The sequence below is a fragment of the Perognathus longimembris genome, chromosome 1, assembly GCF_023159225.1.
Source record: "Perognathus longimembris pacificus isolate PPM17 chromosome 1, ASM2315922v1, whole genome shotgun sequence".
Lineage (NCBI taxonomy): Eukaryota > Metazoa > Chordata > Mammalia > Rodentia > Heteromyidae > Perognathus > Perognathus longimembris.
The window spans coordinates 114,262,207-114,334,295 of record NC_063161.1 but is presented as its reverse complement, the minus strand read 5'-3'; the positions used below and the strand labels follow the sequence as shown (position 1 = coordinate 114,334,295).

At 37.6% G+C, this 72,089-nt stretch overlaps 1 protein-coding gene across 1 annotated transcript; it reads right to left on the bottom strand.

Annotated features, from left to right (window-relative positions):
* Window positions 1-23,975: 23,975 nt before the first annotated feature.
* Lurap1l (leucine rich adaptor protein 1 like) lies at window positions 23,976-66,128 on the bottom strand. Its single transcript, XM_048349542.1, has 2 exons — window positions 64,919-66,128; window positions 23,976-24,730 (listed from the first exon to the last, which is right to left on the bottom strand). Exons 1-2 carry the CDS (start codon window positions 65,216-65,218, stop codon window positions 24,356-24,358), a joined length of 675 nt encoding a protein of 224 aa, XP_048205499.1. The 5' UTR covers window positions 65,219-66,128; the 3' UTR covers window positions 23,976-24,355.
* Window positions 66,129-72,089: the final 5,961 nt, after the last annotated feature.

Genomic DNA, 72,089 nt, shown 5'->3' with positions numbered 1-72,089 from the left:
ATATTTGATAGTTGCAGTATATTCATTCAATTTCTCCATCATTTTCAGGAGTAATGATGTTAATATTCTTTTTTTAATATAGTTATTCTCTTTGAATAGTTGTACAAAGGAGTTTACATTCAACAGAGCAGTTTATGAACATTATGCATGTTGATCAATTTCACCTCTTTCAAAATTCTCACCAACCTTCCCCTTCCCACACTTTTCTTAATTTTGTAGGATATACATTGCATACTCTCTTTTTCTTCTGCTTATTTTTCTCCCCTTGACTAGACTCTATCCCTTTCAAGTATCCATTTCCTGGTGTTTATTTGGGTGAACTTTGATTTGGCTATTCTAAGGACTTATATTAATTGAGTTCTCTCCTGAATCTACTGTGTTTCAGTCAATGCAATTGTGTACCACCCAATTGTATGCCACCCAAAATATTTATTTATATACTTATATACATAAAATAGCAAAGTGACATAAAATGTCAAATTTCTTATAGAAGTAGAAGTTGATTTTCATCTTTATTGTTATTTGTTGAGCAAATATTTCTATTCTAAAAGTTGGATATGGAGTTTCAGAAAAGTCAAGGAACTTGTTCACATTCCAGCCAAAATTTTGGAGGAGGCAAAAGCGCCAGTCTGGACTTAAATGGAAAGCAGGCCTACATAAAGTGGCTCCTGAAAGGTAATCAAATGGACTATGATAGAAAATGCTATTTGTATCCAAATTTCAGCTGTGGTAATAAGCTCCTTATAAGGTAGATGGAACACAGAGGCAGAGAATCTGAATTAGTGGTTGAAACCTGAAAGGCTCTACTACGTATGAACTTTATCTGAAACAGGAACTAACAAAAATATTGCAGTAAAGGGAAATTAAAGTAGTATTTCAGTTCCAGAGACCAGGACAAATAAGAGAAGGCAGACTGAAAATTCATGAAACAGGAGAATGGACAGCTTTTCATTCTTTTTCCCCCTCTATTGTCAAAGTGAAGTACAGCGGGGTTACAGTTTCATATATAAGGGAGTGAGTTCATTTTTTGTTCAACTTGTTACCTCCTCCCTCATTTTCCCCTGCTTCTCCCCTCCCCCTCCCCCCCCCGGAGTTGTACAGTTGGTTTACACCAAATGGCTTTGTAAGTATTGCTTTGGAATGGTTTGCCTTTTTATTCTTTGTCTCTCGCTTTTGGTATTCCCTTCCCTTTCCCTAGTTCTAATACATGTATATACAGTATCCAGGGTACTAAGATGAGATACAATGATAGTGGGGGCGGGGGATGTCAGTAAAATCACAGGAAGGATATATGGGAGGAGAGATGGGGAAACACGCCCTGACCAGGCGAGCCAAGAAAAGGAAAGAGTAGATGGACTACCTGCACCCAGCCCTCCCTTACTGAAGGACAAACAGACGCGTCCAGGAGCTTAAGTCAGTGCAAAAGTCTTGTTTATTGAGGTAGATCCTTCTATTAAATAAGGCACAGGAGCCAATCAGGTCAAAGATCGTCAGGAAGGGGAGGGGTGTATGTGCACCTATTTAGGGACTGTGAGGGGCGGCCTGAACTGTCCGTCAAGGATGGAGGGCAGAGGGACCAATCCTAAGAGGCGGCCTTATTTTACATCACAACTCACAGGACAACCTCTGGGTTCACCATCAGGCACCATCTTGGCCACACGTGGTCCCAAGGCTGGGAGGCGGTGCCAGCTAGAACCGACTTTCCGGCATAATAGTCACGTGGCCCCAGGGCTGGGAAACAGGCGGGGCCAGCTAATTGCCTCTTTCTGATGTAACATGCCCTGGCATGTCCCACATGGTTTCACATGGCATGTTGAAAATAATTACAACAATGATATAACTCTTGTTTCTGTAATGTGGGGTTCATTTCACTTAGCATCATCTTATGTGTTCATAAGGGCATAGCTATTGGGCACTTGTGACCTTCTGCTATGTCTAGCCTAAACATGTACTAATTATTCCCTGTGAGGGAAACCTAGAGTCTATGTTTCTTTGGGTCTGTCTCACTTCACTTAGTATAATTTTTTCCAAGTCCTTCAATTTCCTTACAAATGGGGCAATGTCATTCTTTCTGGTAGAGGCATAGAATTCCATTGAAGGGGAGTTCACTGAGACTCTTTCAACCCTTTTTATTCTATGTCCTGGTGGATGAAAATCAGAATGATTTTCTGGGACATAAAGGAAAAATGCAAGGAAAGGAATAAGACACATTATTGAGTCAGTTATCTACCATTATTAGATGCCTACTGTTGTAACTAATTTGCTTAGTGTTCAAGAGCTCCTTGTGGCTGTAGTTCCTGCTTAAATTCCCTTTATTCTACCCAGTACATTTCATGAACCCAGCTAGATCTGTCTATTTTCCCCCCTATCTTTTTTGTTGGTTACATTTTATACTTATGGAAATTCTCTTTATCCTGATTTTATTTGTGCTTATTCTATGTATTCTTTAAGTCTGAGTGCAAGATGCAATTCCCTGGTATCTCTGTAACTGATTTTTAGTACCCTGGATATTGTATATTGGAAGTACCAAAATGGAGAGACAAAGAATAAAAAGACAAACCAATGCAACAGCAATACTTACAAAACTATATGGTGTAAACAAACTGTACAACTCATGGTGGGGAGGGAAATGGGGACGGGGGAGGCAGGGGAAAATGAGGAAGGATGTAACAAGTTGGATAAGAAATGTATTCACTCCCTTACATATGAAACTGTAACCCCTCTGTACTTCATTTTGACAATAAAAAAAAAAAGATGCAATTCATCTAGGTTGCTTTCACCAAGGTCAAAAAGTAAGACATTGTGTCAGAATTTTAGAAGACTGATCTGTGATGCATCCCCTCATCTTATCACACATACACTTTCTCAGATGTAATCACTGTCCTGACCTGAATTCATTTGTTTGGACTTTCACTGATGATGCCTATCTTTGTATCTATCAATATTTGTTCATTAAATTTACATCCTTGAATTCCATTATATGTATTTTCTGATTTCTTTTGCTCAGTGTAATATTATGTTTCATCTTTTTTGTCACTATGATTCATTTACATTTCATACAGAACATTTTTATTTATTTATTGTTTTTTGAGTTGTGAAACTTTATTAGAAGATCATATAGCTAGTTCATGGATAGCACAGAACTTTTGTGTCTACATATTCCACCATTTATTTACTGTACTATTCATGGACAATTATGTATTTCTTCCAGTCTGTCCCTAAATTGAACATTCTTATTTTGATATCCTGGCAAACATATAGGTTAGTTTCTAACCACTTAAATTGAACTTCTTATCAAACTATAAGAGTTAATATCTGTTGCACTTTAAAAGACCATCATAAAATAAATTTGATGGTAGTTTTTCACTCTAGATATTAAAAATATTTAAATCTGCAATATTAAAATATTTAAATGTTTGTGTATTAAAATTTTCTTTCCACTACGAATAACATTCTAATAAATACATTCAGGGAGGTATTTTCCTTACATTATGTTATTTCTACAGGAATTCACTTATTGAAATTCCCTGATCAAATATAACTATTGAAAGGTTCTTGATTTAAAAGGCAAATAACTGCTAAAGTGTTGTACGCTTTTGTAGTGATCATTGTAAATTCAAACATTTGAAACATGTTCAAATGCTTTTTTTTTTTTTGGCCAGTCCTGGGCCTTGGACTCAGGGCCTGAGCACTGTCCCTGGCTTCTTTTTGCTCAAGGCTAGCACTCTGCCACTTGAACCACAGCGCCACTTCTGGCCATTTTCTGTATATGTGGTGCTGGGGAATCGAACCCAGGGCCTTATGTATATGAGGCAGGCACTCTTGCCACTAGGCCATATCCCCAGCCCCTCAAATGCTTTTGAAAGTATGACTCAACATATTGATTGACATTAAGATTTAGTGGTTTTGCTATTGTAGTCACTTAACCATCTCAAACATATTTGTTTCAGTAATAACTTTTTTTTTTTTTTTTTTTTGGTCAGTCCTGGGCCTTGGGCTCAGGGCCTGAGCACTGTCCCTGGTTTCTGTTTGATCAAGGCTAGCACTCTATCACTAGAGCCACAGCACCGCTTCTGGCCATTTTCTATATATGTGGTGCTGGGGAATCGAATCCAGGGCTTTGTGTATACGAGGCAAGCACTCTTGCCACTAGGCCAAATCCCCAGCCCCAGTAATAACTTCTAAGAAGAGTTATTCTTATGTTCCATACATATACCTTACATGTATGTGTAAGTACACAACATGCACATACACATACATACACACCTCATGCAAACATAATGTATAAGTAAACAAATGGAAAAGAAAAAATGCTTATAAATTAGCATTAAGATGGAATCAGTCTTTTTTTGTCCTTTTTAGTAACTGATGGCCCTCTGCCCAAATCCATTTGTCACAGCATCATGCACAAGGCTTGAGTTGAGCATGATTCGTTTTTGTGCCACCCTTAGTGATTGGAAATAAACCCTGGAAAAATGTGAAAAGAGAAGATGATAAATGGCACTGCTTGTTCCTCAAAATTAAACAATTGCTAACACCACAAGCCTGTACAGTAGTGATATTTATGGAAAGAAGGAAGGAGGTAGTGATTATAAAATAAGATGCCGAGACTGTTCCTAATAAGGAAAAGTGAGTGAGTTCAGCTGTACCAATGCTAGGTGTTCTGTGCAATTCACACAGGAGTCTGTTTTTTCATGGTTGTGCTGTCCTGCTAAAACCTGTCCTACTTTCTGCATTGGTATCTTGCTGGTTATAGCAAACATACAAAAATGCATTGTGTGTGTATATATATCAACATTTTATAATGACTAGAGTTTTATTTTATTAAAAAAATGGAAGTGTGATTTTTTTTTTGTCCATGTATGTTTTCTTTTACCATAAAATCATGGATCAGACCCTCTTAGACTTCGAGGTTAATGCTAACACATGTTTTATATGTTTGTGTTTTACCCTTTTAGAAAGAGATCTTTTTAGTGGGCAACACATCCAATTTTACTTCAAGAGATCTTTCCTTTTACAATTATCTGGTACCATTTCTTTACTGTAGAGTGAGGCTTTCACTTCAACAGAGGCTTTTGGAGTTGCTGGCAGGCAGGATTCAAAGGCTGCAGGAATGGCATCTAGCTTGGTATAAAAATGGAGTTATTACCCTGATACAAATGATAGCCTAGTAGACTTTGAATTTATTTTTAATTTTTTAATTTATTATTATTATTATTATTATTATTATTTTATTTATTTATTTTTTTTTGGCCAGTCCTGGACCTTGGACTCAGTGCCTGAGCACTGTCCCTGGCTTCTTTTTGCTCAAGGCTAGCACTCTGCCACCTGAGCCACAGCGCCCCTTCTGGCCATTTTCCATATATGTGGTGCTGGGGAATCGAACCAAGAGCTTCATGTGTAGGAGGCAAGCACTCTTGCCACTAGGCCATATTCCCAGCCCTTGAATTTTTTTTAATCATCATTTCTTTTCAGGCAACATCTGTCATTAAAAAGAGCTCAGTTTCTTGAAGTAAAGGTCACATATAGACTAGGATTATGCATAGGATGATGGAAGTAAAGTTTATATATGAAAACATCATGGTGAATGTGAGAACCTACGCAAGAATCAAATATGAATTAACTGATTGCTAATATGATCTCCTTACTACTGTCCATAAATTTGCTAACAGTGGGATTTTTGGCTGTAGATCACACAAGTTGCTTCTCTTCCATATATGTCAGTCTTTCAGTTGTACTGATGATTGAGCTTTAATTTCCTTTACTATTTATTATTTACATATCAAAAATTCTTAGTATCAGCTCCCAGTGGTCTGAAGGTTCCACAGTATCTTTTCCTATCTAATTTTGTTGACTTTGCTTCTAAACATTGTATTGTAAGTCTTAACCACGTCTGATATCTTATCTTATTCAAATTCATTCTGACAAGCATTGTCACTTATTCCTAGTGATCCAGGAATAAATGCCATCCATCATCCATATCTAATCAAATAGGGGTTCTCTCACAAGTGTCTCCACTGGTTGATGACCCTAATATTTTAACTATGTCTTCACTTTGGTCACACAGGTCCCTGTGGTGACCATTAATACAGCAGGTATGTTGTAAATTTCACATTATAGTTGGTTGTCTGTCCTTGTCTCCTATTTCTCAAATAGGATCCTAGCTTGAAGAATGTCTGGTGTTGAAGAGGAGATGCTCAAAACCATGTATGAAATACTGAACAAAAGTCACCATGCATGATCTATTTCAAAATGTGCTTCTGACCTCACATCTTACTAGATGTGCCCAGATAGTTTAAAATTGAGAAACTAATGAACTAATGCATTTTTTACTGTTTAACCAGAGCTGCTTCTATCAATGCAAGAAAATAGTTTTCTACAGAAGATGAAAATGAATTTTTATGAATGACCTTTGAGTGAAAACAATCCTGTCCCTTCCACTATGGTGAATAAAATTAAGCATGATGTATTCACTCAGTCTGGGAAGTCAGCTGGAACAGTACTGATTGTTATACCATTAAACGATGTCATGATGTAAATACAAAGGGCTCACATAATTTTCTTTGCGGGGCCCTGTCCCTTTCCTGGAACACCAGAGGAAAGTGGAATGCAGAACCACACTTGCATGGTGCTATTCCACGCCATTTTTGAAACACATATTCTGGCTTAGATCCCCAGGAAAAAAGAAAAGAAAAGAAAAGGAAAACAAAACAAAACAAAACCAGAGATAGCTATGTTGGCAGAAACTTGCATTCAAATGTATAGTAAAATTATACAGTTAAAGTAGTTTTAAATCAATTTAAAGCATCTATGAAAAGAAACAACTAAAATGAAAGTTACTTTAGTAATAAAATTTAAAGCTATAGTGAGGGATATAGGTCCCTCTGAGGTAGTGGTTCTTAATCTTTCTTGTGTGTCATAGACTTATGAAAATCTAAGGAAAGCAACAATCTCTCTCCGTACAATAATGCAACCAAGCATACCCTTATGCAGTTTTCTATCCACTAAAAAGTAGGGTCAGACATGGTGGTTCATGTTACTCAGAAGACAAAGGTAGGAGGATTTTCTTTTTTTAAAAAAAATTTTTATTGTCAAACTGATGTACAGAGAGGTTATAGTTTCATACGTTAGGCACTGGATACATTTCTTGTACTGTTTGTTACCTCCTCCCTCATTCCCCCCACTCTCCTCCTCCTTTCCCTTTCCCCCCATGAAGTGTTCAGTTAATTTACACCTAACAGTTTTTCAAGTATTGCTTTTGTAGTCGTTTGTCTTTTTACCCTGTCTCTCTTGATTTTGGTATTCCCTTTCAGTTTCCTAGTTCTAATACCAGTATATACAGTTTCCAATGTACTCAGATAAGATACAGAGCTAGTGCAGGTACAACCACAGAAAGGGGATACAAGAGGATCATCAACAATAGAAGCTACGGTTTCACCTTGCATGTTGAAAGTAATTACAACAGTGATATAACAGACGTTTCCATAACATGGACTTGGAAAAAGTTTTACTAAGTGAAGTCAGGCAGACCCAAAGAAACATTGACTTTATGGTCTCCCTCATAGGGAATAATTAGCACAGGTTTAGGCTAATCACAGCAGAGGATCACAAGAGCCCAATAGCTATGCCCTTATGAACACATAAGATGATGTTACAACATAGAAATAACAGTCGTTTCCATAACATGGAGTTCATTTCACTTATGTTGTAATTACTTTCAACATGCCATGTGAAACCGTAGTTTCTATTGGTTAGGAGGATTAAGGCTAAGTGAGTGCCTTAAATGTTAGAACTCTTGTCTAAGCAAGCACATGGCTCCTGGTTCACACTTTTTATGATGGACACACACGTAAGCACACAGCACACAGGTATGTGTCCACAGTCAAAACCAACATATAAACCTTCTTAGTATCTTACATTAAGAGTCTCTGGCTTAAACAAATTCTACTAATGATGATGGAGATTTGGCTGAGCAATCCCTCTCATAGTGAACAGTTATAAAAACATGAACAAAACATTTAAAGAAACTCAAGGAATTAGTTGTAGGCAGTTGAGGAGTAAAAATTTTGCGAGTGGCATTTTTTCTTTTTGGTCCAATGGAACTTTTCTAACCCCTGGGTTTTTAAATTTTGTTTTGTTTTTAGTTCTGTTCAGGCTGCTATAACAAACTGACATAGGCTAGTTGTATTATGAACAATAGATTTTGTTTCTCATAGTTCTGGAGGCTTGGAAGTTCATGATGAGTATGTCCACAGATTAGATGTCCGGTGAGTGAACCACTGACTCTTGGTTCATAGAAGGCTGTTTCCCCCTACCACCACCACCACCAATCTTACCATACAATAAGGAGCAAAGTAGTTATAATCCATTGACCTAATCTCCCCATAGGCTCTGAGCATATGAACATAGGGAAAATCCAAACATAAAGTCTGTACCCCGTATTGGAAGGATAATTCAGCCTTCCTCTCTTGCCAGAACAGTAGGAGGAAAAGAGTTCAATACTGAAAACTCATCAAAGAAATTAAAAGGGAATCCACAGACAAAGGAATCTAGAGTGATCATCTAAGCTAGTGTATACTTTCTATATAAAATGGTTAGCTGAATGATCCCTTATAAGGTGTAGAATACAAAAAGAAAATAAGCAAGTGTACCCAGAAAAAATATGAGTGACCAGTGAAAAACGTAACATTCAAAGATCTTGCCGCACCGAACAAACTCTTCTTTTTTCCTCCTAATTTCATTTTCATTTCTCAGAGCACTTGCAGGTCAAGTGGCAGAGAGTCGAAGCCATACTAATTTGAGATGTCATAGCACAAAGGATAAGGCTGGTTGAAAGCTAAAAATAGAGATTTTTCCAGAAAGATCCACAGGGAAGGTGAATCCTGCGTAGCATAAAATTTGGCCAACTCCTTGATTGCATACTAAACAACTCAGGACAGAACAAGGAATTAAGTTAAAAAGCAAATTGAAATTGAAGCAGACAGGTCAGCTACTGTGTAGCTACATATGGCTTCAGTGACAGGGCAGTAGGAAGTAAATCATGTATCATTTTAGTTTCCCACACAGTCACATGCCAGCTAAGCGCCAGGACCCTTGACTAAAGCTATTGTATTCATTCAATGTCCAGATAAACACACTCTGTGGATTTATAAACCTAACCTCAAGGAGTTGTTATTTCCTTTAAGATACAAACCACTCATGTACAGTGTTTACTTTTAACATGTTAAACCTTATCCTAAGGAAATCCTAATAAGGGTAATTTTAGTCTGCCTTTCTTTTTCCCAACTATTTGTGTAATGTTTATTTGTGCTTTTTTAAGGAAAGCTTGCTGCTCACTGTTGCCATGACAAATCCAAAACTATCTTAAGAAACTCATACTTGCAATATCACAATGACATTTAGTTTTATTTTTAAAATGGGAAAATCTTTCTAAAACGTGGCCATTTCCTTTCATGCTAACTATTGATAGTTCCTATGTTCATTTTTCTTCTTTGCTTGCTGAAAAACGAGCATGTGTCATATAACAATACTCTTAAGTGGTCTACAAAATGTACTAATTGACATTTGGACATAAAATTTAGTCTCTGTTTCTCTTCAAGGCAAAATATATTGCATAACTGCTTTTGGCATCTACAGATCCTTTCCCAATGAACTCTGTTGTATAAGTAGCTTTTCTTATTGTCTGTTGGGCAACTTTTCCTTTTTCTCTGAAGGAAAGAGTTATATATCAATATACTTCATGCAAATCATCAAACAGCTCCTATCAAACTTATCTGCAACTATGCTATAGCATTTGATCCCCCCAATCCTTGTATTTATTAGTAAACCTAATATATCAGCATATTATTATTATTTTAATGCTAATATCAGTAAAGAGAACCTGAGAATATTTTCAGTTGTTCTCAGCTAGTCTCCAAGATAGTGTGTTTTTAAAAATTTATTTTCATTTCTTGATTCTCCAGTATTTACTTTGATATCTTTCAATGTTCTATGTCTTTGTTTTTTATAATCTTAAATATTTATGTGTGTTTAGAGTATGCAAAGTAAAGTTCACCTGTACCCAAATTTCCTGTGGATAATTGGATTTTAGATTAAAGTATATAAAATGATGTGGAACATTATAGATTTAATAATAGAAGCAGGCACATTTTAGAGGTAAGTTATTTAGAAGAAAATGGCATATATGGCAATTCAGCTTCTTTGTGACATTCATTTGAAAGCACTCTAAAACATAGTGTTTATTTGGTGATTAAAATTCTAGTAGGAAAATTTCAGATTTTCAGGACTCAAAGCAATCATAGTCACAATATTTGTGTGGAATCCTGGGATGGTGAGTAGTAGAGAGGAGAGCTAAGTGTTGTGCCATCCTTTGACAGCTGTTTTCCTGAAGCAGGCACAGGAGACAAAATCAGCTGAGGAAAAAACACCATTACAATTATTCCTGGTTGGCTCAAAGGAAAAAGGTTATCTTTTGAGTACAGCCTTGTTAATCGCTTGCTAAAACTAGCATTCTGCAGAAGAGTATAGCATAACCTAGAATCACTACAGCATCCAAAACAATGGCAAAGCTCCACACATGAAATCCCAAATGATTTCACATACACACACACAAAACTAGAAAATATGAATCAAATTCAAAAGTAAATGCAAAATAAGAAAATCAATGTTGCTATAACACTGAAATCACAAGACAAGGATTTTAGTATGACATCTATCTGGTGTTCAAGAACACAAAGGATGGGTTGTGGCATGACTTCCTCTTGAATGCCATTGAAATGTCTGATTTACTCCCTTCCCACCAAATATCTGGTATCTTTAAGCTGAAAGCTTCTTAGCCTGACTTTATATATCTTCTTCTCTTTTTCTGACATCTTTAAATATATATGTATACATATATATATGAAGTTTTTGCCATACTCGACTCACCAATGTACAGAATAAGCAATTCTTTATACTCATTTCCCATAACACATCAAACAACCACCAACCAAATATTGTGAATAATCATGAATACTCAGATAAACTTATGTACAATATCACACGTAGATGAATCTGGGAAGATACATAAATATACCTAAAAGATAACTGAAAGGCAACCATCATTACTGAGGGAATTATGATAATTAAAAAAGCCCTCATACCACGTATAACCTAACCATACTGCCTAATCTGACTTAGATTTCCTCTTTCTTTACTGAGTAATATCTTCCCTTTATAAAAAACATCATTATTTCTCCATCTCTTTCCAGATTACTACATTGCAATATAATTCAGTTATTCTTTTCTATGCCTTCCCTTTGGTCTACACTCTAACTCTATAATTTTTCTCACTAGTTTATAAATATTGTCCACAGGCACTTGTATCTTATTCTCAGAACTAGTCAAGATCTCTGTGGGCTTACTGATTCTGAGAGTGTGACCATGACTTTTCCTAGAAAAAAAGTAACCAGATAATCAAGCTTTGTTTACAAGTGATACTCTGAAAAGGTAAACTTAGAAATGTTTTAATTATTAGAATTTATTTTAGTACTTATCATTTGTTGTCTCTGTGCTTGCTTTGTAAGACAATGTACTATTGTACATTTTTTTCTTTTTAACTTTAAACCTTCTCCTTGTAACTCCAATAAAGCAAACAGCTCAGGAGAACACATCATATATCTGTTTGTAGAATGAATGACCACTTGAAAGATGAGATTTGTCTCCATAGAACTGTTTGCTTATTTCCATATTGCTTCATTGTTCTCGCCACATATCTACATTCTGTAGCTCCAGAATGTATTAATTGTGAATGCAATGTGTTTTGGAACCCTGAATATAGGGGAAAAATTAATTAATCACTTATATTAGCTTTCAACAGCCTGTTATTTCTCTACATAATTTTTTCTTTTTTCTCTCCACAAATTCAAATGATTCTACTGGACTCTTGGCACTAAAATAAAGTTTTCTTTCCTTTCATGAACATTTGATTCAGATCAAACCCAAGCCTAAATCTACGGAACAGATGATAACTTAATTGGTTTAAGAGAAGAAAGTATCCATGAACATTTGGATGTGGACACCCTCCAATAAGTATATTTTATTCAAGAGTTTAATTATGAAATACAACAGAGCCACGTATAAAGAATATTCAAATCACAAAGTAACTGTGCAAGCATGAAAAATACAAACGCTTGTTTCAAAATCAGTTTACACAAAATCAAATGATAAATATAATCAAAGACAAAGCAAACAAACAACCTTGAAAGTCTTTCTAGAAAATAACTACTTAGTATGATATTTCCTACTATTAGTCATATAGCAGAAAGTCATGTATTTATCTACCATGTTTTGGGAAGAAGGTTAAACAAACACAAACATTCTCAGTCTTGTAATCATTTTTAACACTCCCCCTCCATAGGTAGAATCAGAATTTCTTCAGTAAAAAGCTAAGAGACTAAATGGAAATGTATCACCTTAGTTTTACTAACACCTAAGCAATTTTTCTAGCTTTCCTGGAATCATTTTTTAGAGTAGTATTGCTTTATGGAATGTTTCATAGGAAAGCCATCAAGTGAATCATGAATAAACATCAGTCACCAAACAATAATAAATAATTAATAGGCACTGCCAGTAGAGCTACCTTCTGTGAAGAGTGACAGAACCAAGTTACAAGCACAGCAGGAGAAAGCTAGCATTTGTGTAGGGTACCACAGTTTCATGATGCTGACTAAATGACTCTTCCCACAGCCTTGGAATAGGTTTTCAGGTTTATCCATGAACAAAAAGCAAGTTTGCCCATGATGATATAGCTCCTAAAAAGAACCATTAGATTTAAGCCTTGTGCAGTTGACTATGAGTCTTGTGCCGTTGACTATGAGCTTTGTGCAGTTGGCATTCAGTCTAAAGAACTGCTCATTACAAAAGTAATAATTTTAATTTTAAAAATCTCCCCACACTTAAAATAAGATAAACTAGATGTAGTAAACAATTTAAAATTTAATCTACCAGATCCAGTGTCAAAAAGAAAAATTAGACAACATATGTTGGCATGACTATTGAAAATATATACATTCATGTATCTCATGACATAAATGATCCAGATGTCAACAGAGAGTAAGAGATGTCAAGTGTGATTTTTAAAGACCTTATACTTTAAATAACTTAACCTTTTAATGTATTGTATATGAGTACTTCTATATCTATAAGAAAATTATCAATAAAAATCATAGGAAATTAGCCAGACACTAGTGGTTTATGCCTGTAATCCTAGCTAGTAAGGAAGCTGAGATCTCATAATTGTGTCAAAGCCATTCTAAGCAGAAAAGTCTATGATACTCTTATCTCCAATTAACAAAAAAAGTCAGAAGTAGAGCTATGGTTCAAGTGGTAGATGGCTAGTCTTAAGGGAAAAGAAAAAAAATCTCAGGGACAGTACATAAAATAAAAAAAGGAAGAAAGAAATTAAACCTATTCACAGAAGAAAAGTCAAGGGTAAATTAAGATGAATGAATGTTCAATCTTTGTAATAGGAAAGAAAGAGAGAGGGAGGGTAGGAGAGAGAGAGAAAGAAAGACAAAAGAAAAATAGTAAAAGAGAAATATAACAGTAGAGATTAATTTTCAATTATATTAGTAAGTTTTAAAATTAATGTTTCCTTATCTATTGAATATGACCTTAAATACTTTGTATCATTGACTTTACTATAAATTCTCATTGTAAGATTGTTCCTTAAATATTTTATAGTCATTATAATGATTTTATTAAACATTATTATTATTATTATTAAACATATCTGGTCCATCTTTTAGGTCTTTATGATGGTGTGATTTTTTTTTCCCTTTTCTGGAGAATGAAGAATGTCTGTACAGTATACAATTAGTTGTGGCTAGCTAAAGTTGTAAACTTGAATGAGAGATCATTCTGCTGCAGAAAGTTCTCAACAAGAGTGTGTTAGAAGACAGGTACAGAATAACTAGGAGGCTTTTAAAACGAATGTGGCTACTACTGGGGTTTGACCTCTGAATCTTATACTTGCTTGGCTTCTTTGCTTATAGTTGATTCTCTACTACTTGGTTCACACTTCCAATCTGACTGCCTTTGCTGGTTATTTTGAAGGTGGACTCTTGTAGATTTTTCTCACTAGTCTGGCTTCAAACTTCAGCCATCTGGGTGTCCTGAATAACTAAGTATATAGGAATGAATCACTGGTATCCAGTTCAAGGGGAAATATCACATTAAAATATCTTTTACTTTAGGGCTGGGGATATAGCCTAGTGGCAAGAGTGCCTGCCTCGGATACACAAGGCCCTAGGTTCGATTCCCCAGCACCACATATACAGAAAATGGCCAGAAGCGGTGCTGTGGCTCAAATGGCAGAGTGCTAGCCTTGATTGGGAAGAAGCCAGGGGCAGTGCTCAGGCCCTGAGTCCAAGGCCCAGGACTGGCCAAAAAGAAAAAATTAAAAAAAAAATCTTTTACTTTAGGTTTGCTCTGTTTGATCAGGCCTTCCTGTGTCGCTGAGATTAGCCAAGAACTTGTGATATAGCCTACATTGGGTTAGAACTCAAAGTCCTCCTGCCTCTGTCTCCTAAACACTGGGGTTATAGGAGTGCTCTAAATCAGCTGACAAGAAAGTCCATAAAGGTGTGTGCTTATGCAAAATTACCTCTGACCAAAGGAAAGTTTTATATAAATATATATTTTACATTGTTAATTCAAAATGAATCTATATGAAATATGAGTTTGTGTGAATTTTCATACAAAGAATGTGAAGTATTTGCTCCACTTAAAGAAAGTGTACATCATAATATTTATTTAAAAGAGAAATGTTTAACTTAGAACAAATCCAAGTCATTCCCAGTTACCAAATCACAGGGACTTAATTAGTAATTCAGATTCCTTATAGCACTCTTAAGATACAATCTTGTGGCAAAAAGATGTCATTTGCTTTTCTGTTCTCAATTTCATAGCAAAACCTCAAGTTGAATTCTTAAGGTCTTCAAGACCTCCAAGTTCATACATGTTCCTCATTAAAATAGCAACCTCAAATAGAAGCAGAATGACGTTTTAAATGTGGTATTTTCATTCTTTCAAAATAGTATGCAGTAGACTGAACTGGTTGAACTTTGCAAATTCTCTGAGAGATTTTTACCATTTCCTAGCTAGCCAGCCATCTTGGATTGTATCTCATGGAGTTCCTGCCATTTTTAAAGCCATTCTGGTGTTTAAAAATTTGGAGGCATTCACATTGCATCTTTCATGAACCCACATGGGAATTGTTGAGAATTGTTTATGTAAAGAGGACAAAGTCAGCAAAAGGTTTGCCTTTCCTTAAGAATTCTGCTTAGAGTTTCTTTCTTTCTTTCTTTTTTTTTTTGGTAACACATTTTTCCACATTAAGTTTTATTTGTTTTGTTTTTCTTTTCCCATTTGGAAGAGTGATCAGGACAAAATAATACAATGGAACACATAAACCATAATTTAGTTAGTAAGACTTAATTGTGATTTTTCTTTATACCATTTAAGAAAATCCCAACCCCAAATAAGAGCAATAAAATAAGGCAGGTGTGCTTCAACTTGAGCTATATAGTGAATTGTCTCTATTTTCTCTTTGTCCTCCCTACACCATCCACGCAGTTCCTAATGCTTGACAATTTCTTCTTTTTTTCCAAATTTTTATTATCAAACTGATGTACAGAGAGGTTACAGTTTTATACGTTAGGCATTGGATACATTTCTTGTACTGTTTGTTACCTCGTCCCTCATTCCCCCCTCACTCCTCCCCCTTTCCCTTCCCCCCCATGAGGTGTTCAGTTCATTTACCCCAAACAGTTTTGCAAGTATTGCTTTTGTAGTTGTTTGTCTTTTTTTACCCTGTGTCTCTCGATTTGGGTATTCCCTTTCAATTTCCTAGTTCTAATACCAGTATAGATGGTTTCCAATATATTCACATAAGATAACAGAGATAGTGTAGATACAACCACAGGAAGGTGATACAAGAACATCATCAATAGTAGAAGCTACAGATACACATGGGATGCTGAAAGTAGTTACAACTGTGATATAACAATCCTTTCCATAAAATGGAGTTCATTTCACTTAGCATCATCTTATGTGTTCATAAGGGTATAGCTACTGGGCTCTTGCGATCCTCTGCTATTACTTGCCTAAACCTGTGCTAATTATTCCCAATAAGGGAGACCATAGAGTCCATGTTTCTTTGGGTCTGGCTCACTTCACTTAGTATAATTTTTTCCAAGTCCTTCCATTTCCTTACAAATGGGACAATGTCATTCTTTCTGATAGAGGCATAAAATTCCATTGTGTATATGTACCACATTTTCCTGATCCATTCGTCTACGGAGGGGCATCTGGGTTGGTTCCAGATTCTAGCTATGACAAATTGTGCTGCGATGAACATTGTTGTGCTGGTGGCTTTACTGTGATTTTGTTTGTGGTTTTTTGGATAGATACCCAAAAATGGGGTTGCTGGGTCATAGGGGAGTTCTATATTTAGCCTCCTGAGGAATCTCCATACTGCTTGCCAGAGTAGCTGAACCAGTTTACATTCCCACCAAAATGAAGTAGGGTTCCCTTTTGGTCACATCCCCTCCAACAATTGTTATTGTTAGTTTTCTTGATATATGACATTCTTACTGGGGTGAGATGGAATCTCAATGTTGTTTTGATTTGCATTTCTTTTATGGCCAGTGATGTAGAGCACTTTTTCATATGTCTCTTGGCCATTCTCATTTCCTCATCAGAGAAGTCTCTTTGTAAGTCTTTAGCCTACTTGATGAGGGGGGCTACTGGTTCTTTGCGGTTTTGTTTTGGAGGAAGGTAATTTTTTTAGTTCTGCATATATTTTAGATATGAGGCCTTTGTCCGTTGAAAGGCCGGTAAAGATCATCTCCCAGTCTGTGGGCTTTCTGTTTATCTTGCGAGCTATGTCTTTTGCCCTGTAGAAGCTCTGCAGTTTGATGCAGTCCCATTTGTCCAACCTTTCTTTGATTTGTAGCCTTTCTGGGTCTTTGTTAAGGAAGTTCCGTCCTGCGCCAAGGAGCCCAAGTGTTTCTCCTACTCCTTCCTTTAGTGTTTTCAGGGTGTCTGTTTTGATTTCGAGGTCTTTAATCCATTTGGAATTGATTTTGATGCACGGTGCTATATAAGGATCTAGTTTTAGTTTGTTGCATGTGTTGAACCAGTTTTGCCAGCACCATTTGTTAAAGAGGATATCTTTCTTCCAAACTATTGTTTTAGCTCCTTTATCAAAGATTAAGTAGGTGTGGTTCTGTGGGTTTATTTCTGGGTCTTCAATTCTGTTCTACTGGTCTTCAGGCCTGTTCCGGTGCCAATACCAAGCTGTTTTTATTACCACAGCTTTATAATACAGCTTGAAGTTGGGTATTGTAATTCCTGCTTAGAGTTTCTTAATCAAAACTTTTCTACTTTCTCATCTAGCTACAGAGGCAACTGCAAAAGGAACTTACGTTGTGTAGTTTACAGAGAGAATGCTATTAAGAGGAGAGTTGGTTGGAAGTAATCCTTGGAGTGATCGCAGCACAGTATACATACTTAAGTTGTGTTAATTCCTCCTTTCTTTGATATGAAACAGAATCCTCCACGTCATTATTTAGTATAATGATAGTAACATCATTTATTAAGCATTTATGTGTGCTAGCAGATATTCTAAGCATCTTCTGAATATTTAATTGTCTAATAGTTCTATGAAGCATATTTCAGTATCCCTATTTTATAAAAACAAACAAAACTGAGATGCAAAGAAAGGAATAGAGTTTCTTTTTCATAATCTAGTAATGGGTAGAACCCAGACTCTTAAGTACTTTTTATACTCCTCAATTATAAATTAATAATTGTGTGATTTTTAACTCCTTTGATGTCTCTCATTTTTGCTTTTTATATGATTTTTATTTTGCCAGTCCTGGGGCGTGAACTCAGAGCCTGGGTGCTCTCTCTGAACCTCTTTGTGATGAAGACTAGAACACTACTACTTGAGCCACAGCACCACTTTCAGCATTTTTAGAACAGTTTATTGGAGTTTAGAGTCTCACAGACTTTCCTGCCCAGGCTGGCTTTGAACTGCAATCCTCAGATATCAGTCTTCTTAGTAGTTAAGATTACAGGCATGAGCCAATGGCATCTAGATTTCTCTGATATTTAAAATTTTAATAAAATTAATTTATTTTGTTTATTGATTCTCTTTATATACTTTGTGCTACTAGGATCACACTACACATGTGGGTTACACAATTTTCTAAAATGTAATACAGAAAGACAGTTTTGATTATGGACCATCATTTACCTAGCTTGTAAAGAGAGATATTATTTCACACGTCCTCTGTCAGCCTCTCCAGACCTAATATCACATAATTTCAATATTTTAAGCAAGTTATGAGTTTTCATATCTAGTAGAATATATAATCATCATAGTACATCTTTTTATCATGGAAAAAATATTTCAGGGCTTATTTTAAGGAGTCACTGTTATCATTTTACACATTTTTCAATAGAAAAGCCAAAGAAAGTGCTTTTAAGGAAAGGCCCATTGACAAGCACCTGGACTGTCTCAAAGATAAAGATGAGTCATACAACTTTTCATACACAATCCTTTGCAGGAGAGAAAAAAAAGACAGCATTGATAGCTAGAACTACATTGGTTTATAAGTAGATTTGAATGGTAGAAAATAATTGTAGTAGATTACTCTGAAAATAATGTAAAAACATCAAAATGCCTATATTTCCCTACCAGAACTCAGTGCCTCATTTAGTAAGGAACGAAATATCACAGCTTCTGACATTTCTTCCTCCCACTTTGGATAAACAGAGCCTACACCTGGTGGTAAAAGCTTGATGGAATGCCAACTTTGGGCAATGTTCGGGTTTTAACTAGCACCCAAATACACATAGATGTGATTCCACTACCTGCTCTGGTTTGGCTCAAGCAGGCCTTGAGTTAAACATGCTGCACAAAATAATGCACAATGACAGGTGAGAATATTCAAATGTTCTTCTGTGTTTAATGGAAATGCTCTGCACAATATTTAAACAGTGATAACTGTGAACACATAGAAATAGTAAAAGATTAATGAGTTAGTCAATAAAATCTATGCTGAGCCATAGAAACTACCTTGCTGCACATTCCTCCATAGTTCATGGCCTCTTCTGCTTCCCAGTCAGCAATATACTTTTACAACTTCCTTCCTTCCTTCCTTCCTTCCTTCCTTCCTTCCTTCCTTCCTTCCTTCCTTCCTTCCTTCCTTCCTTCCTTCCTTCCTTCCTTCCTTCTTTCCTAACTTCCTCCCCCCTCTTTCTTTTCTCTTTCTTTCTTTCTTTCTTTCTTTCTTTTTCTTTCTTTTTCTTTCATTCTTTCATTCTTTCTTTCTTCCCTTCCCTTTCCTCCTTCCCTTCCTTCTTCCTTTTCTTCATTTCCTCTCTTTATCCATGCTAAGTCACATTCAGATGATCCAATAACATCTTCACATCTGAATTACCTTAATCAGATCTTTGAAGTCCCTTATTCTGTGCAACTCTGCAGACATGGGAGATTCTAATGCTTATATCTCAGACATCTTCAGGGGTAGGAGTAGTATTGCTCTTCCTACCAAAGAATCATACTAGACATGTGACCTTCTTGAGGAGAGGACCTCATATCCTTCTCATATTTACATCACCAGAACACAAAGGCATTACCTGTCACTTGGAGGGAATTCAACAAATACTTAATAATTGCTTCTGTCAAAAACATTTGTTTGGTATCTACCATAAAACAAGAGACATTTCTAGCTGATGGGATATGGCAATGAATGAAGCAAAGTTCTTGTTCTCATAGACCTTACTGTAGTATTTGGAAACACAGAATACACACAGAAATATGGATCAGATATAAATAAGAGAGTATGTAAATATGTAAATAAAAGAAATTAGATGTGCATAGCTTCAGCAGTTTAACATGCTGCTTGGATTTTAAGAATATTAAGGCATAATAGAGCTACAAAATGAAGCTTCACAATGATAGATGGGGAAACAGTACAAGGTGAAGTGAGGTGGGCAGAGGATGACAGATAGCATAGGATTTTTCAGCCCATGGTAAAGATCTGCTTTAGACTCTGAAATGGGCATCCATCACAGAATTGGAGCAGGTGCTGGAAAAAATTGACTTGTTTCTTGCCAAATTACTCTGCTATATTGGGCACTAACTGTAAGGAAGTAATGAAGGGAGCAAGGAAAAGGCAACTGTCTCAGGAAGAAGTGTGGGGGACTTAGAGTGTCTGCTGAGGTGATGGTGAGAATGTTAGCATTCTGGGTCTTTAAAAAAATTATTTGGAGTTTACATCATTTGGATGCTGGGTGAGTGAAATAGAGTAACTAAGAATAACTTTAAGGATTTGGGCTGTGAATTTGATGAGTTGAAGGAAACACCATTTACTAAGCTGATGAGGATGGTAACATATTCAGAACAAGGTGTTTATGCAATATCAAATGCAAATGATATAGTGGTAGGTGGGCATGGGATACTGGAGTTTAGGAGAGAGACTGGGGAACAAAATTTATGATTGAAAGTCTCATAAATCTTTTAGGCCTTCTGAAACTGGATGAATTTCAAGGGATAATCTGTTTTAGAAAGCAATGGAGTCAAAGAGCACTCTTGCATTGTGGAGGTAAGGAAAATGAAGGGAAGCGAGCAGTGGAGGCTATGAACAAGCAGGCTATGGAGAATAAATGGATTCAAGAGAAAGAGTATCTTAGAAGCCAGCTGGTGACACTCTTTCAAAAATGTTGCTGTTGAATGCCAGGGAGATAAGCATCTTGAAATGACCATTTCTGTCATCATGGATGAGATTGTATTTTGATGGAGCTGGGGAAGTTTATCAACATTATCTGTGGTTTTCTAAGTGCCTCTATAATGTGCCCAGTAGAATCTTCATTGCATTTCTAAGCATTGACAAACAATTAAAACTATGCTATTTAGGTCAAATAAATATTAGGATTCCCTTGCAGTCGAGACCAGATTGGTTTGTCATCTAGAGCTCTTTCATTTGTGAAATTTCCAAAAACATAATAGTTTTTAGATTGTCTATATTCCTTATATTGCGATTATTTCCCTTCCACTTGAAGACTAACAAGTCCATAAAATAGATTAATGCAACCCTGGCACATTCCATTTTCTCTGGAAAAACAAAACTCAGTTCAGGGAGAATATTTGGAAAAATACTTCAACTTTTTACCCCATTTCCTCATGGTGGTAATAGAGATTGAATATCAAATGCTTCAGGCCAGAGATTAGTTATGGGGATTCTTCCACTGAAAATAAACGGATTTATTCTCTTGCGACCTATAATATGTTAATGATTACTCTTATTTAACTGTACTTCCCTACCTCTTAGTAAAATCAACCTTAAAATATTGCTTGTGCATATGTGATTTCCTGTGTATGTATCATACAATCTATATTGCACACAATTGTATTTTTGCCAAATATTATTGGGAGACATGTAAAGCATATAAAATATTGAAGCTTATTAAAGGAGTAAAAGCTTCTCAACTATTCTGCCAGTGTTTATTACAGATTCCTTGAAGTGTCTTGTAGAAATGAAAGCTACTGCATGTATTTCTCCCACATTATACTTGCATGATTTTTTTCTACAGACAGAGAATTTATAGTGGATCTAGATTTTAAAATAAACAAGAGGAAACTGGTGCAAAAAAAAAGTTGCCAGATTGAGTTCATAATCTGAAGCTATGATCCAAGAACAGAGATGTTCCTGTGAGTAACTCGTTCTGGGTAAAGGATGGGTTTTGAAGGTGTTGGAATTTGCTCGTTTCTTCAGTTGCTATCTGTCATTTTCCTCTTGCTAAGGGCGTTCTCTTTACAATGCTGTAGACATATGGTTACATATTTCTGTTTGATATGCATCTGTCTTAGTTCTCAGAGGTTTTCTCTGTTGAGTCAAAATGTGTGTCCTTGAATTTTAATCTCATAAACAATCTGTGCTAAAAATTGCCTGGTTTGGTTCCAGACTAAAACAAAACAATAACTGACCAAACCGCCTTTGCTAGGTTAAAAATAAAAGTATGCAGAAAGAAAGGAACCAGTGGTGTATGGCCAACTTCCTGAATTACCACTCAATATAAACCTAATTCAGGATTGTGAATTCAAATAAAGGCCAGGCAGGTTCAGTATTGGGAAACATAAAGACACAGATCAGCGGGACAACAGTTGGTTGCATTTTTTTAAAAAAAACTTTATTGGAGCTAAATTTGCTTTTTTATCTGTATTTTATCCTTTAATGTCAATAAGTAGAAAAGAGGTTACTAAATGTCACTGATAGGGATCAGATAGAGCAAAGTTCAAATTCTAGATTGACAGTTACTGGGAGATTTAACCTACTTATCAGCCTTCTACATCTCTCAGCTTCTTTAAACATGGACTGGTGGTTTGGCATTGTAGTTCAGTGGTAGAACATTACCTAGCATGCTCAAGGCCCTGGGCTAGATACTCAACACTGGAAAAAGCAATTTTAAAAGGGAGGAAGGAAAGAAGGAAGGGAGGAAGGATGGAAGAGTGAGAGGGAGGAAAGAAGGGAGGAAGGAAAGAAGGGCAGACAGAATGGTGATGATTCAAAGATGAGATTTATGATTGATATGATAAGAATTACATCAAGAAACTCCCTTGACTAAATCAGGCCATCCCCACTTTAGGGGCTATTCTTATGACCAAGTTACCTGTCCCTCCAACCTTCTGTAAGAGGTGTTTTCTGAATAAATGGTGCTGATGTGTTCACAGGGGTGGGGGGGGGGGGGGGGAGAGAAACTCATGGGAAAAGAACTCCCGTAAATTATAGACTTATACCTTGTACAGTTTCAATATATTTCTTGAGTATGGATGTTTCTCAGTTACAAATGAGACTTTTTGATTCATTTTTTTTGTGAAGTATTTAGTGAAAAAAGTATACTATAAAGGATAGTTTTGAAATTTTAAATACCTCACTGGGAATCAGCAAGGTAAGTAAAATGGAGAGTATTGATATGTGATATTATCAAATATCACATCAGAACTAAATGTTTTCACTCACTACATGGGTTATATTTCCAGGTGCCACTTCCAAAAATTCAGAGATTACACCCCCAGGATTAAAAAACTACTATGTGTGGTAGAGTGCTAGCCTTGAGCAAAAAGAAGCCAGGGACATTGCTCAGGCCTTGAGTTCAAGGCTCGGGACTGAACAAAAACAAAACAAAACAACAACAAAAAACCTACTATGTGGGGCTTCATAAGTAAATAATTGCCTTGCTTCAAGGATATCTATGATCTACATATCTACCTATTCATCTGTAGTTATGCATCCATGAGCTTATACAATATATCAGAATATCAAAATGTATAAAAGAAAATGTCAATGAATATTAAAATACATCTAATGCAGGATACCTTCACTTCTAGTCACTTTCATATCTAGTCTCAATTGTTCATTGCAATGATCAGTGCAATAGATCTGTGATTTGAGTTAAAGTTATTGATGACAAAATGATAATATATAGTGTCAAGGGTAAGTAGAACACATTGCATAGAGCTAGGAGCTTCCATAGGGACTCATAGACATGTATGAATAAGGGCTGGGAATGTGGCTTCACGGTAGAGTGTTTGCCTAGCATGTATAAAGCCCTGGGCTTGTTTCCTCAGCACCAGATATACAGAAAGAAACAGAATTGGAGCTGTGACTCAAGTAGTACAGTGCTAGCCTCAAGCAAAAAGAAGCCAGGGACAGTGCTTGGGCCTTGAGTTCAAGCCCAGGACTGGTTAAAAAAAAGAAGAAATGTATGAATTACAGATTACATACTAGGACACTATAGTCTTGGAATCATGTAAGTTTTGATCCATGTATTTTATCCATTGTAACAAATAAACACAAATATATCTCAGTATATTTTGGAAGTTAAAATCTTGAATCATTTAAAAACACAACAACAAAATTAATAGTGATCATACTTTGGTTTATTGTAAAATTTAGCAAAGCTTTCTTTGTAATCCCTGACCCCTTACTCTGAAAACAAAAGCAAAGACATCATTATTGCTTATTCTTCCCCTGCCACTTTTGTCTATGCTACTGTAAGAGAAGGGAGAATGTTTAACTGTAAATAAATAAAAATAAAGATGTGATAGAGAAAAATAAATCAGTCTAGATGAGCAATGTTAGGAGCAACAGAAATGTCATTAAGCACTTTGAAAATAACCTTCTTTAAAAAGGTTGCCTCATTAAAAAAATCACATCAAAAATATAGCAGCAGAGTAGAAGAATGCATACAAGTTAATTGCACACCAGTCCCGTGCAGAAAACAAAACAAAAAACCTGGGTCATTAGCTAAAGCAGTAGTACTCAGAATCCAATTTGGGATGCTTTGATAGTGCCTGTGAATCCTCTATTATGGAGCTGTCACTGAACTGGTCCAAGTCTGATGGTGTCCGATGACCTGGGACATCGTCTGCCAAAGTGTCCAGATAGCTTCCCACAGAGATGCCATCCATTCCATCACTGCCATCCTGTAGGCTGTTGTAGCTGCCATGTAAGGAGGTGCTCTGACTCTCCAGCAAACTGCACAGGCTGCCACTGAGGCTGCTGCCTCGGCTGGTAATGGTGGCTTTCTCCTCAATCATCCACTTAATGGACTCAATGCTCTCATTGATTATGAGCAACTGGCGCATGAGCCTGACATCTGTGGCTCTGAGGTTAACCTGTGGAAAAGAGGGAGAAAAGAAAGACATGCTAGTCATTCTGCATTCTGCCCTCAACATGAAACACATTCATTTGAATTCTGCTACTTCAGGTCACAATTTTAAACTCACAGAATAAAATGCAAGTATACTTGAGTTCAAGACCACTCTGAAAACGGTTGGGTCATACATAGTAAGAGTCATAGACAAAGAGTTCATCACCTGTCAGCTGGATCAATAAAACTTCTACTGTGGTAGAAAATGGGTGAGAAGGAAGGAGGGGTGATATAGACAAAGAAGTCGTATGATCATAAACTGACCTATGGAATTGCAATCCCTTTCTACAACTACTTAATTGTACCAATATCAAAACAACAACAATAACAACAACAACTTGTGCATTCTTAGCCCTAACTAAAGTATCTGAAAGTATCGCACAGAATGGCAGATCTGTTGCTAAGAAATTTATTGTCTTTCTGGCTAAATTAAGAGTTTATATAAATATATATTTACATGGGAATATTTGTGTGGATCATCCCAGTGTAGAAAAAGCAAGGTTCAGGAATCATCAACATCCTTTTATTAAGTGACAGTGTATCAGGTATTGGAACAAAAACCCAACACTTACTAGAGAAACCTGAGGACAGACATTGCTATTTCTCTCAGAGAGGAAGACAAAAGAGTTAATAGTACAGAAAAAGCTTCAGGTTTTCATGTCTATATTGACTGAAAGAAAGCTGAATAATGCTTTTGCTCCTAAGAAGAGTGCCAACATATTAGGACCTCCAACTTACATAATGAAGTACAGAAGTACTTTATGCCGATCTGATTGTTTCAGGTCTTTCAAGACCCCTTGCTCAAAACTGAGCATTTCTCCATGTGCCATCTCAATAGGTGTGATGTCCTTTTATTGGTGTGTGTGTGTGTGTGTGTGTGTGTGTGTGTGTGTGTGTGTGTCCTGAGGCTTGAACTCTGGGCCTGAGCTTCTTTGGCTCATGGGTAGCACTCTATCACTTGAGCCACAGTTCTACTTCTGGCTTTTTTTAGTAGTTTATTGCAGATAAAAGTCTCACCAACTTTCCTTCTCCTACTAGCTTTGAACATTGATCCTCAGATCTCAGCCTCTTTAGTACCTAGGATTACAGGTGTGAGTTACTGGTGCATGGCTGGCATCTGGTCCTTCTGATAATTCTGTGGAACTATGAAAAAAAATATGTCCCCAAAGTCACAAAGCACAGTCTCTTGGTATTCTCCAAAGTTTAAGGGGGAATACCAATATGGAGGGAGTGACCGAGGGTTAATGTACAGACTCCCATGATTGGTTCTGTTCTAGGGATCCTGGTAGGTTCTGGTGCCTCACCAGGAAGTAGACACCTTTGACCACTAGAGGCCCTATTCACTTTCATTATGGTTTGTAAAAGGAATCCTGTTCCTCCACTTTTGTGGTATTAACCAGAAAAGCTGGGTCATGACAATTCGTCCTTTAAGATCCAAGTTCAGATTTGTGGGTTTCAAGAATTATTTATCAAAGACACTCATTCTTGACTGATGCAAGTCATAAGAGAAAAAGGAGCCCATTGTGTTAAAAAAAATATCATTCATATAAAGTATTTCCTGGTAAAGAGTTGGTCCATACCTGAAAATGAACTTTGGATTGAATGAACATGATAAACAAACTTTAAGAGATAAAACTTTTACTACTGATTCCAGTGATGTAAGATTACAGGTTTCAAAAAACTAAAAGAAAATATTTGTGTAAAAAGAATAAAGTATACTTAAAAATGAATTTGCTGGGATATGAAGGTAGCCTCTCTGACAAAAGCACCAAGAATAAATTGAATAGACTATATAAGTGAATTTTTTTCCTCTCTGACATGTTCATGACCAAAAGGTCATGAACCTTAGACTTGAGTAGTTTCCTATTTATGATCCTATATCATTGACCTTGCAATGACTATGTTGGGACAGAAGGTATTTTGGATCAAAATCACCCACCTGCCCCATAAGCTGTCAAGACACTGTTTAACTTATAAATAATACAAATATTGACAAATTATCAAGCAACAGGTGATATCTAGGATCCACCAAGGATGTTGAAAATTCAGTGAGCCAAAGGTTCCTCAAATTCTTCAGCAGATATCTCTGGCTGCTAAAACTTACTGTATCTATCATAGGAATGGTGCAATGGCAGTCTGGCCACTTCCTAAAAGCTCCCCAAATAGACCACAGATGTATGTTCATATTCCCATTCTGTCCTGTGAAAAAGGCTCAGGCACAGGCCAAGCTCTGAGTGTGCCACCCCGCCCCCACCAATTACTTCCTCATTTGAAATCCTCTTATCTCTTCTTCTCCAAATCCTTCCTATTTCATTCTATACTATAAAGTAGTACTTTCTGGGCCCAGCCTCCAATGCTGACTCAGTCAACTTCAGTAGTGATTTTAACAAAACAAATTTTCTACTGTTGGGTACTGCTATGAATTATCCTGTTAATTAGCATGGTCTTCAACTTTAAAGAAACAAGCTATTTTTTATATTACTTCTATACTTAAAGGTCAGCCACAAACAATGACTGCTTTTTTAGAAACTTATAATGTTAGGATCTGTGGAAGATCCATTCTTAAGTTAGTAATAAATACACGTTCCCATGACTAAGTCATCCAGGGTTAACATGCACTTAGAATAAATTCGTTGACAGCAGTTTTTGTCTTCCTTACACAGTGCTTGCCTGTAATACAGATTTCTCTATTTTATTGAGTAATAAGAATAAAAGGGGAGTAGACTGTGCAGTAACAAAAGCTTCCTTTGACCATGAAATGATTTATTTAAATAAGAACATCTTTTGCTTCAGCAGGCAAAACATTCACAGGACATTGAGCCATTGTTGGGGGGAGGATGTAATGAAAGTAAGTCAGTTACAACATGTCGATGTAGCTGATAATGATTATAGATTTAACTATGTCTAACCCTGTGTCCTCCGGCAAGAGTCAACAGCTAGCTGCCTCCTTCTGTGAGAGCGCTGGGCTGGCTGGTTCACACGGCTGCTCCTGTTCTACTCTGCTCCTGGGAACTCCAGGCACCAAGCCCTCACCTGCTCTACACAGAGCTTTCTCCAAGAACTAAGGTGTATTTATGCTGCTGATGAACCTTGAAAAGACGAGCCACCTGCCAAAAAACTCAATCACAATGCTGCCTCTGTCTCCATTGGCAGTCCCACCTTCCCACACTCTTACTCCAGTCCTTGTTATGTCTGGCCACCAATGAAGAACAGAGCAGTCTTGTGGTGAAACCTTGTAGCTCTTTGAGTTAGGGTCTTATAAGGCCCCCTGACTTTACTCTGAGAATATTAAGAGTTGTGACTTTCCTCAAGGTCTGAGTCTAAATGTTACATCCTTGAAGAGCCCATTCTTGATGAATCATGGTGTCTGATTTCCTTAATAACATTTATGACTGGTTGAAATCAAGCTTCTTATTTACTTATTATTGTCTGTCCACCTTGTGAACATGAAGGAGTTACAAATCACAGGTACTTGATCTGCCTGGTCACCTACCACCAGTGCCAAGGCTAAGCAGAGTGTCTCCCATACAGAATGTGTTCAATCAGGGTCCGTCCAGTGGCTGAATTATCATCTTTGCTACAGATGTTGACCACTGATCAGGAGTCTGCAACATTAGTATACTGCAATCTTAGGTGACTGGTGAAGCAGTAAAGTAGTAGTTCAGGAAAGAACATTCCAGAATTCAAGCATTCTCAGCCTTCAATCCTATTTCTAGTCAGTCACTGAATTCAGATTCTGAGTAAGCTTTAAGATTCTTCCCAGCTTAAAATTTCAGAGCAGAGGTACTATCTCTAAAAGGAAATGGACTTCAAGATGTGAGTCACACTTCAAACACTGTCCTGTTTGCTCAGAAGTGAGAACTGGTGCTAGCACAGCACAGGTGTACTGTAAATATTTGGTGAAACGAACTGAACGATGGGAACAAATAAACAGGATGTGTTCTTCCTTCCTCCCTACCCCCACTCCAATAAAAATGACTAACCCCAGTACCTGTCAATAGCCTTCCTCATCGTCCTCATTTCCCTTCACCAATTTTGGACATTACAATTTCTGCTCTATGCAGTGTGATTAATTGATCTTCATACTCAGCCTCTCATGCTTTAGGATTGGAGCATAACAGGACTTTTCAATTTCATGTCATTTTCTGACAAGTGATGAAGTTGAGTCTATAGAGGAATTTGGAATGTAAGATCTTGAAAAGGCAAATATTCACATAGCAAACTTTTACAGATTTAAGTTTCCTTTCCAACATGTCATTTGAATAGTGAAGAAATGCCAAAGTAATAAATTTGCATGACAGAATCCAAGAAAGAATGTGGTCAAACTTTGAATTAACACCCTTGATTAATTAATCCCTGAATTAATCTCCTTGAGCTGCTAATCAAGTTGACTTCTCTTATGGTGGTGTGAGGAATAGGGTACATAGCCCCAGTCTGCCACTGACATAATCTACCTATTTGACCTTTGGGTTAAGTGGCTTGGAGGACAGGACCTCAGTGTCCCTACATGTGAAGAGAAATCATGGAGTTGTTTTCTGATGTCTATAAAGGCAGTGAGGTCCTATGAAGAACACATTCAATTTAGGAGTTCAACTACTATTTTTGTCTGCATTTTGTAGTGATATTTCATTTCAGATAGTATTTGGTAATAAGATGTTACAGATCAGAGAATCTCGGGATTTCCCTTTGTTCTGACATGGTCTTTGATTGTCTTTCCTTCCTGCAGCCATTTAAGTAATAATTTTTTGTTTTCGTGAGAAAAATCAGCTACAACAGGAGAGACAGAATGGTGGTTTGTTCCTCAGTAATTTCAGCACCCAGTGGCCAAAGCCAGACACGTGAGGTCTCCATGAATTTTAATGACCCCTTCTAAAATTTTGTGGCAAGAGTCATAATAATTTGTGCTCATATTTGCGTTTAAGTAAAAAAAATCTTTTTGTGTTCTTAGACAATTGTGCATGTCATATTTAATATGTGTGTAAATTATGTGGAATGTGTTCAAAAGCAGCAGTCTGTATCTTCGACATAAGGACATTTTTCTCTCCATTCTGTCATACTGAAGTGTGGGCTAGCAATGTGTAATCAGACTTTTCATAAAGTCCTATTTCACCACTTTCATTCTTTTACTTGTGAATGTCTTATCCAGGGAACACATTAAAAACAACCCACATCCCTACTACACATTCCTACTGTAAAATCCACAATATACATCCCATAAACCCCAAATGTTCTGCAAGACATAATATATGAATTGGAGAGACCAGAAGACTTCTTTGCAAGTCCATAATAATGAAGTCCATGGAAAAAGGATTAGAATTGTCTTTCATGGAGTGCTCTAACCCAGGTTCTAATTAGAAGAAAACAATTGACTTTCTTTCTCTCTCTCTTTTTTACTTTTTATTTACAAATGTTGACAAAACAGCAAAGCATCTATACATGAAATGAAAAGCTGCTCTCCAGGGGTTTGGGATATTGTTTCTTCAGAAGCTTAATTGAAGTTTTCCCTTGCAAAATGTTCTTATACCCAATAGCCTCTTCTTCTAATACACCAGAACTTCCACTTGATGATTAGAGAAGATTTTTGGCCTAGCTATCCCTATAACTTCCAGTCACTTTATGAACACCTGTATTTATAATGTACTCATATAACCATTACCTTGGAGGGACATTATAGTCTCTTTTCAGTGTCAGACCTGGTATAACCTTTCTGCTCACCTTTCTACTTTGGATTGAGAATCGTCAGGAAAAAAAAAGTTAAAGCCTCCAGTCATGTGTAAGTTAGTACTGAACCTTCTACAAAGCTTTGCTTTCCTGAGTCAGTTTCAAATTTATGGCAAAAATTCATTCCTAATTGAACAACAGAGAATTCCAGTTTTCTATCAGTCAGCTTTGCTTTCTTCCATTTGTGTTGTTTATAGAAGGAACTGAACAATAACTAAAACACTACAGCCTTCCCCAAAGTTCTATAGGAGAATAATTTCCCCGAAGACTAAATTACCCACATAAAAACACTGCCATCAGTACAACTGACTGATGAATGCTGTTTGAATAACATTGGAAGCTACATCTGGTTTATGTGAAAGGGGCACATGAATTCTTACACATGAATTATGGCTACCAGGCCAGCTCACAAGATCTGTCATTACAGCTCTTCCTGCTGCATTCAGATTACTAAAGGAAGATGTGTAGCTTTTCAATCTTATTCCATCATATTTTGATTGGTATCGACAATGCCAGGGATATCACTTCCTTTTCCACATTCCAATACAGTGAGAATTAATTCTCTGAGTGCTGTCACTACACATAGACAAAGTATACTGTGGCTAATAGAACGGACTGCAAATCACCTGATTACAGAGTCACAAAAAAACATGGACTTTCCCTGTTCACATACAGAATTCTAAAGAGAAATGCATCTTGATTGACAGTGAGTATTCTGCATATGGGCTTTTTTGTTTTATAGAACTTAAAAGTACCATTTCTACACGGAAGTCTAGGACATGGTCATGGCTACTCTGCAATTTAGAATGGTCATGACTACTTAAGGGAAAAAATTCAGGGCCATTTGTCAGTCAGTGAGCCACCAGTTTCCTAGGGAAATCTTACATTATTTCACATACCCCAAACCTACCAAATACATAAATGTAATTCCCTATAACCAATTGATCCTGAGAATGTTTTTGTTCATCTCACTGATCCCAGAATTCAAACTGGATTTTGCAAGGAATTGACCTCCATTTCATTAACTCTTTTGTTTTTTACTTTTTTTTAAAATCATTACACATGCTCTGTGACCTACTGTTAAGCTATTTTGCACTTGTTACAATTATATTCATTGACTTACAGCAGTAGTTATGTTGGAAATTTGCAGGTCCAGCCATTGTGGGAGCAACTTCTGAATTGGACAGTGGTTTTTGAATACAAGAAGAAAATCCCTTTTTTACTAGATTTACCAGAAGAGATTTTAAAACATATTTAGTACATTCCTCTTTTACGAAAAACTCTTGGAGACTTCTAAAAGTATACTATAAAATTGTCTTTAAAATGTATCCAACATGTAGAAATGAAGTAATTTGAATATCTTGTCAGTGAAGTAGTTTGAATATCTTGTCAGTGATGTATTAGAACATGACCTGAAAGTCCCGTCAAAGCACTTACTTAGCTATTTGTGGGAAGAGGCTTTCGTATGTGTTGCCATTTCCTCCTGCCATAACACAGATTAATGGGGTTATATAAGTTCTAGAAAGAAATACAAATAACTTGTGTCTAATAAAGCAACGATAATTTCTAAAGTTATAGTTTTGTTATTGTGCTGGATATTTGACAGCTTCCTCTCTAAATTAGGAAAGGTACTTCATATGATTTTTCAAGAGAAAATAATCTTTTTAAAAATTCTCTTTAAGTAGCTGTCACTCCTTGCTCATTCTTTCATTAACTGAAATTAATTCAGTAAATGAATGAATTATTTCCTTAATTGAATCAATCTGGGACACATATTCTTTCTATAGTTGTGTGATAGTCATGTCTACAACTTTGTGCTTTGACACACTTCAAAATTGCCATAAGGAAGTTGTGGGTTCTCCCATGCAGGTCCCGGAGAAGCTACTGCAACAGATTTTAAAATGCAATCAAACTTTTAGCTTTCTGACTTTCAGTTTTCTTCTGGTTCTGAGTTATTTTGTTCTGATTTTTTTTGTTGTGGTTTCAGAGATTGGCTACAAGGTTCCACATTTTATTTAACTCAGTTACCAAGTCATGTTCATTTCTGCAAGTTAGTAGACCATTGGGATTATCTGTTATGCACTAAAGAGATCATTTATAAATGAAATGTGCATGAACCTGACAATTCTGGGGACTTGGAGGTACTGAATGTCAAAGTTGGAGAATATCACTTAAAGATTTTATATATGTATATATATATATATGGCATATATATAACATGCTTATATATAAAAGTACTACTTAAATACATTGAACTATAAAATATAAGTACCGTAAGTATATACATGCACACACACACACACACACACACACACACACACACACACACACACGTGAAGGTCATATTATTTCCCGTTTGGGGAAGCTGTAATCAGCTATCTGCTTCATGATGTGATTACTTTGTGATCTCTATAGTACATATCACAAATCTAATCTCTGTTTTATGTGAGGTAATAAGAGAATATGGTTGGTTGGTCTTCAGTGGTTGTGCGTGTATCTCAAACCCATGAAGAAAAAGATCCATTTCCATAGAAGAGAAAAACCCTTTGAGATTGGGTGACCTATGGTTTTTAGAACCTTGTGCCTAAAGTTGTAAAACTAAGGTATTACCTCCTATACGTGGCTATGTATGTAATTAAGAAAAACTCTTTATCACTCATTAATATAAATAAGAACCCCTTTTTCACTCCATGGCTGTATTGACAAACTAAGTTAAAATACATCTTAAGTAAAAGAAGACTTTTCTAATGATAGCAGCTAATAGATCCTTGCGAAAGTTTAATACTCTCAAATTTCCAAGATAATAAAAAATATAGACTTATATACAATGAATGTTTTAAGGAAATATACTGGCTTTACAGGGGGGAATATTCTCTCTTGTTTCTTTTTGGCAGTTCTGAGGTTTGAGCTCAGTGCCTCATGCTTGCCAGTCAGGCACTCTTCTGCTTGACCAAATTCCCATCCCTGTTTATTTTGGGTTACTTTTGGTCTTTATGCTGTAGCTGTGCTGCTATTAATTCTCCTATTAATAACTTTTGTATAGCTGGGATGGTGGATGTATATCAGTGTGCCTAGTTATTTACTGGATAAAATGGGGTATCATGAACATTTTGCCTGGTCTGGCCTCAACCTTTATTTCCTGGATTTCCACCTCCTCGGAAGCTGCTTATAGGGTGAGCCACCATGCCGAGCTGCAAAAGAAAATTCTTATGAAAGTAAAAAGTGGTCATGGTGAATTTCTAAACAAATACTAGTAGTTTGATCATTTCAGTTTTAAAATAGCCAAATGACTTTTTGTCAATATAAAGAGTACATAATTTAATTTTTTTGAGATTTGATTTTATTTTCTATTGAAGAGACTAGTTAACCTTAACTTAAAAAATAGTTCTTAAATTGCTTTACTGATTAGATAAGACTGTTGTTTCCTCTGAATAATGTCTACATTAAAGAAAATATATACCTATATACTCAACTACTTTGGATTGTAATTTAGAATCTCTTTTTCATTCAACTGTAATTATATTTTGCACTATGTCATCATAAACATAGTTTGAAAAATATTTATTAACAATGTTATTAAATCAAGTTAGTAAACATCTATGAATTTGTGATAGGTATATATTCTTGTTTTGTTTTGTTTTGTTTTGCCAGTCCTGGGGCTTGGACTCGGGGCCTGAGCACTGTCTCTGGCTTCTTTTTGCTCAAGGCTAGCACTCTGCCACTTGAGCCACAGCACCACTTCTGGCCGTTTTCTATATATGTGATGCTGGGGAATTGAACCCAGGGCCTCTTGTATGTGAGGTAAGCACTCTTGCCACTAGGCCATATCCCCAGCCTGGTATCTATTCTTTTATGTCGTTTTAATGAATGTATGAACCTCACCACCTATAAAGGAGTACGAAAGATACTTTTAGTTGTGGGGATCTTATGAGTTGTGAAGGTCTAGTAGCACTGCTGAAATGCTTGCATGTGTCTAATAGTTATTACTTCCTTGGCTTCTTTTAGAAATATTCTTAAATTTGATTTCAAATTTTGGCAGATGTGAATAATTGGAAATCATTGTAAAGAACAATAAGACACATTGTTGCTATTCAAAGGGGGGGACATTTTTGTTCTCAATTAAAATGTTTTTTTATTCTACAATGTAAAAGACAATAATGAGGAACAAATTTGAATTGACATATAAAACTGAGGAAATACCCAAACACACCACACACACACACACACACACACACACACACACACACACCCCAAAATAATACAAAATGCAAAAAAAGTCTCCCAATTTTGTTTGCTTTGTATTATAATACTCCCACCTAATGGTTCTGACAAGAAACAATACAATGTATAAAAATATTGATAAAATTTCTCAGCCAGTGACTCACATCCTGCTACTTAAGAGAAGCTGAAATCTGAGGATTGCAGTTCAAAGCCAGCTCAGGAAGGAAAGTCTGACTCTTAGCTTCAATTAACTACCAAAAAGTTGGAAGTAGAGCATGGCTCAAGTGATAGAGTGCTAGCCTCTATCAAAAAAGCTCTGAGAAGCTGGGCACCAAGTGGCTCATATTTGTTGTAATCCTCACTTCTCAGGAAGATGAAATCTGAGGATCATGATTCAAAACCAGCCTGGGCAGGAAAGTCCATAAGATTCTTATCTCCAATTAACCACCAGAAAATGGGAAGTGGCACTGTGGCTCAAGGGTAGAGCACTAACTAGCCCTGAGCTGAAGAGCTCAGGGACAGTGCCCAGGGGCAGAAGTCAAGCCTCATGACTGACTGAAAAAAGAAAGAAAAGGTCAAAGAAAGACCCTATAACCCTAGCTACTTAGGAAGCTGAGATCTGAGCATTGCAGGTCAAAGCCAGCCTGGGCAGGAAAGTCCTTGAGACTCTTATCTGCAATTAAGCACAAGAAAACCAGAAGTGGTGCTGTGCCTCAATGTAGTGGAGCACCAGCCTTGAATAAAAAGCTCAGGGACAATGTCCAGGGCCAGAGTTCAAGCCCCATGACTGACAAAAATATTTTTAAAAAATAAATAAAAATAAAGATCAGAGACAGTTCCCAAGGCCCTGAAATCAGGCCCAAAATTGGCACACAAAACAATAAGTAAAAACATTTTATAGTCAGCTGTAAATAAACTGATGGAAAACAAGAATATAATTTGTTTCTGTTGGTATGAAAAGTTAGCATGAGGCAATTCCATTTACTCATAACAAGAAAAGGGAATTCTTTTGTGTAACCTGACAGGTAGCACAGTCTAACCTGAATACTTCCTTACCTTTGTGCTGATTTTAGCTTGTTCTTTTTCTTTTTTAAAGAGTCCCTTAAAAATAATTTTAAGAAATGATCCTAACTCCAAGCTTTCCTGTGTTTACAGGAACATATGTGATTTAATCAAATATCTAAGCCTACTCCATTAATACTTATAATCTTCCCTTCCAAGTATACCCTAAACTCATGGAGAAACTTTTGAAGATACCCTTCATAACCAAACTATTTTCTTTACATTCTCTGCAAGGATTCTTTATAAGGTGTCATAGACAAAGCCTGCTGGACATAGTCAGGTGTCTATTCTAGTTGATGAATGGGACATGCTGGTGTTCCAATGAAAGTATTCTGAAAATCACATGAGTTGGAGTAGACAATAGGTTACCCAAGTCTCAGTTTTTTCAGGTATTAAAGAAGAAAGAAATTAAATAAATAAGTAAAAGACAAGATACTTCCTGCTAAAGTGAACACAGTATATATGTTTCCTAATAAGCAACTCAACTTCTGCTTGATTCTTCCCTTAACCACCATTTCCACCATTATGTGTGAACTAAATCTTTAGCATATGCCTGCCTTATGTTTGCATGATTTAAGTTCTTGATTTTTCAAAAATCTATCTCAATTGACTCAACTAGCCACCCTGTTACAGCAGACACAAATGCACACAGGCTCAGTGTACATAGTGCTGATACAAAGGAGCTTGAAAAACATGACTGTACTGTGCCAAGTGTCCATTAAGTATGTCCCATGCCTTCAACTTCTGTTCACCTTAATTTATTCACATCTTATCTTTTATCCAGCAAATATGCCCCCTCCCAGTTGCCTAAGATAAAGTTACACATTGAATTTAGTATTTACAATTGGACTAAGTGTCATCTTTGAGAATCATTGTAAAATCCCACAAGGAGAGAATGGATTTATTTTCTGTTTCTAAAGGATTTATGTCTCTGATTATTTTAGTCTTAGGACAGATGAGGAAAAAAAAAACAAAACACCTCAAATCAAAGTGCTTTTTTCCTCGGGAGACTTCTGTGATCACATGCATGGACTGGGTGCTTCTCCATGCAGCAAGCAAGCAAGCAAGCAAGCAAGCGATCCCCTTAGTGGACACTAGCCAGTGTCCTCAGTGCCAGCCAATTTCGAGACCATTTCCTTGAAGAGAGCCTCCAATCTTACCAGTTTAAGGGCTCACTCTCACAAGACAGTCCCTCCCTTCAGATGCCAAGTGTCAGGTAGTTCTTCTGCACTCGATTCAATAGTTAACAAAGCTGTCAGGACTCCTACTCGGGTCCAATTAATTTGCTGAAGTCACTCTCAGAACTCAGAGAAGCACTCCACTTAGAGTTAACAATTTTATTATCAAAGATATCACAAAGGACACATGAGTTGTTGCATTGGGCAAGGAATTGGGAGGGCCACAGATTTTCCACACCCTCTCTAGGTGCCCACCTCCCATGAACTTCTACAAGCTCAGCTCTCCTCAAACCCATGCTTTTGACTTTTTATGGAGGGCTCTCTACTTGGGCATGATTGGTTGAGTTATTGCCTAACTTAACCTTCAGCCCCATCCCTCCCCAGAGATTAGGGATGGGGAAGAAAGTTCCAATTCTCTAATCATGCTGTGGTCTACCCAGTTTGACCAGTCCCCAAAATGAAATCAGCTATGAGCTCTGAGTCATCTCTCAACTCACTATACAAAAAGGCATTCTAAGAATTTCAAAAGTTGCATGCCAAACACAGGGAGGAAGATCAAATATATATTTCACAATGTCACATTGTGACTCAGCATATACTGAGTACTAAGTATTATCCCTGTTCAGTGCTAATAATCTTTCAAGCTATTTATAATTCACTTCTACAAATAGTTTATTGATAGCTCTGGCACCAAAGATCATCCATGATGAAATTTATTTATTTCTACCTCAGTTTTTAGGAATTGAAGTGTTTACACTCTCCCTTTACCCAGTGCTTTGGAAAACAGTCCTGTTTATTTCATATTAAATTGCATTCAGTGAAATAACAGGACCCCAAAAATATGATATTCTTTTTAAAAAATTTATTCTTCTTCTATAATTACATTCTTATTCATGAAAACAATTTAACTGGGTATGATGTAAGTTTGCTCACTTTTGCCTATGATGTAATTGTCATATTTACATCTATATTGATTTCTTTCCATCAAAAATAACATGCAAAGAAATGCAGGCCAGGGGTGATAAGTGTTTTGTTATTCATTTCCTCTGTGACTCAAATACCCACTGAAATGTATTCAGTGGGCATGGTACAGAACCTGATTCATCTTGTAGAATCTGGTCTACAAGATGATTGTAGTGGTAGAATGATTGGAATGGTAGAATGAAGAATATATGAAGAACAATTTTTCAAGGTAGAAAAAAACTGTCCAGGATATCAGAAAGACACCTTGGTGATCATTGAATACAAAGGACAAAGAGGTGGGAAATAGGGACTCCTCCAGTTCCATTGTCCTGCCCTACCTTTCTTATTAAGGTACAGAGAGCAATGAAGGTATGATAAATTTAGAAAATGTATGAGAGAAAGAGAGAGAGAGAGAGAGAGCCAACACATGTCATTGTATGGTAATGTTGTTGTAAGTATGGGTTTTTTTTGTTGAGAAGATAAGTGAGATGTCTGTGGTTATTGATACCAAGAAAGATATTATAATTTGAGTCTGGGGTGAGGAAAATAAGCAAAATCTGAGAAATGCAGAAGTTCATTTTATGGTTATCAGCAACCAAGGCAACAAGAGGCAGGGGATCCTGAGTCTGGTGGGAGGTAAATTGTAGATTGAAAGCATGTCACACAGGATCTGATGAGCAAGAATACCCTGGGAAATAAAGGAAATCAATCACAGTCCAATTCCATAGGAATATTTACCATATTATCCCAAACAGAAGCTCTTGACCCAAAGCTCTAGCTATCTGTTATGCTGCAGGCTATTGATAGTGAGCTGCTCTCAAAAGTTTATGGGTGTTTTATTAGCATCTAACATTCATGCTTTCCTATAATTTAGAATTTACTACCAATAGAAGATGTCACCATGTGAGTAAAATTAGATCAAAACAGCAAAGTAGCTGGACACAGGACAGCTTTAACTGTTAAGTATCTTTCTTGGAATGGATGATAATTCTTCAAGTACGAAATGTGCTGATACATTAAGGACTATTTCCTTCTCTTGAAGCCAGAGTGACAGATTCACTCTAAGAAGGAAAGGAACTGGGAAGAAAAATAAGACTTGATTTGTTTATGTGAAACATAGCTGTTTCCTATTTCTCAGTCAGAGACAAAAATGAGGGTGAAATGCTTTTCAAGTAAGTACATGACATAAACCCAGAGGGCTTGACACCAAATTCTTATTCTGATCTCCCATTTCCTCCCCATAAACCCAGTCCTACTGTTCTTCAAATTCTCCTGGTAAATATGCTCTTCCTCTTGGGTTCTGAGTAGTTTTCCCTTTCTAAAGACATTCTTTTAAGCTTCTCTGGAATCTGTTTGTCTTTTTACAAAATGGACACAGGAAGTTTGTACATGATTTTCAAATGCAGCAAGACTGGTTCCCAGTTTTAATTTCTGAACATACTCTATGTTTTAAATTATTTGAAAGCATTCTTGGCTTCATATGGTTGCTCATGCCTGCAATTCCAGCTAATTAGGAGGATGAAGAAGTTTGATGGAATTAATCTAGGGAAACTTTGTTTTTCCTGGTTGTGGGGCTTGAACTCAGGACTAGGGTGCTGCCCTTGAGTTTCTTTGTGCTCAAGACTAGCACTCTACCATGTGAGCCACAGTGCCACTTTTGGCTTTTCTGAGTAGTTTATTGGAGATAAGAGTCTCACAGAGACTTTTCTGCTTGGACAGGCTTCGAGCTGTGATCATTAGATCTCAGACTCCTGAGAAGCTAGGATAATAGGCGTGAGCCACCAGCACCTGGCTATCTTTTTTAATGGTAGATTATTTTAGGAGTACACATTTCCATTTATAAAGACATATGAATAGACTAATGCTCCAGTACAAGGAACAAGCAAACAGACTCAGACTCAGATAATAAGTAACAGTTAATTCACAAATCCTTAAGAGAACATTTCATACTTAATCACATTTAAAATACTGTCTTAATGCTAGGCTACTTCAGAGTGGTATAGCTCAGTTATAGCTGTGGAGTAGCTGGAAGCTTGTGGAGGAAAGGTGCTAAGGGAATTGCAATATAATTACTATAATTAAGAGACCCATATTTTACCCTTATGCAATGCACTGAAAAATATTTTTGTACTCAGGATAAGAATTTTGATTTTTATCATAATTTAAAAACCGTGAATATTTTCAGTTGCTTTTATACTTTAAGAGCCCTAATTAACTTTATGCCTAGTAAAAATAAAGAAGTCTAGGTTTCTTTTAGAGCATGAGAAGAGGAAACTACCATACAGGTATTACTTCTCTTCCATAGTGCAAATTATTAAAGTATCAAATATTAATAGTAACTTGAAAGGTGATTGCCTGGTATAGATTATAACATTTTGTAAAGTTTACCTAAACATTTTGTTCAAATCTAAAGTTTACTGTGAAGTAATAGGTTTGTTTTTGGCTACCTATATTTGGGCTTTACAAATATTACAATACTCATTAGACATTACGTTGACATAGGATTATACAACTTGTGGGTAGGGATGGGGGGGGGAAACACTGGGAGAGAAAGAAAGACAGGATGACTTTGTTCAAAAAGAAATGTAGTCTTTATCTGACTATGTAACTATATCACCTTTGCAAAAGCAAAAAAAGAAAAGAAAAAAATGAAGCTCAAGGATAGCACCCAGGCCCCAAGCTCAAGCTGTACATCAGCATAAAAAAAAAAAAAAAAAAAAAAAGGAGTGGAAGATGGAGGGAAATGAAAGGGGTGAGGTTGATCAAGATGCATTATACTCATAAGCTCATTTTGAATTAAAATCCCTTTGTACAATTAAAAATAATAATAAAATAAAAATAAGGGATGCAAAAATTATTCTTAAAGCTGTATAAAATTCCAAATGTAAGCAGCCCAAGAAAATAAGAAAATGGTACCCAGACTGTCAGTCTATAAAGAAACATTTGATTTCAGATTGGGTTTAAAGAAAAACCCATATACTAGTTAGCTCTTGGATTTTGTCAGTTGGACTTGTCACTTAACATGTTCTTCATATCAGTTGTATTTTCCACAATATAGTGTACATTATGAACTTAACAACTGGGTTAACAAAGCTGTAGGAGATAGTGTATGCATGTAGCGTAGACTCTGACTCCAGAACTCAATAGAATTTAGCTCCTTCACTTTCAAAACAGTATAATATAGTTCAGATGGCAAAATATGCAGATCTACAAGATGGATATCTAAATTTCTGATGTACAGCAATAAGAATTATAGTTAATTATAATAAACGATAGACTAGAAATTTGGTAAGTTTGGGTGTTTTACCACAGAAATAGGTTAAAATATGGACATATGAGATGATAGGTATGTTAATTTGCATAGCAGTACTATCATTTCATTACATGAATCAAAGCATCATTTGGTACACCTTAAATAAATACAATAAAAATGTGAGTAACACATCTAAGGATGTTGAAACTTAATCCCCTTAAACAAGTTAGTCACACTGACTAAATTTTACTTGTTAGTTTAGGCACAGAAAAATGTTCCCACATACATTATTTCACTAGTATAGAGTTTTTTTTTAAAGACAGTGTGACTTAAATATAAATATCTTGTATTGTTGACATTATATTACTCTGAAGAATTACATGTGGCCCAGTGGTGGTGGCTCATGCCTGTAAACCTAGCTACTTCAGAGGCTGAGATCTGAGGATCGTGATTCAAAGGCAGCTTTGGCAAGAAAGTCTATGAGACTGTTATCATCAAATAATCATCAAGAAGACTGGAAATGGATCTGTGCCTCAAGTGGTAGAATGCTAGCCTTGAGCATAGAAGCTCAGGGAGAGGATTCACACCTTGACTTCATCTCTCAGGACTGGCACCAAAAAAAAAAAAAAAATCACATGTGTACATAAAGAATGGGGTTGATGAATTCATTCACTATTATTTTTATGCCACCATGAAAATGTAACTTAAAAATAAAGAGACACCTAGTACTAAAAGAAGCCATCATGAATGATGAATTTAGACTATCTCTTTTTCTGAAACATATGCAAACCTGAGCAATGACTTCCCCCAAGTTGCATCATTGTTTAGTCTTAAAAGCTTAATACCGGGCTGGGGATATAGCCTAGTGGCAAGAGTGCCTGCCTCGGATACACGAGGCCCTAGGTTCGATTCCCCAGCACCACATATACAGAAAAAACGGCCAGAAGCGGCGCTGTGGCTCAAGTGGCAGAGTGCTAGCCTTGAGCAGGAAGAAGACAGGGACAGTGCTCAGGCCCTGAGTCCAAGGCCCAGGACTGGCCAAAAAAAAAAAAAAAAGCTTAATACCTTCACTTTCTAGTTCCAAGTCACTGTTATTTCCATAATACTTAGAGAACATTATGGTATGGATCAGTAAGGTATTAACTTTTCACACTCCTTCAATACTTCCTCCCATTCAAGAACTAGGCAGGTCCCATTCTGCTTAACTTCTAGAATCAGAGAAGAGCAGGTTCATGGTTGTATAATGCTAGACTTCTTTCAAGACATTCTGATGACATTTTAGATCAGATAAAAATGTATAGTACCTTCTTCAAGAGAGAAACAACTCTGTAACTTAGGTCAAACAGGCATTTGCCTGTCATCATCATTCGTTCGGGAATGTGCCTTTTTATACCTGGTATCAGATTTGGTAGAAAAACTACTAATATAACTCATCACATTTTACTGATAAAGAAATGAAATAGTGAAGATGGTATAAAAAAGTTATACACTGGTGGCTGCAAATACAAACACAGGTTTGATTTCTATTCTTACCTTCTAATATTGCTTACATCTGAATATCAGTAGGGCCAGAGTAAATGGTTTTCAAATGCTGTTTAAGCACTACAAATTAGCATATATACAATGTTAATTAATCACTCCCAGCTTTGAAGGTCCACAAATGAGGATGATAAAAGCAGACATCTGGCATATGGCAACAGATGGGTCACCACATTTATAAAGGACTACCGGGAATGGTGTGGCTCACTTTCCTCAACTCTTATTTCTTTAGAAAAAAAAAAGCTGAAAGGGATTCTGAAGAAAACGTTGGCTTCTAATTTTCCCACTGTTCTTAAGTGTCCTACAAAATATGGTACTTACAGTATACTAGTAGGTTTCCTATCATAGTGTTGTATACAGCCATGTAGGAAAAAATTATAAGCAAAAGTCAAAGAATGATAGATCAAATCCTACAATAACACTTCCAAAATGTCTGCTGGTGGCAAGAATTTGGAGCAGATGGTACACGATGAATTCATCAGGACACATCCAGACACCAGGTTTTTACCACCAAATTGTATAGTTCTTGCTCAGAGAGTGCTCTAGCCTAACGTCACACTGAAAATTTCATCTATGAAGCACTTACAGTCTTATATTGAGAATTAAAAAAAAATGGATGCTTGCATTAAGATAATGACTCAACATTTGTAAAGTACTGCAGAGATACTTTAAGATACCTGTCCATACAATGATCATCTGAATTAATGTACATTTAAAGGGAATATCCCAGAATCATTTCCAAGTTATTCCATACATAGAGTATGTAAATTCAAAAGATGAAAATGAGAACCAGAAGTATTAATACTTGCCCATATGAAAAGGTAATAGGTTATTCAATATAACTGTTTCATATAACTGAAAAGAAGGTGGCAAATTGTCTGCTTTCCCTTGGTGTCAATTCTCGAAATCAGGCTCTATTGGGTTGACTGATTTCTTTCCAGTTAGGCAAATGTTCTTACAGAAATCCTTCCTGTATAGCATTTGCTAAACTGTAACACATGGAGAAAAGTTAAAGCAACAAAGTCCCAAACCTTTTTACAAACTATCACTGCAATGTGACATGACTACAAAGTACTTAAAAATCTGGATGTATGCAGTTAAAAAAATACAATTCTTATTGCATCTAGATTCCTCTAAGAGTACTCAAACAGCTACACTTTCCTTCCTTGGGGTCTATAACCTGACTCAGAAGTCAAATTTTTACAAACAACCAAATGTGGCATCTGTCCTTCTACATATTGTGCATGTGCTGCTTTGATAAAGTAAGCACACTATGATTTCCATTGCTCTCTGCCAAGGAGAATGTCTTTCTAGATTGGTTTCACAGTTATCAAAGTTCACTGTTCAGGAAGGAGATAGGAACAACTGATAGTGATGTATTAACTTCTTGAAAGTCAGTATCATACCTGTACTAAAAGCAATTCATCTTATTCTCTCTCTTTTTCTTATAGCTAACTTGTTTTCCCAAAATTTTATAAGTTAAAATATAAATACTGGTTAAAAGTTTAAAAATTTTATTTAGAAAGTTTCAGCATGAAAATAAGAGCAACTTAACTAATTGAGATCATAGTTGGAATCATAAAATCTCTAATAGGAAAAATAAATTTTTTGAAATATTTATATCTTAGGCAAGTTTAATGTTCTTACTTTTTCTATTCTTGTTCCAATTATTTTTGTCTTTAAAAAAGTTACTGCACATTTTCATTCCTTAGCAATCAACAGTATGTTTTCTTGTTTATGTCAAGTTCAAAAGTACAACTTCCTTTAGGGATCCCATAATATAAAACACATGGAAATTGTTTGGTTCTCAAGAAGAGAATTAGAAGGAAAAATGAGTAAGTATACAAAAACAGTACAGCTTTCATTGTATAACTTCCCTAAAATAACATCTATAATTGGTCTATGTTGACTATTAAATGACATACAAACTTCTTAAGTTGACATTCAGTGTTCTGTATGAATTGAGATTATTTTTAGCTTTTCCATCCTGATTCAGTAGCTCCAATTCAACCATCATCTCTATTTTATTACATTTTCCTAGTCAATCCAGACTTATCACTAACCCTAGTGTTCATAATATTATAACAAATGACCCTTCTCTAATCACATCTGTTACCTTCTGTCTAATCTCATCTCCAAAGGGCTAATGTAGAAAATTAATTCTTTTACTCTTAATTTGTTAAAAACTGAAACTACTGAGGGATGTAAAAAAAAAAAAGTAAAAAGACAATAATCAAAATCAAACCTAGACAAAATGCAATCGGTTGTTTGACCTGAAGGATCATAAGTCAGAGGTACCTATGTGAAGACTGGGAGATGAAGGCAGGAAAGGAAGAAAAACCCAGGCAAAAGAAACAGCATCTACAAATACTAGAATGAAAGTGCATAGGGTAAGTCTGAGGAACTAAGGTAGAACTCTGGTTATAGATGAAGATATAAATGGCCTGCTCCTGGGCACATTAAGCACATGGTCTTTCTAATTACAATAAATAAATCAATTCTCCAGTTTCTGGTGGCTTATGCCTATAATCTTAACGACTCAAGTGGCTGAGATCTGAGGATTGTGATTCAAAGCCAACCTGGGCAGGAAAGTCCATGAGACTCTTATCTCCAATTAACCACTGAAAAAAACAGAAGTGGAGCTGTGGCAAAAAATGGTAGTGTTAGCCTTGAGTGAAAAAGTTCAGGAACAGCACCTATGCCCTGAGTTCAAGCCTCATGCTTGACACTCCCTGGCCCCCTCCCCGAAAAAAGAAGAAACTATTGAGATTAGAACAGAATCTTCAATACCATGGAAATTAAATTTTCTAGTTATAACCTCATGTGTTGTTTACCTGATTGGTTGGCAAGTAGCCAAAAATCCATGCATTTAGCTTTATCTGTATTCCTTTGGGAGATTATCAGGGAAGGGATATTGTTGATGCTTAAAATGTGCTTTGTTTGCTTGTTGATTCTTATAGAAATATTCTTCAAAGCAGAGAGATGGGAGTAATGTCTATGGTATATATTTACATACTTAAATGATATACCACTGAGAGTTTCCTTCTTCATCTCTGGATGAAGAAATGAGGATTTGGGACTTCGAGTATTTACTCTAGATTCATATAATCAGTATTTAATTGGAATAAAGAAGATGTTTGGCCAGGACAAAACTATTTTCATGTGTAAGGTCATAGAGACTACCTATATACTTAATAATTCTGTTTGTTCTCAGAAGAGTTAACTTAATTGATAGCTCAAAATTCTAAGTTTGGTTCCTGTTGTCACAAAATTCAACTATTGTAGAGCTGACTCCATCTTGATTAGGGAAACATGGTAGAAAATGTTGGGGGGAATAGTGCTGACTCCCATCTTGATTATTAGGTCAACATGACTCCAAAATTCTGCTTCTGTAAATGGCTCGCTTAATTTGTTTGTTACTTGCTCCACCCCCGTGTCAACGTCCTACATCTGTCACACTTGCTTTGTTGCATGTTCTAGCCCCCTGCATCAACCTCCTACATCTGTGAACTTATTGCGTGCTCTACCCCTTGCATCAAGCCCCTTCATCTGTGCTACGCTTTTACCTTCATAAACCCCAATTTGAGGACTGCTCGAGGGCATAATGGCGGCTCCTGAGTCGGTCAGCCGCTTTTCACTGTCACAGTTTCAGCTCCCGAGTCTATGCTAAGTCATCCTCAGCAAGTCAGTTTACTTTTTGCTTCCCCAATAAACCCATCTTTTTGCTTGGGACTGTCTCTGAGTGGTGGACTCTTGGGGGGGGACGTGCAACCTCTCCCCCAACCCAGACCCCGTAACACAACCAATGAATGTAATAGTACATTTCTCCTTAAAAGTTGGTCAAAATCCAAATGGATTAAGATTGAATACCATCAAAATCCAACTCAATGTTATGAAATTGCTGAGCATTCCTGGTAATGATCCCTCGATTTTTAGAATTGAAGTGGGCCACTCTGTGACACTGGGAACAACCAGTTTGGGAGGTAGGAAAGTTAACCTCATCTTTATCAGCTGTGAAATTGCACAATCTCCATATCTCCATTTCCAACTCAGCAATGTGAACATTTGACATTGGTCCCAGGAGACTTAATTAATGGTTAGTGGTTTTGAATAAGAGTGTTAAGAGGCTCTAATAATAATCATCTCAACCCACTTGCTTATTAATGCCAATAAAGCAAGATATTTAATAGCATCTTATTTAAGAGCATATGAATATTTAAGAGCATCTAACAAAGAAAGCAGTAACCATTTCTGGAGTCACTCTTATTCTCAACTTTTTTTGATTTATTTAATATAAAAGTCTCATTTTGATGAGTCTCATTTTGTGCTGGTATCACACAGAAAGCCAGATAGATGGTTTTCCATGTCTGGGTGCTGAGTAGAGCACTCACTGAGGTGATTTTTTTTTTTTTTGTACTATGTCTAGAAAGAATACTGTCTGAAGTAGGTTTATATGGTGTCTTTCATTTCTCCCTCTCTATTGCTAGTTCTGGGGCTTGACCTCAAGGTCTAGGTACTGTCCTCTGGCTTCTGTGCACTTTTGTGCACTCTGCCACTGGAGTTCTACTTCCATTGTTTTAGTGGCTAATTGGTGATAAGAGTATTCCTGGGCATGTGGTCCAAGCTCTTGAGTCTTGGCCGTGACCCTGGCTGGTCAGTATACTTTTTGCTTCCTCAATAAATCTATCTTTTTGCTTGAGACTGTCTCTGAGTGGTGGACTCTTGATTGGATGGGGGATCCCCCCACTCTCGGACCCCATTACATTGTGGTCCCCTCCCTTGGGGGGACCCCAGTACAGTGGCCACAAGTTTGCATTGAGGTAGCATTGGTGTCTTCCCCCAATATGTCTCAGAAACTGTCATGGCCACTGCAGAGAGCAACCTTGGTTGTGGCTTTTGTTCTGTGTGGGTTTTATGATGGGGAAAAGGTTTGAACATGAGGATCAACTGTGAATTTTAGATTGTACTTGCAAAAGATGGTTACAGGCCCATGCCTTCTAAAATCTTTTTAAAGTTGTTACCCTGCTTAAACCAGTAGGTCACCAGCCTGCAAAAGCCAGAGTACTCAGAGTAAGCAACCAGGGAATACTGGGATTTCAAATGTCTTTAACCAGTCTGTGTAGAAATTTGCAGGCAGGAAGTGTAACAGTTCATCCAAGGGACTCTTAGAGATGCTACTACAGCCTTGCCCAGATCCAACCCATCTCTCCTGCCTGCCTCCATCACACATGACTAACAAGGCCTGCTGATTCAGGATGGAAGACACAGCCACTTTGGATTCACTGAAGCTGAGACTTTTACATTGTCCTGACCCTTTGCCCTCTTGATTGTTATTCATTTGTGTTCTCTTCCATCTGCCGGCAATGTTAATGCACACAAGTTAGACAACAAGGGGTATATATGCAAAGAAATGATATGGTTTGGTTTTTATGCTATTTTGCAGTTAGACACATTTGGTAAATTGCAAAAAGGTGCCAAGTTTGGATTCTTGGCACAATGCTGGTGGTTAAATAGCCCAACAAACTCTAAAGTGCTGATTACTTGTTTGAAGACTCCTATCCTATCTATTGAGTTTTGTCATTGCAGAACTCTGGCAAGTATTTCTTGGTCAATTCTCAACAAGTTACAGGTAAGCTCTACTCCTATTGGTCTCCTTGTTGCTTTAATTGGAAATAAAAAGGACTTTTAGGGCCAAGACTCCTTTGATTTCAGTTCAAAGCCAGCCCGGGTGGAAAACAGCCCCTCTAAAACTCCATCTCCCAACTGACCAACAAAGAGGCAGACTGGAAGCTTTGCTCAAGATACTCATATCATAGTAACCAGCCAAATACTGGAGCAGAACTGTGGCTCAACTTGAGCAGAAGTGCTCAGGGACAGTGCCCAGGCCTTGATTTCAAACCCTGTGAATGCCAACTGTGCCTAGACCTTCAGGATGAGGTCAGTCCTGACGAGGAACCATGGAGAAGAGTAAGAGGAGATGAAATCACAACTTAAATGGAGTCACTTTAAATTTACCCTTTTAAAATTAATCAGAGCCAGGAGATCAAGAGGAATAGTTGCTTGTCCACCTAATATCCATACCTGTTCAAATTCCAATTGGACAGGATCAAGAGGAATAGTTGCTTGTCCACATAGTGTCCATAACTGTCCACTTTCCATCTAGACAGGAATTTGCATTCTTGCCTTTGTTACTTTCTATTTGTATATATATTAGCCTTTACTGCTTACTCCCAACCAGTCCACTACCCAATTGCCCAAAAATACCCCTAAACACTCCCTTCCTTCCCCCACTCCAGTTATTCCTCCTTCCTTGCAATGGGCCACAATTGGGTTTATGCTCCAAATGGAACATTTCTGGCTCATGGCCAGTCTGTGTTCTCCCATGTCATTCATGTTAGCTGGTCCTGTGAACTTGTCAGCCTTTTGCCTGACCTTTTCAAAAGTCTCTTTTAATAGGATAACATCCCTCACCCAGAACACCACCTGGGAACTTGCATTTCAAGGCCATCCTGTTACTACAGGCAACTGGAGGCTTCACTTACACTGCTCTGACCAGTGCAGATCTGGATCCTGAAGACCACAGCCCCAGTGACTCCTTAATGTGCCCAAGCTGCAAGAGGTAGCCAGAAGAGACCATGACACCAATTGGCTCTGATAACAATTCTCATGGAATGATGAGAACCTTTATCTACCAAACTATCAAGCAAATACTTCTTGGATGGTACCCAGCCAAACACGAATCTGGGACCCCTGACTGCTTTGCCCCTTTACAGCAGAAAGTAGCTCCAGAAGAAACAACCTCTGCCCATACTTCTGGCCTAGTACCCTTCCCTAGTTATTAATAAACAAATGGGGGAATGTTAGCATCCTTTCCCCAACTTTGGTCCTCAGCTCCTCCTGAGGTGCCAGACTTTGAAGTCAGGCCCCACCACGTGAACCCCATTTTAGAATCGAACCCTGAGCCAATCAGATTTGTACCTGTGTTCTAATCTTGCAACCTTGTTCTTTGCCTTTATAAGCCCTGTGTAATCACAGCTCGGGGCTTCCTCCTAACCTCCGCTGTGTCGGTGGGTAGGACGAGGCCCGAGTTGGCAGCTCGTTAAATAAAGCCTTGCCTTGCTTTTGCATTTCGGAGTGTCTGAATCTCGGTGGTCTTCTTGGGGGTGGTCTTGCAACTTGGCACAACATTTGGGAGCTCGTCCGGGATAGCCCCAGAGACCCCGAGATCCCAGACTCCGAAGGTAAGAAAACAGCGCTTGCTGTTCATTTGTCTTGTGCTGTAATTTGTCTGTTTGTCTGTTTTGCTTTTGCTTATACTTGTAGGGCGTGAGTCAGTTTGGTTTTTGGCTGGAACTGACCAGGAGGGCCTCCTAAACGAGACTCAACCCGCCCACCTTGTACTTGGGTCTGCTCCTTCTGCTTATCTGGCAGGAGGTTGTGGGCCAACTCGGGTCCATTCCTTCTGCACCCTTGTAGGAGGTTGTGGGCCAGCTTGGGAGATCTCCAACTTGTAGCTTTTCTTAGGCCTGTGTGTTTTCCTCCTTTTGTATTACATCTGATCAGAGCTATGGATAACGTTCTATCTTGAGGACCTCCATCTAGCCCCCTAGACTTGATCCTAGCTCACTGGAGGGAGGTTAAGGAAATAGATCATTTTTGTGTGTTTCTTTCTTGCACTGTGCCTGACTGACAAACAGATGATGGGGAACGTTCCTTCCACTCCCCTGGACTTGACTTTAGCTCACTGGAAAGATGTACAGGTGACAGCCCACAATCAGTCAATCAGTGAGAATGTCCACAAAAAAAGAACTCTTAGGAGGACCCCCACCCAGCCTTCTTAAGCAGAAAATTGGTGCGCTAAAATGTTTTACTAAGACTAAAAATGTTTTACTAAAACTATCAAGCCCTGGAAAATGAGGCTGGAGAATGCTAAAATCATTTGTTAAAGGTTTTTGTCTTAAAATGTACGGCCGATGCTTATTCAGCGCGCTTTAAGATCTTTTGAAAATGTATGTGTGTGTGTATGTGTGAGTGTGAACATGTTCAAGACTGCAGTATGATGCAAAACTAAGTTTAAATTCAAAGGTCTTCATGCCATGCAGTAACTGGGACTGAAAAAAAAAAAAAAAAAAGAGGCTCTTTTGAACCTGGTGCTAAACCATTCGTAGAAGACCTGCTTCTGGGTCGGGGTTTCATATGTAGCAGAGCAGCTCCCTGGCTGCGATCTATTGAAAGTCAGCCCTCAACACAAGGGTTTGTTTAAACAAGCAGCCCGTAAGCAAAGGGACGCACCTGGTTTCAGATTGCCTGTGAGCTTCAGTTTTTCCGATGCAGATAAAAGCTAAAGTGTTGTGTTAGTGTTAAAAAGGCTTTGGAAATCAAGAATACATTTCTAGATAAGAAGTTTGGAAGTAAAATTGTCCTAAATAATTATTGCAAAGTGAGAAAGGGAGAATTATGGCTACCAAAATGTTTAATTGCCATTCCAGCTTCTTTGTAGGTTTTTTGTAACAGTTTCCAGCAGGCCCACAAAGAAGCACAGGTGATTCCTACAAGTTTGTCAAAATCTAATACTGACCCTTAATAAGTTCCAGGTAAGAGAGCATGCTTAAAAACTACTTCTGTGTGGACCACCTTGTTGCTTATAATTGGAGTAAAGTGGCCCCTTATAAGACTCATTGATCTGAATCTGCAGTTCGAAGCCAGCCCGGGCAAAGAAAGGTCCCTGTGAGAGACTTGTCTCTAATCAGCCAGCAGAGTGCTGGGAATGGAGTGGTGTGGAGCTCAAAAGTGGTACGGTGCTAGTCTTGAGCTGGAGAGCTGAGGGACAGCACTCAGGCCCTGAGTCCAAGTCGAAAGTCACTCCTCCTGGGACAAAAGTGATGGAGCATCCAGAGGCAGTAAGCCACTGCTTGGATGGCAGAGATGGTGTCAGATCCTAGAGTCACTACTGTTGGCCTTTCAAAAGTTAAAGCCGGGAAGTCCTAGAAGAATAGTTCATAAGCATGCCTTTCCAATGCCCATGTCTGTCTACTGGGCAGGAATTTGCCAGTCATCTGTGATAGTGGTTAGTAAGGGTAAGTTTGTCAAATGAGAGGATAGATTGAAATCTCACCCCCCTCATTTACTCAAAGCCCTGACTGGCAGTAAGAATTTTAAGCTCATACATCTGTTTAGTAAAGAAAGCTTGTAGACCTGAAATTGTGTCCTTATTGAGATCTGTTAAAGGCCTGCAAAGGTATATTGTTAAAAATTGCAAGACCTGTCAGCTTTGCCAATGCCCCCAATCAACAGATTACTAAAGGAGCTCGCCTCTGTGGGAATAGGCCAGGCGTGTATTGGGAAGTAGATTTCACAGAAATTATAATTTTCTTTTTGCCTTCTTTCCTTACTACCCTGGCTAGTGTTAATCTTATTTTGGCAGCTCACTCCAAAGTGAGGTGAATCCTGCAGTCCCTTGGTAAAGTAGACTAAGGTTATAGGTTCCTGGCTAGGTAAGGTCAACGCCCCTGAGTCAGCCTGAAGAAATTACAGAAGATGGATGATCTTCACCCATCAGCCCCCCCTTTAAAACCGAGGGACCAGAGTTATTTTCAGATACTACTTTTGGCCCTACTGGCCCATGCCTTACCTCTATATCATCCCCTAGACATGCAAGCCATTGAAATGGACAGAATGGAGCCATGATTGGCTCCCAAGGTACTAAAAAGAAAAAGGAGGAAATGAGGTGCCAGACTTTGAAGTCAGGCCCCACCACGTGAACCCCATTTTAGAATCGAACCCTGAGCCAATCAGATTTGTACCTGTGTTCTAATCTTGCTTGCACAGCTGATTGTTGTAACCTTGTTCTTTGCCTTTATAAGCCCTGTGTAATCACAGCTCCGGGCTTCCTCCTAACCTCCACTGTGTCGGTGGGTAGGACGAGGCCCGAGTTGGCAGCTGGTTAAATAAAGCCTTGCCTTGCTTTTGCATTTCGGAGTGTCTGAATCTCGGTGGTCTTCTTGGGGGTGGTCTTGCAACTTGGCACAACACTCCCATTAGCCCCCAGATCCACCCACACCTAAACTCCCTGCCCCAGAACTATGATGGGCCACTTCCACTCACCATTAAGACCTACTTCCGCTTTAGCCCCAGAGAAGCTACCACCTAGATAAGGTGCAGCTGACGTGTTGCTCACTCTCCCGTGAGAGATAATACCCTACTAATAAACTTCCTTATAAACCTTCAAAAAATAAAAAGGAGTATTCCTGCATTGTCATGCTGGATCTGGCTTTGAACCATGATTCTCAGATCACAGCCTCCTAAGAAGCTAGGATTATTGCTGATATAGTGCTAGCCCCTGGCCACACTGTCTCTTTAATAGAATACAGGATAGTCATTAAGACCTCAAAATTCCAGATCTTATCATGTATGAATCCATATTGTATTTCAACCTTAACACAATTGAAATAGTTGATTGCTTCACTGAGTAAGTCTCCCAGCTTCTGTGAAATTAGTCTCATAATTCCACTTGTAAACATAAAGTATAGCACTGTTGGAAAGGGACAACAATTTTTTTTTAAAAAACACTGGATTGAGTAACCAAAAAATCTTAAAAAAACAACTGCCTAGTAGAAATCAATCTAACTCTACAAGATCAAATCCAAGGTCAACAAGTGTATACACTGATAACAAATCAATTTGAATGATAACCAACATCATACCACAGGCCTAAGAAACAGCTCTGTTTTGTGTTAAGCACAATAACAGAGAATCTTGATTTTATTTCCTTATGTCATGAGACTATCTGGCATTTAGGCCAGAATTTCTGGCATTTAGGGTGAGGAGTTGAAACTTGCTCTTCTAATTGTTGCTACAGTGGCTTTGATAGACCCATTGTGCTATCTGACAAGATGCTGGCCTCAGGTAGCTCTCACTGAGGTGGCCATTGGAGATTTGTTGAAAAATATTCCTAGGATAGACTGGAACTCAATAGGGAAAAGTGACATGAATTATTATATGACAATGTACACAAGACAGAAAACACCCAACAGGGTTCATTAATGTCCTTGACATGGGAGGTTTGGATGTTCATTGAACTATTTAGAAGCAATGTGATATCATATCTTCAGTTTTCAGGGAAGTTGAAAAATGTTTTAAGCATGCATGTGTAGAAAGATGGATAAGGTAGAGAGAGGATGAGAAAGCAAATGTGAAATGATGACACTTAGGAGCATCAAAGTGGGAGCTGTGTAGTGATTTCTGGACCTACTTTTTTGCTACTTTTATGTAAGCCTAAAATTATTTCAAAATAATTAACTTATATGTGGAATCTTTCCTTGAGATAATATAAACAAAAAAGGTTGAGATGAAAAGCAGCAAAGTCCTATGTAGTAGAGCTTTTTGAAAAGGGGTAGGTCTAATACCTCTGGGTCAGTGAGTATCTTGAAACTTCATCTAGAGATTTAAAAAAAGAAAGAAAACAGAAGGAAGCACACAGCTGTTGGTTTAATACAGCTCAAGGCTAGGCCTCTACCACTTGAGCCATGGCACCAGTTCTGGCTTTTTCTGAGTAGAGATTTGGAGATAAGAGTCTCATGGCCTTTCCAGCTTTGAACCTCAATCTTCAGATCTCAGCCTCCTGAGTACCTAGGATTACAGGTTTGAGCTACAGGTGCCTGGCAAAAAATGTATTCTTGACAAGATAAGAAAAGAATTGGAAATCACTAAGACAATGGACTGAGGGCCAGAGGGGGCCTCCTTTGAAGGTTTATTCAGAAATCACAAATATCTAAAAGCATACTTTAACCTATTACTGTTTTAAGATGTAATTGTGAAATTGTAAAGATACAATGCCCAAGGAGTCCCTAATATCACAAACTTCTATCACTTAGAGGCTGACTGCTTTAGTTCTACTACAAAATCTAACAAGCACTGAATATATGCATTGGCAAGAGCCTTTCTGCAGTTAAAACATGCTATTGTTTAAAAGGTGTTTATAAGTCTCTGAGGCAAAAGACTTCCACAGATTAAGATTCTGACAAAAATGTGACATTTGTCATTTTCCTGTTATGGCAAATTTCAGATTCTGTATTCCTGCATGGCCATTGATATTTCACAGTCTTTTTTCTCCAAGTACAATCACCTTAAAGGCAGAAGATAGGACTCACTGATGCTCACACTTCCCTAATGTCTAGTCATGTATATAGAAGCAAAAAGTTTGTGTAAATTAAAGGGCACTCTAATCCTGATTCCCACTTTGTGTTTGCAGTGCACCAGCACATTTCCTTTTTTGGAATAGAACAAAGAACTCAACGCTTCCTTTGCCTCCCACCAGCTAAGTTCAGTCGCTTGGAACTTAGGTTCTTGATTAAAGAAAGATTCAAAGATCTTTTTGCCAGCCTCAGTGTGGCAAATGGCTTAAGAAAAATATTTTTTTGTGCCTGCTTTGAAATGGTGCAGGAGAATTTCTTTAGATATTTTCAGCCTCGAGGCCATTATTCCCAGGGTGGCTATGAACCACAGAAAGGAAAGATAAGTTACTGTTCTTTATCAATAAATACACAGAGAATACACATGGAGGTTTTTCCATCCTCTTCTTACTCTGAAACGAGATTTGGAGTCTTCAGTGAACAAACTAATTAAAAGAAACAAAGAACAGGAATTGCAGTATTATCTACTGCACATACATATTAATGCATGGCATAATATATATGATTTTAGCTGAAAATAATTATTTAACTAAGTATCCACCCTGAATGGGCTGGATAACATTAGGGTATGGATTCTGTGACTTTCCTTGACACAATTTTGGTAGAGTTGGGACTTAAGAGGACAAGCGACTTGGGCACATTGTGTCTGAATTGTTTGATGCATTTAGAAAACTTGCAATGAGGGGTGTCCAGATGAAAATGTTGAATAGATAAAATGAAGAGTCTAGGTTTTTGGAATATTGAATATATTGGAATATGTATTTTGGAATATTGATTATATTGGAATATTGATTCCTAGGAGTTTTAATAAGTCAATCCTTTGTGTGTGTATATATGTGTATGTGTATGATTTAATTGGAAACTGGATCAAAACATTAAAAATGGATACCACTGACCAATGTATCCATTCAACAATGCTGGTTTAATGCTGACATTAAATGCAGCTTAGGGCTCATGCCCAGAACCAGAATTCAGGTTCTGAACGCAGGACTAAAAAAAACAAAAAACATGTAAAAACAAAAACAAAATTTCTGTCTAAAACCTATGTGAACATTTAAGACCCCAGTGTTTTATATGTAAGTATTTTTGACAAGAAAGCGTGATACTCTCATAAGCTCCTCTGAAGACCCTATAGAATGCTGTGTAAATATTTGAGAGTAGATATCAGTTCCATTATCTTCTTATGATAGGTCAGGTCCTGATTAATACTCACTACTATGACTCAAGTCCTGATCCATCAGATGGTTATTAATTTGCCTTCCACAGACTATCTTCCATGGTTTCATTGGCCAGTTAATTGGCTACTTCTTTGCTACTTCTGGACAAAAGTGCCAATGTCAAAATTAGTGGCTCAGAATAGCACACATAGGAAAGTAAGTTATTTTATATTGACATGCTTTGTTCTATGAAATAGAATAAAAAGAATAACAGGAAAAATAAAGAGTATGAAAAAAATAGGTCCCCTTCCCAATGAAATTGCATAGTTTAACCACTAATCAAGTTGGAAGAATAAGAACACCAAAGTATAATGAGTCTTTACTATTTATTATCCAGTACCTCAGCTACTCTGAATATATTAATCTCATTATTAAAGTTATGGGCCTAAAGGCAGAAGGTAGCAAATGTCAGGGCTGTTGATGTCTTGGAATCAGTTCTTCTTCATTCTGAAGACTCCATTATTTAATATTGAATATTCTATTTTTAAAATCTATTTAACTAGCTTTGTAGCATCAAAACAAATATTCTTCAGAGGAAACTGGTCAAAATAAAAGAGCAAAATAGAAAGAAAGTATTGCTCATTACTTCACTTACATATGTATTGTTAGCATTAATAGCTACATAAATTTTTACCATATGAACATATATAATCTACTTATAATTATTGGCCATTTCGATTTTTTAACTTCTTGCAATAATATAGAATGTCAAATGCAGGCACAAACTACATTTTGGGTGAATTGTTATTTCTTTAGAATAGATGTCTATAGTATTACTTGCACTAGAAATTTTTTTATATAGCAAAAATTTACTTCTTTTTTTTTCCCCTGTGCCAATCCTGGGGCTTGAACTCATAAACTCAGGGCCTAGGCAGTGTCCCTGTCCCTGAGCTATTTCTTTTTTTCTTTTTCCTCAAGGCTAGCACTCTACCAACTGAGATCCCTTCTCCACTTCAGGATATTAGGTGGCAAATCGAAGGTAAGAATCTTAAAAGACTTTCCTACCCAGACTGGCTTCATAACAGGATCCTCAAATCTCAGCCTTCCAAATGAGTTAGAATTGCAGGCATGAGTCACTGGTCCCCCACCATAAATTTACTTCTAATGATGCTCTTTAGAACACATCTACCAGCTTACACGGAGAGTGCCATTTTTGCCAGTGCTACTCATTACCATTCTCCTCTTATTTTGCAAATTAGTATTTTATTTTAGTTATAACATAGAAACCTATCAAAATGCAGAGCTTCCATCTTAAGTTAGGAGTCTAGAGCTCAAATGCCCACATGCTGAGGCATTGCTTCACCCCATGGCAAATGATGACAAATTTGCTTTTCCATGAAGTGGAGTTGCCACATTCCAGACACAAGATACACAGGCTTCTGAAAACAGAATGGTTTACCATGAGAATCAGTAAAGTCCCCACCACTAAAAACATTCAATCAAAGACTCCCTATAAACTGGTTAGGGTCTCAATGAATAATCTGTCAGGTGACCTCTAAAGTTTCTATCGTATGATTCTGCAATGATCTCTATTTCTGGAGACTACTGACTTTGCATCATCAATTCCAAAAATTTTTTATAACAACAGAATGACTCTTTTTAAATGCTGAGTGTTTTTTTTTTTTTTTTGCGGGTGTGTGTGTGTGATTTTTTGTCCATAATCTATTTAAAGTCACAAAACTCTTAAGTTATGCTTGAGATAAAGTATGTCTATGCACACACAATTTAGATAATAGGAAGATAAATAGCTGAGTTTCTGTTCAATTTAAATAGTCACATCAGTAGCTCCTGAGTCTCAATTTCAAAACTGTATGTAAACACGGATATGCAACTATATGGAAAGTACACATAAATATGAGATATTTCTGCATGTGTTCCAAAAGTTTCAAGGAAGATATATGCAATAGTATATGATAATCATCTGTGGGGAGTAGAAATAGGGAAAAGGGTTATGGGAAACTTTTATTTCCTACTTCCTTTTATAATGTTGCATGCTTAGGGAACAGAATGTATTCCCTTTAACACTGATTCAAAATTTTTATGCATAAAAGAAATCTTAGAAATAATGTGAACATCAGCAGCTAATGGCAGCTATCTGTTATTCAGTTCTTGGCAAGAAAATTCCAAGTGGTTCCCAGAGAGAAATTTATTTTCTTCACTGTTTGTTCCAAAGCTTTGATTGGTTGACAGCAAAATAAGTTGATATAGACAAGTCAGGTTAAATGTCTGTTGCTAAAATACTAGAAGAACTATTTGAGTAATATTTTCTTTGATTAATGATTTCCAAACAGTAACTGTTACAGTACAATATTACTATGCAGAATAAGGAAAATGAAGCGCAGACACACCATTACATCATATAATACATGCATATAATTACATGCATATAATACAAATGCAGGCAAAAACATAGAAAAAGGGCTCATTGCAGATGATAGTAGGATGAACTGGAGCTTTCGTTTTTCTCTTATCACACACCTGAAATTTTTTAAGTTCCTTGAGCCACTGACTAAGGAAGTAAGTTTTAACTCACCCACATTTCCTTCCTTCCTTCTTTCCTTCTTTCTTCCCTTCCTCCCTTCCTTCCTTCCTTCCTTCCTTCCTTCCTTCCTTCCTTCCTTCCTTCCTTCCTTCCTTCCTTCCTGCCTGCCTGCCTGCCTGCCTGCCTTCCTGCCTTCCTTCCTGCCTGCCTGCCTGCCTGCCTTCCTTCCTTCCTGTCTTTATTTCTCTCTGTAACTATATTAATACTCTACAGACAAAAGACAGAAACAAACCACTGTTTGTAACAGCATTTCCTCATTTCCTTGATGCCTTTATCCATAGTATTAAGTGCTCATTTGCATAGTTCCCAGCATTTGTAATTCCTCTTAAAAGGCATATTTCCTGTGAGTTATCTACATAATTGTGTCTGATTGTCTCAGCGCTTATATCTGATCTCCACTAAAGCATCAGAAGCCTGCTGACTTCTTAGTCAGTAATCTTTCTCTGACCAAATTAATATCCCATTTCATCTCTTCAGCAATCTTGAGAACTCATCAAGAAAGATCCCTTCCACTTTCTAGTTTCTACCTAAGGGTATTTAAGTGATAAAAATCTCTTCACCTATTGTAAAGCATGCCAAAAGCAAGTGTAAAGTTAATTTAATGAAATCACTATCTCCCTACATAGGGAATTTATAATGTTTTTTTTAATTTTTTTTACAAAAGCAAGTAAGCCATTTACAACAGGGGGGATGTGGAAAAGATTAGAGAAGGAAAGTGTCAATAAAAATCAAGCATCCCGCAGTGCACTACCATGTTTAAGAACTCTTACATGTTGCTTTGTGTTCTATTGTCTATGGTTATTTTTTTTTACATATATGTGTGTTTGTGTCTATGTGATTGTTACTAAACTACTAAAGCATGAGGTGAGCAAACAGCTGAGATATTTGACTACTTCTCTTGTAAGAAAAGATAAGTAATTGGAGATTACTTAAGCATTGTTATTACTGGCTGCTGTACAAATTATTACCAAAACATATGGAAATCAGGACATTATTTTCCAATCAAGTTTTCACAATGGTACTGCAGAATCTAGTGGTCTGACACCATCTCTACATAGTGCCTGACCATATTCCAGAATGTGGTATCAGCTCAGCAGAAAGTGTATATACTCTATTCCAAATTGTACTTTGACTTGAGTATTCATCTAGGAAAGCAGACCTAGTGGACATGCCTTATACTCCTTCTAACTTCAATTACCTGTTCTTTGTAACTGTATTCATAAGCTATTACATTTTAAATTTCTTCCAGACTAAATTGATTTAAAAGAAATTTTACTCTCAAACTAGAAGTATCATAGAGGCATATTACATAGTATTAAAGGCTTTTGATTAGAAAAAAAAAAGTACAAAAATATATGTAAGACCCAAAACTATGAAACTGCTATAGGAAAAGTTATATACTTGAAAATATAGGCATAGACAGCTATTTCTTTTTATTGAACTCTAGTTATTCAGGAAGTAAGAAGAAGAGTAACAAATAGGTCATATCACATTAAAAGGCTTTGCCAGCTATTCATCTCACAGAGGGCTATTCCCTAGAATATACACATATTCCAAAAAGCACTAAAAGCTGAAATATTGAAACTACTAAATGAGGAAATGAATTTGAAAATTCTTAAAAAGTATAAATGATTAATCAATATTCAAATGTTTGACACTCTTTAGATAGAAATGAAATGCAAATGAAAAGGAACATTGAGATTTCACCTTCCCCAGTCAGAATGGCTATATCACAGAAGCAAACAACAACAAATGGATGTAGGCAGGAACCTTTATACATTCTTGGTGGGAATACCTATATTAGTGCAGCCTCCATGGAAGTCAGTATGGAGGTTCCTCAAGAAATTAAATATAGAATTGCTGTATGACCCTGTTTTATGACTCTGGGCACAGATAGACCTGAGGAAAGTAAGTCAGCTTTCAACCTGGAGACTATTGGGAAAAGGAACCACTCCAAGGAGGAAAGAGACAAAGAGATGGGTAAATATGAAAGTATAGCATATATACACTTGTACAGGACATAATGAAACATATACATATTTGCAAGAAAGTTCAAGAAAAGGGACTACTCAGTCTGTCTTTTCAAAGAAGTCATTTGTCTCCATGTCCCCAACGTCAGAAACAGGTTGATTTACAATGGGAACTCAGTAACTATGTGGACTAATACATGAATTAATATTTAAAACAATCCCACTACATACCCAGAGGGTTTGTTCTTATGGATCCCCTAACACTTCACTGGGTACTGAGATAGCACAAATTCCCATGAGCTATATTTCATTTTGAAGAAAAGTTACTGGGAAAATAAAACAGCATATTGAGTTAGATAATGTAACTTCACGCTACGGTTCTGTTCACTAAAATGCCTCCTTTTTCCAAGTCTAAGCTCACATGATGACAGACATTGAAATGCTATATGAAGTGAGGAGAGATGAGCAAAATTTGGATGAGAGGTTCAAAACCTACATCCAATTTTTATAACAAATTTCCTTATGTGGGTTTCTGTATTTCCTTATTAATATAAAATCTCCTTATCTCTAACTTCAAAACAAACTCTTATCATTAGGAAAATTTTATTTTCTCCTGAAAACATCCTTGAAGTAGCCTTGAATTGATCTATCATATCAAATACCTTCCTTCAGTTTTCCTTTCTAACATCTTCCCTTCCATGTCTTTTATTATATGTAGCTTGTCTGTGTTAATGATGGTTTCAGCATTAAGTTTAACCCCAACCTGTGTCTCACTCTCTTTAACCTCTTTCAATGTCCCTTTTTCACAAGTCATCTTCCAAATCTATAAGAGCAGTGACTGTAACGTTTACAGGTAAGAATTACAAAAATTGTCTGTAAAAAGTAAGAAAGACCAAGGCAGAATCCTATGGGTATGGATTAGGACTGAAATATTGAGACTGACACCCTGCAGTGTATGCTTAACTGTGCCACTAATATATTCGTCCACTCTAATAGGAAAAGAAGAGAAGCCTGACTCCTGAATGCTTCTACAAAAGCTTAGGCATAGTTGAAGTGTACTGAGGGCAAGCCCAAAGCCTGATTATTCCAGGAGATCCATGAGAAAAACCTGTCAACAATTTCAGTCATAAATATAAAACATGGGATCTTGCAGTTCACAGAGTGCTCATCCTACAGGACAAGAGAGAAAAGCAAAATGATCAAGATGTTGTATCCCAGCTGGAGCTCCCTAACTTTTCTATTGGGGAAGCTATGAGGAGACCAGGAGAACCACAAAACTTCATCTGTTCAGTGTTTATAACAAAACTGCCAACTCTTTGTAATAACAAATCTGTTACTCTGCAACTATGCTGAACTAGGATTTTGAGCACCCACAAGAGTTATGTTAAATGTAAGAGGAAAATTATCTTCTTGGCAAAAGAACATACCTATTTCCGATCTCTACCTTTTAAATGTCCATAGTCAGTTTCTGGGATATTTGATCTGTGGAGATCTTCTTTAGGGTACAAAGTTAATTACAGAAACATGTGTTATAACATAATTTTTTCTAAGCCCACATTGAAGCTCACCAGAAAATGTAACGAACAGTCAACTGAGAAATATGCCACTGCTGTATCTGCTTTTCTTCCTTTCTTCTTTCTTTCTTTCTTTCTTTCTTTGTTTTCTTTTCTTTCTCTCTCTCCCTCTTTCTTTCTTTCTTTCTTTCTTTCTTTCTTTCTTTCTTTCTTTCTTTCTTTCTTTCTTTCTTTCTTTCCTTCTTTTTTGCATGAATGTGCCAGTCCTAGGGCTTCAACTGAAGACTTGGGCCCTGCCCCAGAGCTTTTTTGTTCAAAGCTAGCATTCTACCCCTTGAGCCAAAGCTCTACTCCTGGCTTTGTGGTGGTTAATTGGAGTTAAGATTGTCAGGGACTTTTATGCCTAGGCTGGCTTCAAATCACAATCCTTAGATATCTACCTCCTGAGTAGCTAAGATTACAGGCATAAGTCTCTTTCTCTCTCTCTCCATATATATATATATATCACATATATGTGTGTGTTATATATAACAATTAAACATGGCTGAAGGGAAAATGCATCATCTGAAATTTTCATTAAGAAAAAAGCAGATCTTTAAGTCTGTCACTAGTACTTTATGCCTACAATCCTACTCTACTCAAGAAGCTACAATCTGAAAACCTCAGTTTAGAGCAGCCCAGGCAGACAGATGCAAGAGATTCATCTTCAATTAACAAGCAAAAAGCTGGAAGGGGAGGCATGGCTCAATAGGTACAGCACCAGCTGTGAGAGGAAAATAATCACTAGTATTCACACACACACACAAAAGAAACAAAAACAAATATTTAGAAAATATTCTTGGCTGAAAATAACTATCTTCATCCTATATAGTTCATCACACTAGTATGACATAGGGAAGAAATTGCAAGTTACTGCAAGTTACTTAAAAGCCTTAACTAACTACTTGACTTTTTCATTTTATATTTTTAGTACTCTGCTAATTACTTGGAGACACATACATACATATACATGGGCATCTAATCACACACACACAAACAAACACACACACGTATATATGGAAGTGAACAGTTATCTATTAAAATCCTTTGTAGTACACATGGTACACATATTCACATACATGCATGAAGAAATGTACACACCCACACATCTATACACACGTACATCTGTAATGTTCCTAGTGGGAAGAACATTTTCTTAGACCTAAGAACTAAAGTCTTGGGTAGACAGGCTTTAAGGATCTAGTGGGAGGATTTTACGTGACATCTTAGTGTACTAACATGATCTCTGAAGATTGAGCTTTGACACTAATAGAGTTGCCAAGATGACTTCATGATTGGAATGTATTCCTTCCTCAAGTCTTGCAACGTCAGAAAGATGAAAAGGTTGTAAGGAAATGGTGTCTATGTGTGTGTGCCAGTACTGGGGCTTGAACTCAGAATTTAGGATCTCATGCTATTCCTTCAGGTTTTTACTCAAGGTTGATCCTCTACCACTTGAGACACAGCTCTACTTCTGACTTTTTGCTGGTTAATTGGGGATAAGAGTCTCAAGGACTTTTCTGCTGGAGCTGGCTTTGAATAAGGATCTTCAGATCTCAGCCTTCTGAGTTTATAGGTGTAAGCCACCAATGACCAATGGAAACTCCTTTTTGATGGAAATCCACAACAGACTGGGTCATTTCTGTACAAGATCCTCTGCAAGCCCTCAGTGACTGAGGCTGACTATGGAAATTCCACCTCTTTAAACTAGTAAAAAATGCTGTTGTTTGTGGTCATTTTCTTCCAAGGATTTGGGAATAGATAATCTCCTACAACCAGCTCAACGCTGTAAAAATACAAAGGTCTAAGAGAGGCCAAATGACTGGCCCAAGAGCTCAAGGCAAGTCAATAAATGCCTAAACCAACATATATCCGGACAAACAAGTATTCCCAGATCCTATGTCATCCTAGGCAGGGGGGTCAACGTTTGCAAACAGCAGAAAAAAAAAAAACAAAAAACAATTGCGGATTGCAGATAGAGGAAGGGTAGGAAGCTGTCATTAGTAAATCCCTGGGCTGGGGGATGGGGGGTGGTCACCTGCTTTCCTGCATCAAAACAGTGAGGCAAGCCTTTCATAAGCACATCAAGGGCGGGTGGGCCATTGTTTTCGGATCCAGCTGTGCAGACTCCGCGCAGCAGTGGCCTTGGAACAGCTGCAGCTGCTGCATCCCGGGGGAGGGGGAGCGGCCTAGGAGGTAGCGCGCGAGCTAGACGACTGGAGGGCGGCAAAGGAAAAGGACCCCGCCGCGCCACCTCCCGGCAGACCAGGAAGCTTTAATGCAGTAAATGCATTGGACCGAGCCTCCTTTGAACCCAGGGAAAATGTCAATGGCTCACCCCAAGCTCCAGACCCGAGCAGTAACTACAAACCTTCAGTAGGGCTGACGCTCCCCCCCACCCCTACCCTGAGGCTTCGGCGGGCAGCCACCGTAGTCGGAACTGCGCGCAGTCAGCAAGTACACACAGTGGAGGCGATTCGGAAGCCGTAATCTATGACCGAGCAATGTCCTTAGTAAATAAGCTTAATCCAGCTGCGTCCCCCACTCACCTCCCCCCCCCCAAAAAAAAAAACACACTGCGCGCCCCATCTCTCAGCCCTCATTTCCCACGCGCCCGGCGCTCCACCCCGGGGCCCTCCTACCTGGTTCTCCGATCGCCCCACCTTTTCAGCCCTGTCCTCCTCCCGCCCTCGACCCCCGTACTCCCCGCCCTAACCCTTGCAGGTCAGAACATCGCACTCACCATCTCTTGGCGGAGGAGGTGAAGCTTGGTTTTCAGCCTCTCCAGGGTGCCGGAGGGGCTACGTCGTAGGGAGCCGGAGGTTGGGGAGGACGAGGAGGAGGAAGACGAGGAAGGGGGGAAGCTGCAGTTGCCACTGCTATTGCTACTGCCGCAGCCGTCGCCGCCGCCCCCGCGGGGGTCCAGGTCCCTCTCCCCGGGAACCGGCTCCTCCCCACGGAGGGAGCGCGCCAGGCTCTCGGGTACTTTGCGCCCCAGCTTCAGTTCGATGTCCCTGAGGTCCGGCAGCGGGCCGTCTTCCATGACTTTTTTCGAGATCAGTGATAAGGATAATAAATGTAGCCGACGGGAGGCAGCCAAGGCCTCTAAAGCGGCCGTGAGATCACCAGTCCCTAGGTCCCTACCTTCCCTCCTGGGGCCGGGTCTCTATCCTCTGTGCATTCCGGGAACCGGGAGCGCCATAGCCACGAACGCAGTGTCCAACCCGGGATCCACACGGGCCGCGGTCGGTCTCACCCGCAGCCACCCGGGCCTCTGCGACGTCGTCTCCAAACACTTGCTAAAACGACCCAGGTTGCTTCATTCTCCTCCTCCTTTTCGGTCGGTTCTACTGCAAAGTTGAGTTAATTGACGTCGCCAGAAGGATTTGGGGGGAGGGGGGAGAGGGGATACTTCTAAACCAAAAGAAAAGTGAGGGGAATCAAACCTGTTTTAGCATTATAGGGCGTGGGGGGTGGATCATATTTTAAACTGCCCATTCACATCCCTGAGCCATTCACTGAGCGCCCATCTGGTAGCATGCGACCCGAAATAACGCTGTGACCACATTGGCCGGTCGTTTCGTTTTCCAGTCCTAGGTCTCCAAGCGTTCAGAATATCCTCGGTTGTCAGAAATAATCTCTGGTGAATGCAAGAGGAGATTGGCCAATCGGTTGAGTTTGGAGGCCGCGTGGACCCATCAAAAAAATAAAAATAAAAAATAAAAGAGGAAAGAGAGAGAGAGAGAGGGAGGGATGGTAAGCTTGGCAGAAGTTTAACGGCTTCCCGGCGGCAGAATAAACACCCTCCTTCTCATTTAGACGGTTTGATCCAAGTCATTGTGTTCGTCTGAGCCTCGGAAACTTTAAACTCCTCTGGCAGGTGGACCAAAGCAGGGCCAACCCCTCTACCGTATGTCACCGACAAGAAGAGCAATAGAAATTTCCCCACCCCTGCAGCCGGTAGCAGAATTTCAACATCCTGCTTTAAGTTGGGAAGGTATCAGGTTTTCAGTTTTCCAGGAGAAATACCGGCCCTGGTAGCTACAACATTTACAATTAAAAAAGAAATGGAAACAGAAGAATTGTGAAATTTGAGATCCCTTCCTATCTTTCCCATCTTTCCTAAAAGCAAACAAAGCTTTAGAAGCCTTCCCTAATAAGTTTACAAAAATAAGAGGAATGGAGCGATTTAGCAAAAAGCTGAATGAAAATGTGCAATGAATTATAATTGTCATAGAAATTTCAGCGTGTCATTGGCATAGCTGTAGAATTTTAGGGGGGAGGAGCAGTTGCTGAGATATTTCTAATTGTGGAAGAAAAAACTACAGAGTTATACAGAGTATAACTTGAGAAAAAGTTATCTGCTTCAATCATTTAACTATATTTTTTCAGCTATTTAAAGTAGAAACTCCAGTTGTGGGCATTTTTAATCAGAGATGCTTCTAGCACGTAAATTACTACACATTAAAGAACTGATATTGAATGGGGTTTGTTTTGATATCTTCAAGAAAAGGATACTATTTTCAGCCCCATAAACTACAATTTTCTGGTGCAATTTCAGAGAGTTTTAGCCCCTCTGTTACTGAGATTGGGACACAAATAAATATTTAATGTCTTGGTCCTCCCAGACTTCATAAGCAAGGTAGATGTGTCCTGGAATATGTTTCAATCATGGCCTTATCTAGGAAACCATCTAAAGAAAGGAAACATAGACTTTTAAAATGAGATTTTCCGTGTCAGGGAGAAAGTCAAATATTTTCTCTTTTCTACAAGCCAGTAGTTTGCATGGTTTTTTTTTGGGGGGGGGGAGGAGTTTACTCCTAAAAAGAAATGACACAGTCATATATTAGGTGGCCCAATTCAAGGCTAGAACCATCATTTATGGAATCAAAGGAAAACAAAATTAAAACTTAACTCTCTGATAAAACTACAAGTTTGTCCTAAATTTGGAGAACCACAAGTTCATGGCATAAGAATTGTACCCTGACATGTAATTATGAGAGGCTTGTTTTTCAGTCAAAAACAGCTTTCATTATAAAACGTTTACAAAGTTCAGCATAAGCCTAGTGAGAATAGCAGCTTACAGATACAAATCTAGCTTGAACGTGGTCAATAAAAAAGTGTTTATTGTTTAAATTATCATCATCATTGCTATAAAAATGGAACACGTTTACTATGAGTCACAGATAATAAAAATAGTGCTTGATGCTAAAGATAAGTCAAGAATTTCTTTCTTTTTTTCTTGGACAGTGGGTCTGCTAGTCAACCAGGTGCTCTACCACATGAAACATGCCCCCATTCCTTTTTAGTTAATTTAAGAAAGACCCAACTGTTTCTGCCCATAGAGGGAGCTCCCCCTACTTATCTAGTGCCTCCTGTAGCTGGAAACTCATGAGCCACCCCTTCTGCCCTTTTCTTGCTATTTTAATAAGCATGCAGAAGAGAAAAAAAAACTTTGATAATAAAAATGTGGTATATATGTACAATAATCTGTTGCAGTAAAACACAGAACAAATATAAGCTCTTGGAGAAAAGCTTGGTTGTATTCACTCTGGTTTTTTTTTTCAGTGTAATTCCTTATGACATTTTACTTTAAAATAGAGCCATTAGCCATCTTAGCTAATTTTCAGAAGATATTAGAGTCATACAATTTTCTTAAGGCCATCATAATTTGTGTTAAACCTAACTATTACTGCTTTGTGTCAACCCTAACTACTACTGCTTTGTGTCAACTGATGTGGTACTTCTTTGAGTAAGATATTACTTGTCCAGAAGTACTTGAAAAATAAAGATCATTTATCTTTAGGTCTTAAGTATAGTTTTTGACAGTTATCAAGATCCATCTATGAGAAAGTGATGTGAGCCGTTTTACCAGTTTGCTGATTGCTGTTAGCCTGCAGTGTTAATTGACCTAGAGTTGCAATTTGGGGAATTCTTTGACAATACCCTGCAGTAATGGGTCCGTATGGGAGCTTGGATGGAGTGAGACCTGCAAGGAGTAGAAAGGGAACAGAAAAAAGACAGATAAAGAGCAAGACCAAGAGGGAAGGCTCTGTGGTTCTCAGTTTTAGCTGTGTTCGCTTCCTGTGCTTCTCTATCTTATCCATCTTCAGAACTCAGGGTGTTTCACCAGGACAGTAAAGGGTAAGTCTGTAAAAATACTCATTTCTTGTGTTTGTGATGCAATATTTTCTCTTGAGACTGCTAAGGTATGAGTAGATAAGCCTTTTCTTCTTTTCTTACTTAGAATGCACAGGGATGCTAAGAATGAATGTTAAGCATAGAGAACTTTAAGAGGCTGGTTTCTTCTCCACTTAGCTTATGCTCACAGAAAATGAAAAGGAACTTCTTATTTGTTTTAGAAAAGCCCTAGTGGTTAATTAAATTGGAACATTGTTGGACTCAGATGACACGTTTTCAAAGAATGCCTCAGTCACAGGAGACTGAGATGATGCGTGCTTCATACATTCCACACACTGTACCACCTAGTAGGAGCTCCTGTTCTTACAACAAAGTAGACACAGCAAGACTTGTGGAGTGTGGGTAATACCACTCCTTAATTTGCTGCCAGCATTGTGGTCAGAAGAAGAAAGGTCTTCCCCTTTCCTGGCATTGACTAAAAGTCTGAAGCATTCTAATATGTACTGGCATAGAGTTCAAGGCATAGGGCAGAGTCTCTAACCTGAGATTCCACTCCCTGCGGTGGAGAAGAATATCAAGAAGCCAAGAGCCTCAAATTACCCTTAAGAGTATTGGGAAGTCACTATTTAATGGGTTTCAGTTTCTTTGGATCAGTGTTTTAAATGTATAGAGCTGCTGCTTCTATAAATATTTTTGTTCAGCTTATAGGCTTAATACGGAAAATGTCATAACAAAATTAAAGAATGCTGACCTTGCCCATACATGGTAGAATTATATATGAACTAAAGCTACTAAAGTTTTATCTGGCCCATATATAGAGTCATTTAACTCACCTATAATTTTGTAGGTAGCTTGGGCCTATTTTGCATAGTGAAATCATCTACTTTATTACCAACTTGAGCAAATTGTGTTTCTGATATATCTGTTTGTCTATCTACCTCTGTTTTTTTATAGATCCAAAATGTATCACCTTTAAAGAATAAAGACCCTTTAAATTATATTTGCATAGGAATCTAATTAACATTTATAATCAGAGCTAACCACTTCCCTGGTAGATTAGCAGACAACTCTAAAAAGTAGGTCAGCAGAATCTAAGTCTCCTTTATCCCTCTTCACAATCCCAGTCAAATCTCTGCTTTCATTATTTGTAGTAGTGCATGTTATTTTCTTGATCTTGCTTTCCTCGGGCCCAAATTCTTAATGAGAGATTCTGAAAGTCCATAGAAGATATGTCTTCAGCTACTCTCGGTCTGTTTCCCTGTAGCCATTGCAGCTTGGCTTATAGGATGAACTATAAGTTCTTTCAGTGCTGTGTTAGTGTAAGTTCACAACTAGCTTTCTGAAACTGTAAAGGCAATTTTCATAATGTAAATGCATCATGGCTGATATCAAACTACCAGTGAGAGTTGGCAAAAAAGGTGGGCAGTAGGAAAGCATTACACAGAGTTTCTGCCATGCAGATAAAATTGATGTAACTGTGCTATTAATAAATAAAAATATTGATTGAATAAATATACCCCATGACATACTGTGGTAAAATAGAGTTTGATCAATCAGAAATGATAATATAGCTTGATGATGTATTATCTTTGTTTTAGCTTAACTAATTTAAAGTTCTGTGATATAATTTCTAAAATAATGGATATATCTAGCAGAGGCTTTGCAAAATTCTTGTGTTTATCAAGAAGCTCCAGCACACTGGTATGGACTGCAGTTATATACTTGTGTTTCATGTCTTCTCTGGAGGATCTCCATTACTTTGGTTAAGAAATGAAATGAGGGTAGAGTCCTAGCCTTCAGGAAAAAGAAGCCAGGGACAGTGCTCAGGCCCTGAGTCTAAGCCCTAGGACTGGCAGGGAAAAAAAAAGAAAGAAAGAATATTGGAAAGTATATTGGAAACCGTGTTTACTGGTATTGGAAGTAGGAAATTCAAAGGGAATACCAAATTTGAGAGACACAGGGTAAAAAAAGAGAAACAACTACAAAAGCAATACTTGCAAAACTGTTTGGTGTAAGTGAACTGAACACCTTGGGGGGGGGGGAAGGGAAAGGGGGGGAGGGAGGGGGATATGAGGGACAAGGTAACAAACAGTACAAGAAATGTATCCAATGCCTAACTTATGAAACTGTAACCTCTCTGTACATCAGTTTGATAATAAAAATTTGAATTAAAAAAAGATATAGAAAAAAAAGAAATGAAATGAAAACTCAAATATGGAAAATAAGTACAATTTTATATCTCAGGGCTGGGCAAGGGTATAATTGGAGAAGTGAGTCCCAAGGTCAGAAAGCCAAAAAACTAAGGAAGTAACACTAAGCAACTAAGTTGTTTGTGTGCATCACAGACTGAATATGAGTAGGTTATAATAATAAGGATTTATTGTTTTACAGTTATGTAGGCTAGAAGTCCAAAATCAAGGTGTTATCAGTGCTATGCTCCTCTTGATGCCTGTAGGCCATGGGTACGTCTCCTTGCCTCTTCAAGCTTCTGGCGAATGGAAGTATTCCTTTGCTGTGGCAGCCTATCAAGTCAGTCACTGCATCCATCTTCAAAGAGCTGTTTTCAATTCTGGGTCTAGGTCAAAATTTTTCTGTAGTTATAAGGACACCATATGGGACCAATGACATATCCTGCTCCTGCTTACTTTAATTTGAAGATCATGTTTGGAGCTGCCCTAAGATTACAATTTTAGACTTATTTTTTGGTGCTCATCATGGGGAGTGAACTCAGGGCCCAGGTATTGTCCCTGAGCTTCTTTTCCTCAAGGCTAGTGCTCTACCACTTGAGCCATAGCACCACTTGTGGCTTTTGCTGTGTGGTCTTTTGGACGTAGACCTCACTGACTTTCCCACCCTGGCTGGCTTCAAACTGCAGTCCTCAGATCTCAGCCTCTTGAATAGCTCAGATTACAGAAATGAGTCACTAATGCTTGGCTCAAATTTAACCCATTACTCTATAGAAGAGTGTTGAATCTTGGATACACAGTACTTTACGTGGGAGGCTGTGAGCCATGGAATCATATTTTCTCCTGTACTGTTTGTATTTGATATGGCCTTAAAAGATTAAATCTATGGTGAATGATAAATAACATTTTTCCTAATCCCAGAAAAATGTGTTTTAAATGAGGTTTACTTACCTCATTATTTACAATAACCAATAAGGTGGATAATAACATCTGCTAACCTTTTAAAAATGTTTAAGTGTGTTTTCACAAATGAGAAAATTGATTATGGATATAGCCTTAGTTTACAATCCAGTCACATAAGAATTATGGACGTAATTTATGTAATTCATTTTTGTTGTCTTTTACCAACAGCATATAATACAAACATTGAGCATTCTAAAGAAATAATAACCATGTTATGCATTTTCTTAGAATTTACCCTATGCATTTCATCAAAAAATTCTTTACAGATTTTATTTTTAAAATACTACAGCAGAGCAGTTGGCATCACCCTCCCATTGTGAGTAGAGAAAGCAATGGTAAAAAGCTCCCATAAGGATGGTGTCCTAGAATCCTAGAGAGAGCTACGAGATCTCACTACAGTTTCCACCTGTGAATGGATGCAGTGTATGCTATAGACTTCCTCCCATGCCATGATCAACTTCCCTTTCTGACCATGTTCTATGAATGCCTCCATTTCTACCTATTTTTGAGATTCCTTTCTTGGTGTTAAAAGGCTTAGAAAGAAAGACAAGTAGTTTTCCAAAGGCTTGGGAGAAAGAAAATGAGGAATCAAATTTTTTATTCATTTTTCCATTTTGATTCAAA

Excerpts from the sequence above, each read along its gene's own strand:
- Lurap1l (XM_048349542.1), bottom strand. The coding sequence starts at position 65,218 with ATGGAAGACGGCCCGCTGCCGGACCTCAGGGACATCGAACTGAAGCTG. Across the intron at positions 24,731-64,918 it reads ACCTCCTCCGCCAAGAGATG|GTTAACCTCAGAGCCACAGA; the intron begins GTGAGTGCGATG and ends TCTTTTCCACAG.